Genomic DNA, 72089 nt, shown 5'->3' on the forward strand with positions numbered 1-72089 from the left:
AATGCATGAAGAAGTAGAGTTAATATTATTATTATTATTATTATTAAGATGGAATTTCGCTCTTATTGCCCTAGCTGGAGTGCAATGGTGCAATCTCGGCTCACTGAAACCTCCACCTCCCGGGTTCAAGTGATTCTGCTGCCTCAGCCTCCTGAGTAGCTGGGATTACAAATATGAGACACTATGCCCAGCTAATTTTGTATTTTTCGTAGAGACAGGGTTTCTCCATGTTGGTTAGGCTGGTCTCGAACTCCTGATCTCAGGTGATCTGCCCACCTCAGCCTCCCAAAGTGCTGGGATTACAGGCATGAGCCACCAGAGCTGGTATTATTATATTTGGAGTTGTTTGTTCAAGACACAAGTTTGATGTTACCATGATAAATTTTCTTTCACAGAAATAAAGTATCTCAAATGAAATATTAATACACAAATTATTTTGAATAGAGTAGTTAAAGAAATTCAGTGGTGATTACTTAACATGATTGAATCATCACAATATAATTGATCTTTCTTGAATATATGCATTTTTGTGGGAGGGGCTGATGTTTTTTTCCTTGGAGGGTAGAGCCATTGTGCTGATTTTTTTTTCCTTGGAGGGTAGAGCCATTGTACTGATGAAATACCAATGAAACAAACAAAAATGAAATGTGGATAAGCTAAAAATCTAGAATTAGATTAGTTGCTGAGTAAATGTATACAACATGCAAAGAAAAATGATTAGTATCAAAATCTAGAGGCAATGGGGAAGAATCAAAATTCTAAACATTTGAAGATATATTCACATCTAGTCAATTTAACAATAGGTAAAGGCCACAAAATGGGTGTCAAAACAATATCGTTACTATTATTCACTAGGGATTTGATAGCCAAAATTAAAACAACCCTCTGGTTAACTTTTCACCTTGATTTTGCATTTCCCTGTGTCTTTAGTTTGGTGGCTTCCTTTTCCTTCAAAGATCCCACATTAAGGATGGGGGAAGGGAGTGAATATTAATTGCAGAGAAGCAGCTCATTACATGACCATTTTAAGTAACACCCAAATCCTTATGCAAACATGGATCATGGGTTGAGCTTTAAAGTAGGATTTCAAGTATTCTAAAGTTAAATGCTAAAAGTGTTTTGTTTCCAGTCACTAAAGAGCTAGTTATTTTGGAATTAAAACATAACTGGGAATGCAAGGTAGTCAAGATTCTATCTGTACCTTTCAAAACTTTGGTTTACGAATTAAAAGTAGTTCAGTCAGCCAGGTTAGAATGACCTTCAGATTATCAGTCCAGAGCATTTAAGCTATCCTTCATGTGTAAATACAGTTTATATGTTTCTATACTCACATTTTTAAAAATTTTATAAGCCAATAGTGGTAACATACAGAGGGAATTAGAACCCCGAAGTCTAGAAATTTGCAGTCTTTCAATGTTCTTTTGTGAGTGTTAAAGTTTTACAACTTAAAATTACAGGTATGTTACAACTTTAATAAATACTTCAAATTCATATACAAGAAAGACTAGACAGTGATGATCCACTTTGTCAAAGAATGTGCCATTGAATGTCTGTAAATAGCTCATCTATGACAGAATATGGCTTCTCCATAAAATCATGGATATCGAGTAACTGCTTTCTTCTTTTTTTAAATTAACAAATGGTATTGCTAATAGCATCACATTGAGTTGCTATCTTTTCTCCTGAAGATGCCAAAGCACTGCCACATCTGTGACCGTTTTTATACCTTTTCATTGGGTTTGGTAGTTTAACACCTCTTTACCACAAAGTTATTTCTTTTTAGTGGTAGGAAATTGAGGGATTAATAGACTTGTCAGCAATCACAAAACGATGTTATAGCAAAACTGGAGCTTACTTTTGATTTGTCCAACTAGGAAATGTAGTTAAAAAAAAAAACCAACTTTATCCTGAGTGACCACATATAATATTTAAAAACAAAAAAAACAGAAGCAATATACTTATTAATGAATTTTGTTTGGATTTTCTGTTACAGCATTTAAACTACATTGTAAAACCACAGAGCTAATGTCTTACATTCTAAGTTAAATTCCCTAATAATATAATACAGGTCTTAATAGGACATTATGTTTATCATCAGTTTGAAATGCACCCTTTACTTTTACCAAATTGCTACATTTTGCTTGAACTTCAAAGGTCTTTGAAAGTCAAGGAAATCTTCATTATTGAAAAAAAAAAAAAGACATTGTTTCACAGTAAACTCAAAAAGAGTATTCGATAAAATACGTCATTATCAAGTAAGCATTTATGCATCTCAATCGAATTGTATTTTTCTTTATAAAAGTATTCATGGAATTTTGTTAGTTCTTTCTCCCTGCATTTTTTTGCCCTTTTGGGTAATATCATACAATGGTCTCACTGAAAGTGTTTGTTAATATGATATTGTCCCAGAAATGGAATCCCAGGAAAATTATAGTCATAAGTCAAGTACTGTTTAGACAACTGATATTTATTCCAGCAAATGCTTTGTGAAACCTGAAAACTATTTCTCCATTTTGTATTTTTCTGTTAGGTTGATGCAAAAGTAGGCAGTTTTTGCCATCAAGCAAATAGCAAAAACCACAATTACTTTTGCACCACACTAATAACAATTTGGTAACAAAAACACAGAAAATAAGCATAAGCTACTTCTAAACTCTGGAAAAAATTGTTGACTGGGATATAGGTAGTCCAATTCTTAATATACAACACAGGGAATGTTCAATAAATGTCACTGTCTAACTGATAGTATTAATGCTAAAGGGTTACTTCTCTTTGCCTAGGCAGTTGCTTAATTTCTTTGGAAAGTACTTTCTTTATCCCATAATGTTTAATGTATCATTATTATTTTAAATATAATATACATTTATTGAAAAAAAAGTCAGGTTTTCTTGAGTATCTAGAGTTTACATTCCAGGATTTTCTGACTATTGAATAATTTACCAACTGGTACTGATATGGATAGATAACAACCTAGTAAAATTTCGGGGTATGATGTTTACAGGTGATGAAAAGATCTTACTGCAGCAGTTTTTTATTTTCATCAGTAGAAACTGTCCTTAGTTTTTAAGTGCTTTTATTCCACTGCATTATGTTTTCTAAATGTACCTCCCATGCATCACTGCAATTTGAAGTATTTGAAAAAAGTACCAGGTACAGAAGAAACAGTCAAGTTGGGGGCTCTAAGAGCAGTAATTGAGGATTCCCACAGCCTCCAGTATGGTCTCTAGGTACAGGAATGCAGCCTGGTAATTGCATTAAGACTCTTAGTCTTGAGGTTTGGTACTCCAGGGGATCTCTTTATTCCAGTGAGTTAGGCTACCATGTTCCTTATTAACAACTCTCTATACAGGGAGAATGTGTACTTGCACGTACATACTGCTTTTTATCATTTAGTTATTTAAAGGCTTTCAATCCTTTGTGGACCAACTTATGAATTACACAGTTTTTTTTGTTTACATATAGCTATGCCACTTTTTGTCCTCCACATTGATTTCAAACTGACTTGCAAAAATCAGAATTCTTATTTCTTCATGGCAGTTTGATGCAATGAATTTTAAGGGCAAATGTATAAAAGTAGCTAGGACCTTTAAACTTGTGGAAAACAATATTTTCAAGAGAACTATTAGTTTAAACACAAACATAAATCCTTAACCATCTAAATGAGACTTTTAAAAGTTATAAATCACATGCTTTTCCTAAGATGTCTTTTAACATCTTTAGCCCCCTCCTTACCAGAAATTTGTCCACTTCTTGATCTCTTCTTATCTTTATCTTTCCTTTCACCTCATAATATATCCTTTTAAGGGGAAATGGTTTTACAGATCACTTTAAGATTTTTCCTTTAAATGTATGATTTAAGAGTGTCATAACAAGTAATCAGGAAGTTTATATAAGATAATATAAAAAGATGAGCAGGCATATAATACTCATTTTTCCAAAAGCACCACCATCAACACTACCCATTGATAACCACTTTAAACAATCTAGTAAATGAATCCAAAATTAAGCTTTCATAAATTCAAATTGGGTTTAACCATTTGCTCTAATTTATTGATGTAAAACTGCCTCTAACAATTACTGAAATTACAGATTTAGAAAGGAAACATTCCCTTAGTTATCTTTGCCACAATAGCATAACGTTACACTTTGTTCTGTTACTTTGGCCCACCCCCTTAAGAAATAGGGATGTTATTATGTGGTCTTATTTCACATTCTGACTTCAGTCACTTGGGTTCGGAGGGCATGGTTTCCACTAACGTTAAAAGACCTAGCTCTATAAATTACAACTAAAGACCTAAAAAAGTCTCCGCAAATTTAATTCTCAAAACATCTTTTGGGATAGAAAGTATTTCTATTCTTCAAAGATTAGAGAACCGAGTTCAATGATTTACTGATTTAAGTTATCATGATATGATTGCTAAAATCTAAGCATTAATGTAGATCAAGATTTCATAGCAGTAGATATGAAATCTTGATTTCCATTAAGACTTAGATTTTACCTAAATGATGACTGCTTTAGTATGTCAAAGTTTAAGACCCATCCCCATTTTTTTTTAACTGCTTAAAAGAATGGCCTTGCCATTTTCTTTGGCCAGGAATTAGCTACAAGATAATAAATTTGCCAATACTTTCTTTTCATAGTTGTTCTTTGTACTGGGACAGGAAAGGGTGCTTTATCACTCGTTATGGTTGTTCGTGGCCCAATCCAAATCATATACACCCTGGCTGCTACTAACAGTTCTAGAATAAACAAAAAGAACTATAATGCAGCAGGTTCTACGTTTATAAAGCCCATAAGCTGATTTCGTGCTGAAATTAAAAAGTCTCAAAAGTTTAAATGAATCCTGGAATCACAGCAAATTCAGGCAATTTGGGAATATGTTGGTAACCCTTAAAGCTTTTTTTAAAACTGACTTCACCCTGGGCAAGTAACCATCCCTTGATGCGTTGTTGGAGACAGCATTTCTGGCAGGAAGATAATTTTCTGACTCAATCTGGCTTGCTGTTCTTGTTTAATCATCCCCATTTCTCTGTACATTTTACTCCTCTGACTACAATGGTCAACATTTATTTTCAGAAGTTTTCAAGCGATTTAGTTCTTCCAGGACTCTTTTTATCCCATCTAAGTTTTCCCCAGCCCCCATTCCTATCGCCCTCGTTTCACTAAGATTTTGCTAAACATTAGAAACGAGCACATGACCTCCAGTCTTCAATGTCTGAGAACAAACCGACAGAAAAACATTTGATTAGCTCGTTTTTAGCTTCTCTAGGCTTGGAATTTAAAATTGCCTTTAGTTCGTCAATTCTTAAAGAACCTTCAGATCAAAATTTAAATTTAAAAAATTTTAAATAAAGAAACCGCTCCCTTTTTTAACCTTTAGCCCCGCCCACGGCCCCCCCCCAGGTTCCACGCGAAACTGCAGGAAACCGGAGGAGGCGGAGCGGTGACGTCACGACGCCGGTGCGTCACGGAACGGCGGCGGCTGCGGCGCTGGCGGTGGCTGCGGCAGCGGCGGCGGCGGCATTTTAGTCGGCAGCGGCGGCGGCAGCGGGGCTGCTGCTCCTCCCAGCATCCCTGGCGCGGCCATTTCAGCCCCATCTTGGCCCAGCTGAGGGAGCTGCAGCGGCCGCTTCAGCAGTTTGAATTTCAGTTTCTCCAGGGTTTAGGAATTGGGCACACCGAGAAGGAGCCGAAGAAGCCACCACCGCTACCTCACACAGCCGGGGCGCCTCCGCTCCCGAGCCAGCGGTCTGCCGCCGCCGCCACCGCCCCTCTCTGAGAGAAGCCGCGAGGAGAGGCCGAGACCGCCGTCGCCGCCCGCCCGCAGGGGTGGTTCCCCCTCTGAGGGGAGGACCGAGCCGGCTTTCCCCTCCCCCAGAGCGGGTTTCCGCCAGAGACAGTCGACATGTCCCTGGGACTGAGCTCCGGCTAGAGCCGGGGAGGGAGGGCCGCCTGCCCGCGCTGCAGCCCCACCGCCCGCCCGCGGACCTGCAGCCAGCCCCGGCCCGCGGCTCCCGGCTGAATCAGGCATCTCCGACTCCAGACTCGCCGCTTCAGTCCGAGGGCCCAGAGCTGACGCCGACACCGGCCTGAGGAGCCCGAGCGGGGCAGCACCGCCCCTCACGCCGCCGCCGCCGCCGCCGCCGCCGCCTCCTCCTCCTCCTTCTTCTCCTCCTCCTCCTCCTCCTCCTCCTCCTTCTCCACCTCCTTCTCCTCCTCCTCCTCCTCCTCGCCCTCCCACTCCCACCCCCAGCCAAGGCCTGCTGACCGCGCCGAGCGCCGAGCTGGACTGACCACCGCTGCTGGGAGACGGGAGAGGAAGCAGCCGGCCCGCCCCTGGGTTCGCGCTCTCGCCGCCTCTGAGGGAATTGAATTGAGGCGCCGCGGCTGCGGGAGCTGAAAAGGAAGGAGGAGCCGCCGCGGGACTGAGACAGGGGCAGAGCCGAAGAGACCAACACAGAGAAGGAAACGAGGAGGAGGATGTCTCACCGGGCGGCCAGCGCCTGGATCAGCCCGTGACTGTTACAGCGGCGGGCCTCAGACCCCAGCGCAGACTCGGACTTTGTCTTTGGGGGCCAGTGTTCTGCCCTCCCTGGTTTCTGGCAGGACCCAGAGGAGCCGGCGTGCCTCTCTGCCTTCTAGCATTCTTCACCATGTCCAAGATGCCGGCCAAGAAGAAGAGCTGCTTCCAGATCACCAGTGTCACCACGGCCCAGGTGGCCACCAGCATCACTGAGGATACCGAGAGCTTGGACGACCCGGACGAGTCACGCACAGAGGACGTCTCCTCCGAGATTTTCGACGTCTCTCGGGCCACGGATTATGGCCCTGAGGAGGTCTGCGAGCGCAGCTCCTCCGAAGAGACACTTAACAATGTTGGGGATGCGGAGACTCCCGGGACCGTCTCCCCAAACCTCCTTCTGGATGGGCAGCTGGCAGCGGCGGCGGCTGCTCCCGCCAACGGAGGAGGAGTTGTTTCCACCCGGAGCGTGGCTGGGGCGCTTGCCAGTACCCTGGCGGCGGCCGCCACTTCGTCCCCCGCCTCCGGAGCACCCGGCGGCCCCCAGGTCGCGGGCTCATCCGCCGGGCCAGTGACTGCAACCCCATCTCAGCCTCCCACCACTTGTAGTTCCCGTTTTCGTGTGATCAAGCTGGACCACGGGAGCGGAGAGCCCTATCGACGCGGCCGATGGACGTGTATGGAATACTATGAGAGGGATTCGGACAGCAGCGTCCTGACTAGATCTGGGGATTGCATTAGACACAGCAATACTTTTGACCAGACTGCAGAGCGGGACAGCGGCCTGGGAGCCACGGGAGGGTCGGTGGTGGTAGTGGTGGCTTCCATGCAGGGGGCGCACGGGCCCGACTCGGGAACTGACAGCTCCTTGACTGCTGTGTCACAGCTACCCCCGTCGGAGAAAATGAGCCAGCCCACTCTGGCCCAGCCGCAGAGTTTTAGCGTTGGGCAGCCACAGCCTCCGCCGCCACCCGTAGGTGGGGCTGTGGCTCAGAGCTCGGCTCCGCTGCCGCCGTTCCCGGGAGCCGCGACCGGGCCACAGCCGATGATGGCAGCCTCGCAGCCAAACCAGCCCCAGGGAACGGGGCCCGGAGGACAGACTTTGCCGCCGACGAATGTAACCCTGACTCAGCCGGCTATGCCCCTGCCTCCGCAGCCAGGCCCGGCTGTCGGCGCTTCTGCGACGCCGCAGCCCCAGCAGTTCGCGTATCCTCAGCCTCAGATACCACCCGGACATTTGCTGCCCGTCCAGCCCTCCGGCCAGAGTGAGTACCTGCAGCAGCACGTGGCCGGCCTGCAACCGCCAAGCCCCGCGCAGCCCTCGTCCACCGGCGCCGGAGCGAGCCCCGCCACGGCGGTCAGCCTTCCCGTGGGCACCGGCCAGAATGCCTCTTCGGTGGGCGCGCAGCTCCTGGGCGCGTCTTCCCAGCCCAACGAAGCGGTGGCCCCCCGGCCGGGACCAGCGCAAGGCGGGCAGGCCGCGCCGTGTCAGCCGGCTGGAGTGTCCCCGGCTGCTGTGGGAGGCGTGGTGCAGGCGGGCATGGGTTCTGCCGGGGCTGGGCAGCCCCAGTCCGTGCCTCCGCCGCAGATGGGTGGCAGTGGTCCGCTGTCAGCCGTACCTGGTGGCCCTCACGCCGTGGTGCCCGGAGTTCCAAACGTGCCTGCAGCTGTGCCCGCTCCAAGCGTGCCTGGTGTGTCTACCACTTCTGTTACTATGCCAAATGTACCCGCGCCTCTAGCCCAGTCACAACAGCTGAGCAGCCATACGCCAGTCAGCAGGAGCAGCAACATAATCCAGCACGTTGGGCCACCGTTAGTGCAAGGAACACACAGTGCACCAACAAGTCTACCACAGTCTGACCTAAACCAGTTTCAGACTCAGACCCAGCCTTTAGTCGGGCAAGTCGACGATACTAGAAGAAAATCAGAACCCCTACCTCAACCACCACTTTCTCTCATTGCTGAAAATAAGCCTGTTGTGAAGCCGCCTGTTGCAGATGCCCTGACAAACCCCCTTCAGCTAACACCTATGAACAGTCTGGCCACCTCTGTATTCAGCATAGCTATTCCTGTTGATGGTGATGAAGACAGGTAAGGAAATCTTTATTTTAAATATTTGATAGAAATGCTTGGCCAACATTGCAGCTTAGGATGCAACTTTGGGAGATGTGTTGTCAACTGAGGTCCTTTAGCATTTTTAAATATAAAACTTAGTGTTTGGTAAAATTGATTTAGGCTGCTGATGCTGATGTCAAAGTGTGTAATGAGCGAATTGGTCTCGTCACAGTTGTTTAAAAGCACTAAAATGGGTAGGGATGCAACATTGTTTACTCAGAAAGGTGAATTTTAGCTTAATCTTACCATTTAATGATGATAGCTAGTATGTTATTCTCCCATAGAATTGTCCGTTTCTTACATATCAATCACACTCGAACACTTAAGGCAGAGAGATTTGTCAGTGTGAGTTTTGAGGCTGAAACAAAACTACTTACAAGTTTTCCTTTCTGGAAAACCAGAAGGCCCTCTAGTGAAAAAAAAAATCCATGTAAGGAATCTCCTTCAGTGTATCTGGAAAGCTGGAGACATAATGATGAAATGTCAAGCCCGGCTTTGAAGATCATACTTAGTTCAGCCTTTTGATTAAAGGAGGTAACAAGGTCATGAGTCTTCCCAGAGACTTCTCTAAGATATTATTATTTTTTGTTGTTAAGCAAAAAATGTACTGGAAAGATGTTATCTTCCATCAGTCTTTCTACTATAGGAAAGGGAGGTTGAGATCGCTCTTTTAACTGTAGTGAAAGCTATAATTTTTGAAATTAAGACTAAGTTTATAGTGTAAATGTCAATAATTGGTTCCCTGTATTTAGGGAAGTTTTTTTAATGTCTTAAATAAGAATTGGTGTATTGCTACACCAGTACCACAACAGCTGATATTTGGTTATGGTTTAATGAGGATTTTTAGTGGTTTTGAGAAAATGTCACATGTAAATTGACATACATATTTCAAATTTTTTAAAGCTGACTTGTTGCAATGTTTTAAAATTATATTTAAAAAGTATAGAAAAAGTTTCAGGAATTTTACAGTTAGACATTTCTTTGCTGTGGTTTTTGTTTACTGAGAGGCTAATTTTAGGTGTTTTTAAAAGATCAAAACTAATATGGATTTCCAGAATAATTAGTATGTAGACGAATACAATGATATATATGTTAAAGCTTTCTCTTCCTATGGTTTCTTCTGAGTTCCTTCACGTTTTTTTCTTAACTTCTCATTTCTAATTAGCCTTGTATTTTTGTTATGTGCTTGTGTTGGTTTGAAAAATGCTCACTGAATTTATTCATCTTCTCTCCTTTTTGTAATTTAAAGTTCATCTTTTTTTGTAGGTGACTTGCTTATGGGGAGTCTTTCTTCACTTGAGAACTCTTAGAGAATACCACGTGTCCATAAGTGAGCTCAGCTAGCTAGTCATTGAGAAATTTTGCATGAATGGGACTACCAAGTAAACTGATTCCAAAAGCCACTCAGAAAAATCCCTCTACTTTTATAGTTGCTCCCATTGTCACACATAGGGACACACCTGTAACACAGATTGAGTTTATTTTTTCACCTTTGGTAATAATCAACAGGCATCTTCCCTTTCTAGCCGCCAGAAGCCAATTTTTTCCTGATAAGTTGGTAAATAACCTTTTGCTTACCTCTGATCCTGTATGCTACCCCATATCTCTTCAAGAAATGATGACTGGTTTCCTGACCTAACCTGCTTTCTGTACACACACACACACACACACACACACACACCACACACACCACACACACCCCCACCCACCCACCCTAAGAATGCAGATTACACATTTTCACACCTCTTCACACCTCTCTGAGTTTACAGCATAATACGATGATAAGGCACGAAGCAGAGAGTTCTGTTGATAGATGCAAACTCTGAAATGTATTCTTTAGGGTATGACATCAGAAATGCATTTATTTTTCCTCTTACCTGTATTAAGAGTTGGTAATCTGAACAATCTCATTTCCAAATTTGTGAAATTTGAACTACAGATACTACTGTATCAGTGTTCTTATTAATTGCAACAGTTAATTCACTGTAGGGTTTTGATGTAATGTGCAGTCCTATTTTAAACATGACACTTCCCTCCCACACCCCAATCATTTAAAATCTACATTGCTTACCAAATGTTCATTTCTAATTTTTGTTATAGTCTTTCATTGGTTTTTAACTTGACATGCTAGTTTCCAAGATGTAATCTTACACATTTGACTGTTTTGTCACTGGTTCAACATACCTGGTGAAGGAATAAATCCATTAAGTAGAAATAGTTTTTTGTTTTGTTTTTGTTTTTATTTTTTTTTAATAGAAAGCATTGGTTAAAAAAAAAGGGCATTTAAAAATTTTGTGTTTGAAATTAAATAACAGTTTTCTAGGCATATGTTTAAATTACTGGGATGAGTACTTTTGAGGAGACAGTACTATCGTAACTGAAAATTTTAATTTTTATGTGATTTTGGGTTGCCACCTTAAATCTGCATACAGTGTTACATGTAGTCATTCAAATGTGAAATAAAACCAACTAGAGTGAGAGGTCTTGAGTAATTATGATTTAAACTTTGTAAGTAGTTTGACATATTTCAGCTCCTAAGGAAACATTTGTAAATAAGATGTATGCTTTTTTAAAAAAAATTTTCGGACTTTAGTATACAGTCTATTTCTTTGAGAAAAGGAAGGAAAATGGGAAATTAAAAAGATTGAGGTAGTTTAGGTTGATACATTGAAAACTCTTCCTTGTGATTTTGGTTCCAGTACCTAATACAAGGTTCTGTATTGGCTCAATTTTGAAATCAATTATAATTAAAGAACCAGGCCTCATAGTAATACATGTTAATACTATCACATCTTTAAAAGGCTGATGCTTGTATATGCAAAAAGTTCTCAACTAGCATTGCCTATTGACTACATTATTAATTACGGTAAGTTTGTCTTTCTGGCCATTTTCATTAGAAAGGTTTATGGTCAGTTGTTGAGACTCTTGAAATTGATTTTGTGTAAACTGGTGGATGTGATGGTTGAAAATATAGTTCTTAAAGTCTAGCTACTTTTATAGTGAACTTTATAAAACTTGTTTAACACACTTAACAGTCTCCTGTAAATGAGAGGAGGCGCAAAATATTACTGGCCCTTTTGGAAAAGGAACACAGTACAAATCACTTTCCATAGATAGCCGACCAATGTGAACTCTGTAGGCCGCATTCCAGGAACTCTTATGAATGGCTGCAATTGTGAGCTGTCATCTGTGTCCAAAAGACTGTGGAAAACCTGAATCTAAGGATCGTTTGGTGCAGATATTTCTGTCTTGTTAATGGTTTTATTTGTGTGGTTTGCTAATGACCACTGATAAAGTATTATACATTGTGAATGTTAAGTGGTGTGTCCTGGTATGTGCTATAAATACACATTTTGTTTGTACATTTGTATATATTTTAAACAAAATTCTGCTTTTTTTTCTTTTTTTACTCTAAGTGTATACCAGGAGGCAGAACTATCTTGATCTTAGACCACTGTTACATGAAAGTCTCACTGTATTGAAGTCTCTAAAGATGGAAATTCCTTACTTGAATCTCTGTTTCTTGGGAGCTTACATTTATCTGTTGGATTGTGAAGGTAATTTGGCTCTTGTAGGTTTACAGTTGATGTGTAAATCACATACTGGATACTATCTTCTGCCTATCTACACCTTTAAGAGTGGTCTTACTGGGGAGTTAGTAATAAAAATGTAAAATCATACATACGTGATACATTGTTTATTATAAAAACTGATATTGGTGTATTCATCAGAGGTGCCACACAGATTACTAAAAATACTTTATTCATAAACATGGCTCAAAATAAAGGAAATGACAGATTTCCAAAAAGCCTTATGATATTCCAAAGTACCCGAAATTCCCAAACCATGAGCTATATCTGTAGAAGTGTGGCCTTTTATATTCACAGTGACACATCTTATATAAAATTTTATGTGGACTAAATCATATAGAGCAAACATAGGTAAATTTTTTATAGAAAACATGATGCCTTGTATGTGCTGAATAATACAGATTCCAGTAATTATTATAGTAACACTTGTTTCTCTTTAGGAGATCACAACCCTTGAACTAAATCACCTTTATGAGAAGTCATTTTATATAGAACTGGTGGTAGGAGTATATATGTTCTCTACTTCCTGAGAATAAATGTAATACCAATTCATTTGTTATTTAAGAATCCTGGGCCGGGGCGGTAGCTCATGCCTGTAATAGCAGCACTTTGGAAGACCAGGGTCAGAGGACTGCTTGATGCCAGGAGTTTGAGACCAGCCTGGACTACATAGCAAGGCTCTGTCTCTACAAAACATTTAAAAATTAGCCAGGTCTGGTGGCACCCACCTGTAGTCCTAGCTGTTTGGGGAGGCTGAAGCAGAGGGATTGCCTGAGCCCAGGAGCTGGAGGCTACAGTGAGCAGTGTTATAGTATTGCACTGAAGCCTGGGCCACACAGCAAGACCCTGTCTGTAAAAAAAAAAAAAAAAAAAGAATTCTGATAGCACTAATTTGGAAATAGTGAAATATGGTACTGGGTCTAAGAATGGGAGTCTTATCTTTCTCTGCACCCAAAAAGATCAGAATCAGTTATGAACAAATAGCCCCGCCAATCAAGTACTAATAAATCTGTTTCCTAACAGAGTAATGGTAGTTAGGAAAGTATAAAAGAATTCTGACCTTCCTTTCCTAAAATGGCAGGAGTTGGGGGAAGGGAAGTGTAGAATGATAGCAGATAACCAAGACGGAAGAAAATACAGTGGAATGGCATGAAATATAGTCTCAAAAGAAATAGGAACACTTGTGCCTACTGAGGAACAGTGTTCTCATTCTTTCTTTGAAGAATTGTTTTAGTCCAGTGTGTATTTCCTTTTCTGAAGATTCTGTTTATTTCTTAATTGCATTACTCTTTAAATACTTACAATATGAGGAAGGAGAAGCTTTACAAAAGCAGGTCTGTCTGGTTAAATGTAGCCTGAATGATAATCCCTAAGTAATTCCTTAATTGAAAGAGCAGATTTTTAGTAAGAAATATCATATTTAAGGGGTAGTGTAGCAAAATTCCTGAATTAGTATAAATTATTTAAGTGTATAGTTTTTCATTCAAATCACAATGGGCTTGTGATTTGAGGCTACTATTTTCAATGGTGTTGTATTAATTATTGAGTCCACAAAGAATATGTATACCTGAATCATTGATATGTCTTTCCCACAGCAATTCTTGAACATACCAAATTACTCAATATTATATTCTTAATTGGGCATTGCTTAGGGCAAAAACTGGGTCTCCATTATAAAAATGTAGGAACAATAGCCAATTTGCACCATTCTTACACATTATTCTATGTCTTTAATAAGTATACTTTGATGTATACTCTTCAAATTTGGCTTGGTAATATATTAAAAGTATATTGATGGATTGTTTCCTGCATGAAAGTATTGCATAATTTCTATGCTTAAATCAGGTGAATTAAATTTCATCTAGATTGCTTACCTTTCAAATTTAAAGCCTCAAATTAGACTTAAATAATTAGTACTTAGTTTGATTCTTTTGTATCCAAGCTAATTTTTGTTTAAAAAAAAGTGCTTCCATCCTTTTAAGTTGTACATTTAATTTTGATGTAAAGTGAAAATTCCACAGATAACTGAATTAATTTTATTAGTGTTTGCCTGGAACATATACCTACTATTAGAGTAGGCAAGACAAATAAGTAAAGTCTAAATGTTAAATTACTTGAAGCTTCTTTTCCCATAAGCTTTTACTAAAAGAATATTGCTATGTAGAAGATGGAGTTTGTGATTAATGTGTCAATTATTACAAATAATGATGGCATACTTTTAAATGTTATTTTTAGTTTTAGGCTGTTCGTCTTCATTATTACACAAGTTTATCATTTAATATGAATAAAGGATTCCCAAAGCAAAGTGCAAAGCCCATTAGTTTCTAAAACAGAGTACTATTTAGTTTTTATCAAGTGGTTTTGTATGTTAAACAAAACAAATCTTTGCTTGGTGTACCGTTTTACCTAGTCTTTGAAGACAAAACAAAGGAGAGAGGATCTGTTTTGATCAAATAAAACCAATAGTGTATATTTAATTATGTGTTAACATGTATGAGTGACCATTACAGAGACAGTGGAGTCAGACATACCTGAGCTAAAATCTAACTGCTGCATTTCACCTTGAGCTAGTTGGCATAGATCCTTTTGTTTCCCCTTATGAAAAATGGGGATTGGGCCTAGCGCAGTGAATCACACCTGTAATCCTAGCACTTTGGGAGGCAGAGGTGGGTAGATCACCTGAGGTCAGGAGTTCGAGACCAGCCTAGCCAACATGGTGAACCACCATCTCTACTAAAAATACAAAAAATTAGCCAGGTGGTAATGGACTCCTGTAATCCTAGCTACTGGAGAGCCTGAAGCAGAAGAATCACTTGAACCTGGGAGGTGGAGGTTGCAGGGAGCCAAGGTCGTGCCACTGTACTCCAGCCTGGTTAACAAGAGCGAAACTCCATCTCAAAAAAAAAAAAAAAAAAAAAAAAGGCCGGGCGCGGTGGCTCAAGCCTGTAATCCCAGCACTTTGGGAGGCCGAGGCGGGTGGATCACGAGGTCAAGAGATCGAGACCATCCTGGTCAACATGGTGAAACCCCGTCTCTACTTAAAAAAATACAAAAAATTAGCTGGGCATGGTGGCGCGTGCCTGTAATCCCAGCTACTCAGGAGGCTGAGGCAGGAGAATTGCCTGAACCCAGGAGGCGGAGGTTGCGGTGAGCCGAGATCGTGCCATTGCACTCCAGCCTGGGTAACAAGCGAAACTCCGTCTCCAAAAAAAAAAAAAAAAACGAAAAGAAAAATGGGGATTGTACCTAGCTGGGAGAGTTTTAAAGGATTAAATGATGTATGCAAACAATTTGACCAATCTTTAACATAATATATATGGCAAACGTATATCACAGAAATGTTAATATTTCAGTGTCCAAACTGCTCTCCCAGATCACCACTTTACATGCTATGAATCATACCAAGAATCTTCCATTTTAACATGAAAGTATAATTGTATGGTATTTATGTAGTCAGAAAAAAGGAGATGATGTTTTAGTCCAGAGGAGTCATGATGTTGTAAGAAGTATAGGGAATTGTGTTCCAGTTCTGGCTCTTCTATCATTTAGCTGGTTTCTTTGGTCAAGTCATTTAACTTCTCTGTTTTTCTTTTTTGAGACTTTGTCAAATTTTAAGATTCCTCCTTAAATTCCTTCTAGCCTTATATATGTGAGACCATAGATTCAGTTGTGCTTCATGAGAGAATTGCAAACTTTCTTCTTGTCACCCCTTCCCTGCCACTTGACTATTGTGTGGCAATAAATAAAGTTTGCAAATACTCATTAAGTAGGTTGATTGCCCAAGAAAACATTTAAAACAATATGTCAGTTCAGCTTTCATGGTGCTCTGCAAGTAGTGAGCACTGGGATACAAATGTGAGACTGTCCTGCCCTCCTAGATCTCAAGCATTTTCATCTTGAAAATGATGATCAGATGTATACTTTGACGTATATTGTAGGTGGTGATGGAGTGGTGCTAATGGGAACAGTTTGGAACATCAGATCAGGTTGGGATTGAGAGGGTAGTAGACTGACTTCTGTTTAAAAGTTATTCTCTTCATAGGTATTTATATAGTTCAAAACTCAAAATATATAGAACAGTAAAATTGAAAGCCTCCCTGCCACCTCTGTCCTCCAGCCACCCAGTTTCTGTCCTTAGAAGTAACCCGTTATTATTACTTGTACATTCTTTTGAGGCTAACTCTTGAACTAAATCTTAAAATGGTCATTCAGATTAAGTCACTAAGAAGAGAAGGGGATAGTTTTCCATGCAGAGGTAGAAGGCACTTTGTATAATGATGTGAAAGAGTGAGAATGTATCATTTGGAAAATGGTATTATTAATTTGATAGGAACCAGAGTGAAGGACTTAAATGTCATGATAAGAAATTTAGATTTTTATAGTAAGTTGCTGTTAAAGGTTTCTTGAAGCTGTTGTTAAAATACATCTTGAAACGATTTCAGTATCCTTTTAGTGATTGTTGCATGTTAAATTATAATGCTATGATAAAGCTGTGTTAAGGGAATACCTTGGGAGCACTGAGCCCCAAAAATCAGAATTCTTATCTAATGAAATGTGCTAAATATTTTGGTACACGTAGCTCCAAGTTTAAGTATTCTGTTTGTCTGAATATTACCTTGATAATGACAGAACACTTGGTACATGTTGAGATACTCTTAAAATTTCATTTATAGGCAGCATAATTTGGAAACTGTTAACACGCTATATTAAACACAAAGCAAGCTCAGTTGTGTCAGGCCCTGTGTATATAGACTTTCATTTGATCTCTTCAACAATTTGTAAGAAAGTGATCTCTTCCCCCTTTCTTATGGATTAAAAAAACTGAGACTCTTAGAGTTTGAGTCACCTAGGTATTGGGTGACAGAGTATAGACTCATATTCAGACCTTTAACCCCTAAACCAGTGCTTTTGAATATTCCCAAAGTTAGAAGTTTGTTTTATTACTTGGCAGACAATAAGTTAGGAGGAAGGAAGAGCTACCATAGTATAGCCACCGATTTGTTGTTTTATAACCCTTTACCTAAAGAATATTTTTAATCATTTAAATTCCACAGATAATAGTACTGGAGATGGTGCTTGTTGATTTTATGCTTATTGTATTTCTTTGGTTCCTATTTAGGGATCTCTGAAGTTGAATTTTGGCATAGATAAGAGAAAGAGGTGTTTGTTGAGTGCTGAAGTACCTTATGCTTTAAGCTTTGACAATTTTTGTAGCTTAGTTTGGTGTATGGAGTGTTTGTGTTTTATTCTCCCTGTTGTGTAGTTAGTTACCCTACAAAGACACTATCTTGCTAAAACAGGTAGACATGCCACGTGCATTGAGTCATTTTCTGATGTAGCACATATTTGAAAATGTGATGGAATGTTGACTATATAAAGTAGGGATAAAGGAATATATTTTGTTCAGTGATTTTGAAGAATGTTTACAAATAGGAAAACAGCATTTTTGTGTAGGTGGCTGAAGTATAGTGTAAACCACATCTCAGTCTTCCTAGAATTGCTTCATTGGCTCTATATTTAGAATGGTAATTTATATTAATATCAAATAAACTGTTAGAAAACTGGTTTCAAATTTTACTTCTTGAGTGGAAGAGAATTTGTGACCACAGCTGCATAAAAGTCAGCATTTCCTTCCAATAAATTTTTAATTTCAGATATCTCTTCATGCTTTCAGGTTTCATAGACTGTAACGTTGAAATGATCCCATTAACAGCCTTTTCCATGGGCTCTTAATCTCCTCAATTTTATGCCATTCCAAAATAGAAGTCTCTCTGATGATCAAGCCCTTCAATATTTACAACTGGCTCTTTTCCCTTCTAATTCCTTGATCAGTGATTTCACAGACTTGACTCCCTTAATCTATACCTGTTAATCAGTGTGTGGAGACTAATTATTGTTGCTGTTTGCTACAAATCCTTTAGTTTATGGATAACATCCCAGTTGAAGTATCCCAGAAACAAAATTTCATAGCTTATAAGACTGTCTCAATTTTTATCCTTAAAATCTAGACTGTTTAAAGTTTTATGTAGTACATAGATTGTATAGCTATGTACTATAGAAACTATGTACTGTGGCTTCTTCACTTTGAATGTATGTAGAAAGAGTGATTGTTAATTGTCAGCTTTTGCAAATTAAGTGTATTCTAATATGTTCTAAAAACTTAGGTCCATTTATACAGTATTTTATTTCACAGGTTCTTGTTTACTACTACTAACTACAAATATGTTCTTTTTTTACTTTGACATTTGACTTAAGAGAAATACTTTACTATTTTGTAAAACTGCTGGAATTTTATAACTTAAGTCATATGACTTCATTTGGAACCAATTTACTTGGAATATGAATTTGATTTAAATTAAATATTTATATTTCCAAAGTCAGAGGATCTAAAGTTCTTTTAAAGAGGCCACGCGTATTGGCTTATGCCTGTAATCCCAGCGCTATGGGAGGCCAAAGCGTGCAGATCACCTGAGGGCAGGAGTTTGAGATCCAGCCTGGGCTAACATGGTGAAACCTCATCTCTACTAAAAATACAAAAAATTAGCTGGGCATAGTAGCAGGCACCTGTAATCCCAGATACTCAGGAGGCTGAGGTGGGAGAATCATTTGAACCCGGGAGGCAGAGGTTGCAGTGAGCTGAGATCGTGCCATTGCACTCCAGCGTGGGCGACAACAGCAAAACTCGTCTTCAAAAAAATAATAATAGATAATGAAGTTCTTTTAAAGAATATCATCCTTGTAAATATATTGCAAGTACTCTTAAATGAATTTTTAATTCTAGACTTGCAGAATAACTTCCAAGTGTACTCTCTCTTACTCTCTTGTATATACTACCTTCCTCTTTGAGTCACTCCATTTAAACTAGAGGTCTCCAAACAGACCTTTGAGGATAGTAAACTAGTTCCCATATGTTCCTGGGCAAGCCTGTTTTTTTTTTTAAACAAAAAGAAACAACAAAAAAACCCAAGTTGAATGTTCAGTTAGTTCAGTTGGTTTTCATTTGATTTGGCAGACTGATAGTTCTAAGTACAGTGAAAAAAGTGGCCTGACAAATACATCTTTTTTTTTTTTTTTTTTTTTTTTTGAGAAGGAGTTTCGCTCTTGTTACCCAGGCTGGAGTGCAATGGCACGATCTCGGCCCACCGCAACCTCCGCCTCCTGGGTTCAGGCAATTCTCCTGCCTCAGCCTCCTGAGTAGCTGGGATTACAGGCACGCGCCACCATGCCCAGCTAATTTTTTGTATTTTTAGTAGAGACGGGGTTTCACCATGTTGACCAGGATGGTCTCGATCTCTTGACCTCGTGATCCACCCGCCTCGGCCTCCCAAAGTGCTGGGATTACAGGCGTGAGCCACCGCGCCTGGCCGACAAATACATCTTAAGAGGATGTAAGCTGTTAAATAAACAGTAGTGAGAAGCCTCTTAAGCTTTTCTTGTTATTAGCAGGTCTAATCAGTGCCTTTGATTGCCTTAGACGTAGTTAGGAGAAAAATGGAGAAAGGGTTAAAAGAATAGCAAGGAGTTGAAGTAGGGCAAACAATGAGAAATACACGTATTAGACTCCTAATTAATCAATAGTTACTTTGGTGATTCTCTGACATCTTGGAAGTCATTTTTTTTATTGCACTGATAATTCTGCACAGACTTTTAAGACTTTTAATAGTACCCCATAATTGCCATATTGTATCTGAACCTGATTTTGTACATGAAAATAATAGCTATTGAGCATTCACTGTATGCCAGGAACTTTACATATAGTCTCAATTCTTCAGCCATCCTTCAAGGCTAGGTAGTAATGCAGCCATTTAACGGATAAAGAGACAGATCTAAAGAGCTCAAAATTTAACACTGTTATGTGTTTAGTGTAGTGGTATAAGAGCATAAACTCTGGAACTAGATTGCCACCTACTAGCTCAGTGATGTAAGGCAAGTTCTTCTGTCTGACCCAGTTTTCTCATCTATGAGATGAGAAGAAGAATGTTGCCTGCCTCTTAGGTAGGGCTGTTGTCATAATTTAGTTGATGAGTGTAAAGCACTTAGAATAGTGTGTGATACGTAATAAACAAACATATTGTTAACTGCTGCTGTTCTGCTACAGCATGGGTTAAGAATTTTAAAAGTTATGTTGCAAAGTTTTTGTTAGCTCCCAGGTGTACAGGCTGGAGGTGGGGGAGACCAAGAAGTGTGCTGAGGTTCCCCGTAGAACCAGTCCCTAGATACAAGGTATATCATACTTACTGAGAGATAGTCCAGAAAAGCCGATCAGTTAAGATTCTATGATGATAGCCCTAGAGAATGGTAGAAATGAAAGATAATTATGATAAATAGGCTTTTACCCCTTAAAGTGGCACTGTACCAATGCTAGGATTAGAAAGCTGCCAAACAATTCTGGATAGACCAGAAAAAAACACATAAAAATAATGGATTTTGAAGGTGGAAATATGTCAAGTCCAACCCAGGAAAGAACTCTTCTTTGTTAATTATGAAACCCTTGCTACTTTTAACAGAGCCTAAGAAAAGTTTTTACATTGTGAAGATAATAGCTTAACTTACTTTATATGAATACACTACCTAAGAACAGCCTTGTTAAACTGCTAAACAGGATAGATATTTATAAAGGCATTTGGTACAGAATAGTGTTGATTAGGCTATGAATTAGTAGTTACATTTATATGCACACACACACACACAAAATTGGATGCTACTTAGTATTTAGTTTGCTCTGCATTACCTCTTTATTTCAAAACTGTGATTCTGAATTATTGTTGAGGTCTGCTGGATTTTGTCCAGTTTTTAATTTCTTTCAAAGTGTTGTCTTAAGCAAACTTACATGGTTTTTTAATCTTTTTATTATTAAAGCAGTTACACTGTATTAGAAATCTAAAATATTCCATCTTCTTTTGAAAAGTAGTGATTTTACTGTACATTCTCAACCTCATTTCCATTTGATTCTCGGATCTCACAGGAATCCTTCAACTGCTTTCTACCAAGCGTTCCATTTGAACACGTTTCAGGAATCAAAGAGCCTCTGGGATAGGTATGAATACTTACCTAAGGAATGCATACATGCAAAACTGTATGCATGAATTGCTTTGCACTGTACTGGTTTCTTGTCATTAAAACTGATCTTTGTTATTTTAGGGGGGACTCACATGGTATCTAGCATGGGACAAAGCAGCAAAATAAACCAAAAGGAAAATCTATATAGAAAATAAACATACTTTTCTTTTTTCTGCATCCTGTGTACTTTAAGTATTTCTATGTTTTTGAAGGGTTCACATATTGTGTTGAATTTTTGATATGAAATAGTCACTTCCCCAGTGTATTTTAATGCAAATGCATATTCTATAAAATAAACTATCTACAGTTACTTTAATTTTTGTGCCATTTTACGTTTTTTCTATAAAAGCCGTAGTGATTCAAAGCAAAATGTTATTTCAAATTATGAAATTGGAGGAGGAACAAGACCAAGGTATCAAAGTAATTGTTGTCTAATTTTTGGCAAGAAACTTTAACTTCAGATTTGTTTGCTAGAACTCACTAGGTCTGCATTACTGATTTGTAAGCCCCTACAACAGTTTGCTTTCTTACAGAAATGCTATATAGATTTTATTGTTAACTCTTAAAAATACAAAATGAAGTCTTGGAGATCTTTTATGGCAAAAGATACTTTGGTTTATCTTTCTGCTTAACACACGTTTTAAGTAGTGTATGCTCTGTTCAATCATTTTGCTGAATATTTATTAGCACTCCATCATTTTATGTTTAATTAATAGAAGTTGAGCTCAAACAATGTTTTTAAAATTCACACAAAGCTTGTTAGATTCTTTTAACTCTGCCTGGCAACGCGTTTGTGTCTTCTGGCATAGTTTTGTATAACACTCATGAACTCAACTCCATCTCTTTCATTAGAAAAGAGTATTGCTAAATGCATGTACATGTCATATTAAGACATGATACATATTGCCTAGAAATGCTAAAACAGTCTTAATTCTTTGGCTTGATTTGCTTGTGTGTGTCACTCTAGGGAAATTTTCTAACAGTATCTTTTTGATGGTATGTTCCAGAAATGTTTTTAAAGAGTTACTTTTAGAACAGGAAGTTTTAAAATTTGTAGTACCATGTTTATAAAACAAATTTTTAAATAGTTATTCTCTAGCCATTTAAGTTAATACATAAATGTAAATTGTGACATGAAATAAACATGAAGATTTAATCATTCAAATAGTTTTCCAAATGAAGCCAGAATGTGAGTACTTTGGGGTATACTTTATAGTTTCCCTTAGAAAAAGGAAAAATAGCCCTGTATGTAGAAATGTAGTAAGAGTAGTTTTCAAATGTACGATAATTTATTTCACATAGCTAATTTGTGAGCTGTCATGGTGTCGATATGAATGATTTATTTTTATCAATGTAGAAAGGTTTGAGCTATATTTTTAATAATTTGAATCTAGTATTAAAAGGTTTCTTTTGTTTCAAAATAAAACAACTATAGAAGTTGCCAGCACATCATTTGTTGTTACAGCTAAATACTCCTTATCTGTTTTCTTCTTTTAGATACCAGAAACTTTTAAGGTATCAGAAATGAGGCAAGTTGCTGTATCTATAGTTTCTCACGGGTTGAAAATATTTTCTCTTCTCCTTGGAGCCTGTTGTCCAGAGCCAAAGAAGTTAGTGGATATTTGTCTGTAGTGTGTTAATGCCAAAATATAATCAAAATATCAGATAGAGCCATTCTTCACTGTAAATTGGCATTGCTGGTACTAAGGTGACAAGCCCAACCTAATAGAAACTGACTAATGGCTTCCTTTTAACTTTTAAACTAGCTTATTAAATTTTCCATTGAGAGGAGCAATCTTTATAGCTAACTTTATTAGTTTTAATAATCTATACTTTCAGTTGGCAAATATCTACAGAATTATTGATAGGTATATCAGCTAATAAAGTATCATGAGACCATTTATTCCTTGCAAACAGGGGTTGAAGATTTGTGTGTGTTAAGCTATAAAAAATATTAAATATAACTTCTGACCTTGTTTGTTTTGGACATCACCAAATTACATTGTTCATTTTTTACTATTATACATTTAGGATTTTTTTTTTACTTTACTACGAATTTGGCAAATAGGTGTTTTGCAGGGATGATTCTACTATTAAAGAGAGACATGGGCCAGCGTGGTGGCTCACGACTGTAATCCTGGCACTTTGGGAGACTGAGACAGGTAGATCACCTGAGGTCAGGAGTTTTGAGACCAGCCTGCCAACATGGTGAAACCCATCTGTACTAAAAACACAAAAATTAGCTGGATATGGTGGCGTGCGCCTGTAATCCCAGCTGCTCGGGAGGCCAAGGCAGGAGAATTGCTTGAACCTGGGAGGCGGAGGTTGCGGTGAGCTGAGATTGCGTCATTGCACTCCAATCTAGGTGACAAGAGCGAAACTCCATCTCAAAAAAGAGAGACATTTGGGAGTTTAAGGGACTGTAAGTCCCTAACATTATCATCTAATTATCTATTTATTTTGAGGCATAGATTCATCCTGCTATTGCTAGATAACAAATTTTAGGCTCCTATTTATGAAATGTTGGAAATCATTTTCAGTAGGAGCAGCTTTTAAGTACCTGTTTTCAGTAAACCTGCCCTAAATTGCTGAATATCCCTAGTTTGATTTTGCCTGACTAGACAGATGGGAATCTCCTTTTTTCCCCAGGATTCTTTCAACTTAGCAGAATATCTTTTAATCCAAATATAAGTAACTAATATACCTTTCTCATATTGACTTAAAGTTTTTTAATGGCTCCTTTGTTTCCTTCCATATTTCAATTAGAACTGGCAAATTAATAGACTTTTCACCAAGCAGTCTGCCTCTGCTTATATTTAGATATTTTCTCCTTCCATTTATATCCAGTGCCTTACTCAGTTATGTACTAAAATTGAAGCTACCCTCAAGCCTTCCTTTCCCTTTTTCTGTAGGTGCCATCATTGGTTTCTGTCTTCTCTATTGCCATTTGCAGAGTCCTCAGGGAATCAATCAGCTGAAACCATCTTCAAATGTAGGGACAGTAGATACTGATAACTCAAACATAATCCAATCCTTTCTTCAGAAGCCCAAACTGTTTTGAGTTGACTCTTTATTAAAATAAATACTATAGCTTCCATAGTTAGCTTTCTGGGAGATTATCTTACTATGGAGGAGTTAATTTTTAGTGAGATCCTAGCCTATTGGCATTTCAGAATAGTAACTTTAAAATTTGACTTCCTATTTTCTAAAGAACAGTTTTCCAAAGTTAATACTTGGCATTGCTTTGTTAAATTGGCAGAATTGGTTTAGAAACCTATTCTGATGATCACTGGGGAGCAGGTTCTCATTGAGAGTCCTTTATTTACAAAAGCTCAGGGTAAGAATTTATAGCAAACAATTTTACTGTCTTCTAAATACCAGGTCACTAAAGTAAAGGAGTACTAAAGGGAAGGAACTTCAGTTAGACTAAAGGAAGAAATCAGGTAGTTTATAAGGCTTTAATCTCGTTGATAAGCACTTTCAGGGCTTTTGTCTTCATTAAGAAATGCTTAAATGTAGTTGAAACAAGTGAGACAGCAGTTGCTAGGTGCACCATCCCCTTTAGTCTGCTTGTCTATCCTTATGATAGCACCATTATTTAGAGAGAAGTTAATAAGGAAAGTAGTAGGCATAGTTTACTAACTTAAAATGAATATCTAAGTAAGTTTATCTTAAATTTGTTTACTAGATAATTGATGATCTCTTAAATTGTTTTCTACAGTGATTATTCACTTACATTTATTACCTCTAATTTTAAAATTATTGGATAAAAAATGTGTTCTTATTTAAATAGCCTCAAGTATTTTGTGTTGGGAAAGCCTTCCAGTATTTCCTATCATTGTTCCCTGTGAGATGTTATTTTTGAAGCTAGGAATAAATTAGAACCAAGCTGCTTATATCATAAATACCATTGATACTGTATGAGATAATTTATTTTGCTTGGCTCATCTGTAAGAAGCTTGGGTCCATCGTTAACATCCACCAGTACTTGTTATCCCAAATGATAAAACTCAGGTTGTACGACTTAGCTGATCTAGTTTTTGAATGCTTGGTGATAGGACTTGTATAATTTTTTATTGAAGTATAATTTGTATTGGAAAAGTGTACCATTAGTAAATATATAGCTCAAATTGAACACATCTATGTAGCCAGCACCCACATCAAGACATAGAATATTATAAGCCCATTTCATGACATCATCATGCCCCCCATCAGTCACTTCCCCTCCTAATCCTAATTTCTTATGTTTTATATATGTAGGACCATACACTATGTATTTTGTGTCTGACCTCTTTCACCCAGTATTATGTTTGACGTTCTTTGAGATTCATTTGTATGGTTCTGCAGCGTTGTAGATATGGACTATATAGTTTTAAAGAATCACTGAAGTGGGTTATTTGTTGGAGATTGGTATTGGTTAAATGATCTCTCTTAGTAATTATGCATAAATATCTTGAGGATATGTACCTGAACCATTTTGTGACCAACTCCAATATATTCCTTACTAATTTGTACCTAGTACTTACATAATTTATTATCTGATTATATTTCAACCTATTCCACCAAGATGTCTAGCAGAGGATAATCCAAGAAGCTAAAAATTAGAGTATAGATTTTTAATGACTATCACCTTTTATTCTTCTTCCCTCCCTCTTTCCTTCCTTCCTTTCTTCCTTCATTTCCTCCTTCCTTCCTTTTTTCTTCCTGTCTTTCCTTCCTTATTTTACTTTTTAATTTGAAATAATTTTAGATTTAAAGTTGCAAAAATAGTGCTGAGGGTTCTCGTATGTCCTTTACCTAGCTTCTCTTAGTGTTAACATATTATATAACCTAAGTACAACTATCAAAGTTAGAAAGTTAACATTGATAGAATACTATTAACTACACTACAGATTTTATTTTAATTTTACCAAGTTTTTTATTTTAATTTTATGACGTTTTCAAGTGTCATTTTTCTGCTCCAGGATCCAGATCAGGATTCCACATTGTGTTTAATCATTATGTCTTCCATTTTAATCTGTAACATAGCACTGTTCCTTTATTGAACATAGTGAGTACCAAGTCTGGTCTTATTGGTGTGGAGAGTTAGTTAACTAAGGTGGCCTCCAAATTTCCAGCTTTTCTGCAGTGCTTACTACAATTACTATTCTCACAGGACTCTTTTGTATCACATTATATAAATGTTTTCATCCATAGTTTCATCTGTAGTTCTTAAGTGAGGGAAGGGGAAAGGCCCAGGGTAAGAGGGGTAGGTAAAGATTGGTACTTAGAGGATCAGATGAAAGCTTTATATATATATTGCTCTATAACTCATATTTGGATCCCTGATTTAGATGGAAACATAAGGGCATGGTTATGTTCAGATGACATTAAATCAAGGAAGTGATAGCTGTTGTGGATGACAGCATTTATAAATTTAACTGAAACAAATACAGAAATCAAGAAATTGGAAGAACTTATGTAAATTCAGGGACGTTGACTAAGTATAATAGAAAAAAATACTTAGCTATGTGTGTTAATGGCATTTTGTAGTATTGGTAAGTGACGGGTGCCACAAAAACTACTGTGATTTTAGGTGACGTTTCTAGAACTAGAGTAAGAAATGATGGTGACTAATCTGTTTTACTCCATTTCTACAGAATAGTTGTTCTAAATACAAAACTAACTAGAAAACCGAATTTCTTTATACTCTACTTGGACATCCAGGGTGTTTCAACAGGCAGACGGGAGTGAGCTTACTATGAGTAAATGGATCCTCTGGGAAATGGTCTTGCCATCACGAGACATAATTAAACTATCTAATTGTTAACCAGGGATGTTGATTTTAAGTGAAATTTAGTTTCAGTTATATTTAAAATGCCTACTCTGGGGTTTTATTTCCCCCACTTTCCTAAATGAAAGAGAAAAGCGGTAAGTACAAGCATTGGAATTGAACACCTTTGCTTCTGTTTTGTCATTATTGGCTATGATTATCAGTAAACCTTAGAGAGCTGTGTATTTGCTTAAGGAATGCAAGGCTAGCAAACTATTCCGCTCTTGTAGGAAAGAATTCCACGTCAGAGGCATTAAATGTTGGTCTGAATAGAGAAACCAACGGAGCTTCCCTCAGAAGAAAATGAGTGACAATAAGCTAATTTGGAAATAAGAATTGCCATATATAGTGGTGGTAAATGAAGCCCCACAAATAAGTAGGCACCAGTTATCACCATGCTGATGATTTCAGAGGCGTCTTAAAAACTAGTGAATTCTTCATTCCCATGTGCCAAGCAGAGGTAGAGTAACATGGAGAAAAATAACTCACACATTGCAGACTGAAGAACTTAAGGTTAACTTCACTTAGAAATCATGGACTATATATAAATGGGCGTCAGTCTAAGTCATAGTCATAGGACCATAGGGAAAACCAGGCCTCAAAGTTTTTAAAAGCCACAATGCTTGGTTATGAAATTGATGGTCTCAAAATACAAGTCAAATTCTTGTTGGTGTGGAAATGAGTAGTATGTTGGAGAGAAATACAGTTGTATGTAGTGTAGTGAATGTAGGTCATTGGGGCTTTAATGAAAGATGAAAGAAGCCACTTAAAACTGTTAGAAACCCAAGCCTACAGTAATCTGAAAAGCTACTTGGGAAGTTCAGTAAATTATTAGATACTTGGTCATATTATAAATAGTCTTTTTAACAATATATGTTTGTGCCAAATTATAGATACTTGCTATTTAAGGGATTTTCCTGTTGCCGTCCTAAGTGGTTTTAGATCACCTTTTTCAATCAGAAGACTCTAAAGCCTTAAAATCTCAATTTTTTAGAGTAGCTAAGAATGAAGCTAAGGGAAAATATCAGGAAAATTTGCAATTATATAACTCAGCAAAAGTTTGTTCTCCTGTAATAGGTAAATACTAGAAGAAAGACTAAGATTTAGTAACTACTTTCAGTGAGCTTGGTCTTAATATGGAAAACGGTAAATACATGATCACGTAATTGAAAGTGATACCTGTCTTATAAAATGTAAGCACTTCATGTCTCTCAAGTACAGCTGAAGGAATTGGTCAAAGCTTCTTCAGGAGGTGGGCTTTTGAGTTGGAAACTGAAAGGTGGGTAGAATTTGGCCATGCAGAATTAAAGAACTGAGGGAAAGTGAACATCCAGTTAGAGTGAAATACTGTGCATCACTATGGAAGTACTGGGCTTATATGATAAAGATAAAGTTAAATTTTGTGGGTATATAACATATTTGAAGACAAGAAAGGAGAGTGGTTAGATTAGAGACAGAGATTCTAGAAAGGTATTGAAGCCTAAATTAGGCAATGGAGATGAGATAGGAATTACAGGAGTTTACAACTGATTAGTCATGATAGGGGAGCCATCAAACTTGACTCCAGAGTGCCAAACTAACTGACTGAGGGAATGCTGGTTCTGTTAGGAAGTATTAGTGAAATAATTTGTTTGGGAAGGAGAAAGTAGTGATGAGATTTTTCTTCTCAGCTGTTTTTTGGATGAGTTGATGAGCTGGTACAAAGTCAAGGTGAAAATACTTGGGATGCAGCTGAAGCTGTAGACTTGCAGCTTGGTATTGAAATTAAAGCTAGAAGAGATTTAAGAATGTTTTAAGATTAGAACATTTTGAGGATATTATTTTCTAATCAGAAAGAAGAGAAATGAATCTTTATTTTGAAATAATTTCAAATTTACAGAAAAATTACAAGAGTAGTACAGAGAACTCAATCTTCTTACCAGGATTCCATGTTTGGGCAACATGGCAAAACCTCGTGTCTATAAAAAATGCAAAAATTAGCCGGGTGTGATGGCCTATGCCTGTCTGTAATCACAGCTACTTAGGAGGCTGACGCACAAGAATTGCTTGAAACCCATGAGGTGGAGGTTGCAGTGAGCTGAGATTGTCCCACTGCACTCCAGGGCCACAGAGTGAAACTCTGTCTCAGTCAAATAAATATATAAATAAATGTTCTATTTCTTTTATATTGGCTATTACTAATAAACTGAGTCAAAAATATGGTGCTTTTTTTTTTTTCTGTGAGACAGAGTCTTGTCCTGTCACCCAGGCTGGAGTGTAGTGGCACAATTTCGGCTCACTGCAACCTCTGCCTTCTGGATTTAAGCGATTCTCTTGCCTCCCAAGTAGTTGGGATTATAGGTGCACACCACCATGCCCTGCTAATTTTTGTATTTTTAATAAAGATGGGGTTTCACCATGTTGGCCAGACTGGTCTCAAATGCCTGGCCTCAAGTGATCCGTCGTTCCCTGGCCTCCCAAAGTTCTGGATTACAGGCGTGAGCCACCGTGCCCAGCCCAAATATGCAGCTTTTTGTTAACAAAGCATGCAGTTCCTTATACATATATTTGAGTTTTATGTAACTGGCTTCCACTTACTTTGATTTTCTATCTTTAGAGGGGGCTCTACCTTTAATTTCAATATCTTTTTCCTTTGCCTTCTTTATAAGCTATTTCTGCTCCTTTTGAAAGGATCAAGGGTATAAATCATTTGAGAGTAAACATGTTGAAAATACCAATAGCCTATCTTCTTTAGAGCTATTTTTTAAAGCGGTATTAATGAAATTCTTTAAGCTGTGTATTTTGTGTTTCTTCTACCAATAGGTGCATTTGATATAATGCATAAATACCAAACACTTTATATATGTGTATATACATGTACATATGCTTATATATGTATATGTATATGTATGCTTATATATATTTAGTCTTCAGCATAGCCACTTGTGTCTTAAAATTACATCTTGGCTCAACCACAGATATATGAAGTTTCTTGTTATTGTGTGTTGTGTGTCTTTTTATATGTGGTTTTCGTTTTGTTTTGTTCTGTTTGTTTTTTCATTTTTGATTTTGAGACAGATTCTCGCTTTGTCACCAAGGCTGGAGTGCAGTGGCGCACAATCTCGGCTCACTGCAACATCCACCTCCCGGGTTCAAGCGATTCTCCTGCCTCAACCTCCCAAGTAGCTGGGATTACAGGTGCCCGCCACCATGCTGGCTAATTTTTGTATCTTTTTGTGAGATGGGGTTTCGCCATGTTGGTCAGGCTGGTCTTGAACTCCTAACCTTAGGCAGTATACCTGCCTCGCTTTCCAAAGTGCTGGGATTACAGACCTGAGCCACTGTGCCTAGCCCATCTTTTTATATGTTAATTTATTGGAACATACTGTCTTCCTAGCAGTTTTAGTCTATTGGGTACATTTTGTACTAATTTTTAAAGTAAGTTTATCTTTAATATTTTGAAGCTTTTTTTTTTTTCAATATGTAACCTATGGAATAACTGTGTAATTTATTGGAGGGCATATAGGGTTGCCTATTTCCTCCCTTTCTCCATTTAAAAATAAGTTATTTTTAAACCAATGCCTTCTGACCAGGCATTGGTTTATCATGGCTAGGATTTCTCCAAACAATGTAGTGAACTTTTTGAACAGCAGGGTGAAAATATGGCTATATTAGTAGATAGCCTTATAGAATTTTCAGAATTTTTTAAGGAAATGTGGTTAAACCTGAAAACAAAATATTCTATTAAACTACTAAGTTAAGCACATTCATTCAAAAAGCAAGTTCCTTTAGGACCTCTTGTAGACCTTTTTGATTTAGCATATCAATTTTCAAGTAATTACTTGGAAATTATAAATCATCCACCTTCCTCCTCTTCACTGTATTTTTCTTTTAATATACATTCACCTTCTCACAAAAGGAAATGATAAATAACTAGAGGGGAATATTCAGGATTTGGTTTTGGTAGCAATCTTGCCAGAGACTCAAGATTATGATTGATAATATTAGCACAGTTTTCTCATTAAATTTTTATTATTAGGAAGAATTCTAATTTTAAATAAATTTTGAAGAATATCTGGTTAATCTAACGCTGTTCATCTGTCACCACTTTAGTTACCCAATTTCATTTCAGATTTTTAGTAAGGATGTCCCACATGTTGGAATTTAATGATTTAAACTCTTGAAATATGACCCTGTACTTGGTAACAACTAATTTTGAAAATACATGCTTAGGAAACTTTTGATATATAAGTTTTGTATTTTCTAAAATGTATACAGCTCTTAAGTCCTGAATTTACCATACATTTGTGTCATGTACACTTTTCTATAAGTTTCATAGTAAAATATCTGCTTCATGTGACTGGTTTAATTTCAACTTCCAAAAAGACTTTCCAAGCATTTACCAAAACAAGACTTTTTTGTCAGCAAGCCCTTTAACAAAGGGTTAAACAGTTGGCCTTTTAAATAACCATTTCATCAAAGCCTTGCAGACAAGCAGATTTACCAGCGTTGTAGATAAGTATTTCAGGAAGTATTTACTAAATATGACTGCATATTTGTCCCATAAAAAATAAATCTTCAAAAGATTTTAAAAATTATTATAGTATTTTGGCTGATAGGAGATAAGAGTTTTATTAAAACTTTCTAAAAACATTTGGTAATACATTAATGAAATGACCACAACTTTACTGTTTATCCTCATAAATATGGATTTTTGCCTTCACCAGGTGATTACATTATAAGGCTGTGCTTTGACAGAAGACAAAATAAAGTTGTATGATTTATATTGAAGTCAAATGTGTTGTGAGATTACATTTGGAAAGATTATATTGGAAAAATTGGAGTAGTTTTTCAGGCTCTGTGAGAGACTTAAGTGACCATGTCTAATAGAAAAGTTCCATTGAATGTTAAAAATCTGTAACAGCATGACCCAACCTGTACATTTGGGTCAAGTATCTTTTGAGATAGCTGCAGAGTTTCCTTTACAATGCTGTCTTTGAGTTTTCTATAGCTTTGTGTGTATTGATCATCCTCAATAAGGGCCTTTTTCTTTCCCCCTTCCCCTTTGCCCCTTTATAGTGTTTTATTGAGGGGGTTAATTTAGGCAAAACTGTGCCCACAAATCTATGGGTTTCCTTTTCCGTGGGTTACTGACAACTAAAAATCTAAACGTACATTCTTATCAGACAAAAAATGTTATTAATGATATTATTCTTCAGGGATTAAAATAGATGCGCAATTGAAAGCTTTCTGGTAAAGTTTAATAAATTTAGAACGCTATTTTTAATGTAGTGATTTTTGCCATTATTAAATCTTCCTCCAGTTTTCTTCCATGCTCATATACAGATGAGCAATAGGGACCACTGTTACATAGGATACATTATTATGCCAGTTACATAAAGCACATAATAAAATTTAATTCTTGCCATTATGTTGTCTATTTTCAAAATCAGAAGTAGTAGAGACAGATGAAGATTTAGATATAAAAATGTAATTCTGTCTTATGCCCTTAAATGACAGTATGGATTGTTACTCATCCAGCCACTCGTGCTATAAGTCTAGAAACTCAGCGAGGCGTGGTGGCTCAGGCCTGTACTCCCAGCACTTTGGAAGGCTGAGGTGGGCAGATCACAAAGTCAGGAGATCGAGACCATTCTGGCTAACATGGTGAAACCCCATATTTACTAAAAACACACACACACACACACAAATTAGCTGGGCGTATTGGCATGCACCTGTAATCCCAAGCTATTCGCGAGGCTGAGGCAGGAGAATCACTTGAACCTAGGAGGCGGAGGTTGCAGTGAGCCGAAATCGCTCCACTGCACTCCAGCCTGGGTGACAGAGCGAGACTCCCTCTCAAAAAAAAAAATAAATAAATAAGATTTAAAAAAAATAACTCACATACATGGATATGGACCAAACAATAGAACTCTAATACCATTCTACAGGACCACAGAGCTGTCTGTATCAGGTTATGGTGTTAAATCATAATTTCTGAATCATCTTAAACCTTTAATTGGTTCCATTTCTACTTTACTCTTTACTAACAAGTATCCTGATGGCCTGAAAATCCGTGTTGAAATTTAAAGTTTGAATTTTCCATATCAAATATGAAATTTATTTTACATTTTTTTAAGTACAAAATATCAGTTGTATAATCATGGTAAAACATAAAATTTTGCTATAAAAGATTTTTAAAGGCTATTTGATTAAAACACTTATTTACTTAAACTCTTTGCTAGAATTTTTTTTAGAATTCAGCATCGGAGGAGGAATGTGACATAATAATGATCGAAAGCCGAAAGTTTAAAAGTTGTGATGCCCTCACATGGTTGGAGGGTTATTCTAGCTTCTAAGGACTGAATGTTGTCCACAAGAGTGTCATCAGGTCATAAATTGGTAAGACTTAATGGCTTAGATTTTATGTATTATACCTGATGTTATTGTATTGAGATGAATATTTATGAACCAAATGAGCACATTGTGTAAGAGTGTAGTATTAAATATAAGTTACAACTTGGAATTTTAAATATTTGGAGTATGTAAGCCTTTCAAAGTCTCTTGAGGCTGGAGGCCATATCTTTGCAGTGGTGTTTAGTAAATACATCAATTTAAAAAAAGAAAGTGAAATCCTGAATTATAATAAGATTATTAAAATATTGCTATTGCATCTGCTGTAGATGCCTACAGTATAGTGAAGAACCCCAAATTCTTTCCAGACATTATACCAGGAGATATTTGAGAAATAATATATTCATCTTTTCTTCAAAAAAAATCAGTTTTCTTAATATATAGCTTAATTTTATTGCTTTGGGGGATTTTATTTTCTTAGTAAAAGACATGTTTCCTCTAAATGTCTAAAATAAAGCCAAGAAAATTTTTTTAATTCTTACATTGAAAATACCTAAGAAGCCAATATCACATGAAAATAATACATTAGGCTGGGTGCGGTGGCTCACACCTATAATCCCAGCACTTTGGGAGGCTGAGGTGGGTGGATCACCTAACATCAGGAGTTCGTGAACAACCTGGCTAACATGGTGAAACCTGTCTCTACTAAAAATACAAAAATTAGCCAGGCATGGTGGCAGGTGCCTGTAATCCCAGCTACTCGGGAGGCTGAGGCAGAAGAATCACTTGAAACCGGGAGGTGGAGGTTGCAGTGAGCCAAGATCACATCACTGCACTCCAGCCTGGGCAACAGAGCAAGACTCTGTCTCAAAAAAAAAAAAAGAAAAAGAAAATGATATATTAGAAGTCATTGCACATTTTTTATAGACCCTGAAAATTAATTTTCTCTCAGAATTGTATTCTCCTTAGAAAAAAAAAAATACTTTATTTTGTGTTCTTTCTTATTTTGCTTTGTTTTACACAGCTGTATTTTGTAGGGGGACCATTGGAGGGTTAGAATTTAGCTCAGGATAAGACCTTATACCTTTTAATCTGAAAATCATCATATTTTGCAAATGGAGAAAAGGAGGGTGGATTATTTGTCCAAGGTCATATAATTGTAAAATTAATATTTTCATTAAAGTGTGGTATACATATCCTGCATGTCAGTCAAGAATTATTTAAAATTATTTATTTTCCGAAAAAGCCAGAAGGTATGGGTTTGATATCAACTAAACAGGCCACTATATATATTCCAACTTTATCCTTAACTAGAGATATGATATTTTATCCCTTGCCCATTTTTCCTTTTGAATAACATTCTAAATTGTTTCTGATACAGTATTTCATGACTTCATTACATTCTATAAGCTTAAGTCCCTTAAACCAGTGATTGCAATCAATTGTAGTCTGGAAGGAATTACAACAAACTAATTATCTTTTATTCCATGTACTTTTAAATTTTCTTTATTTTCTATAATCTACATAACTTTGATGATCAGGAAAATAATTTCTAATTTCTCTAGCATAGGATATCCATATTTAGTAGTCAGTGGCTGGGGTTCAAGAGATCATGAACCATGTGGAATTTGGGGTAGAATTTTTTTATGTTCACTTTTCTGTGAAAGGTTCAGAGCATTTGTCAGATTTTTTTTTTTTCCAGAGATTTCTAGTGACAGTTTTGTGTCTAAAGGACAATCCTTGTTAGACACCTAAGTATGACTTGTGAAAGAAATTTCTAATGAGAACATTGGTCCTATGACTCTCACTGATGTTTGTTCAATGCTGGATTATTCTAAATGCCCATTAGACTGATGGGACAAATCAGAGCCAAGCCACATTTAGCTTAGGAATTTCATTCTGTCAGTGTCTTTGCTCAATTGTCAGTTGGATTTTTCTTCAGAGTAGTTGTGTTTTGGCTACTGAGTGTCAGGCACTGTGCTGAATATTTTCGGCACATTATCTCATTTAATTTTCACAAGTTATATACTAGTAGACATTATCAATATCCTCAGTCTACAGAGAAGAAAATTGAAAACTTAGGGAAGTTAAGTAACTTGCTCAAGTCACATAGCCATCGAGTGGTGGAACTAGAATTCAAATCTTACTGGAACCTGAGTATCAGTATGCTGGTATGCAGAGTAATCTCTAAAAACTCAAAGGATAAGATAAAGGAGAATTTTATATTGTTTGAAGATGGGAATTCATAAATTTGATTTATCTTGAACTTAACTAGCAATGGGTCATTCTCCATTACAAAATTACCTTTTAAAGTGTTTGCCGAAAAATGTTGGCGGTTGCTTAAAAGTCAATATTAATTACATTAAAAAATAAATTCTTTTCAGATTTAATGCTTATGATTATAAGCAAATATATGGGTATTTTGGTATTTTTTTAGAAAAGTCTTAGTACTTATTAGAATAGTATAAGTATCCTTAGGAACTCATTCTTTAATATTTAGGATTTATACAGAAAACACTAGGAAGCATTAATTAAAAAGCAGCTATGAGTTGCAAATATTTCTTGGGATAATGAGATACATTGCATGTAAAACCCATATTAAGTGCTATGTGACAGTTTCCATTAGAATTTAGTTGTGAATAATTCTATTGAGAAACCACTTTTTGGCCCATTTTTAAAGCATTTATCAGGCAGATTTTTTTTTGATACATAAGGTTTTTTGGTTTTGTTTTCTTTAGTACTGAATTTGTCAATACACTTTTTGTTGGTTTAATTTTACTCACAGAGGAGCTCCAAACCTTATAACAGCCTTTTCCCTATTTTTAAGTATTCATAATGAAAGGTTGAATCTGCAGTAATAGTACTGCTTAAAACCGTAAGAATTTGTTTACTCCTGAGGGATGTTGAAACAGTCTACAGATCAAACATAAACTGTTTCTTTAGCACCATGGTTAAAAATGCACAAACAACTTGATAGGTCATAAGAGTATGAGAATTCTATTTAAAAGTATTTTTTTGAATAATAGATTTGTACCCCAACTTCTATGGTAGTGATACGTTTGCCTTTTCAAAAAAACTGGGAAGTTTGGAAAATAGAATAAGAATAATCATACCTAATGCAAGTTTTAAACACAATTACTGTCTTAGTGTTTGCATATTTCCAGACTTGGAATATATATACATATTAATAGTTGCAATCATGGTAGATAAGTAGATTTTCAATAGTTTTTAAACTATTTAATTAAAACTAAAGCTAATACTGATATGTGATAGGCTTTGAATTTTGAACTGATACTTGATATTTTGACAACTGTGATAACATTCCCTCCTGTTTTTCCTTCTACCTCTCTGGTTGTTTCTTCTCAGACCCTTTGGCAGGCCTTCCCTTCTGTCTTTTCTTTTAAATATTATTGGAGGCTGGGCATGGTGGCTCATGTCTGTAATCCCAGCACTTTGGGAGGTTGAGGTGGGAAGATCACTTGAGCCTAGGAGCTTAAGACCAGCCTGGACAGCACAGGGAGACCCTATCTCTACTGAAATAATTTGTTGGGTCTGGTGGTACACAACCTGTGGTCTCAGCTACTTGGGAGGCTGAGGTGGGAGGATTGCTTGGGCCTGAGAGGTCAAGGCTGTAGTGAGCCATGATCACACCACTGCACTCCAGCCTAGGCAACAGTGAGACTCATTCTCAAAAAATAAATAAATAAAGGAGTCCTCAGAATGTTGTCTTCTTACATTCTTCATCAGGAAAAGAGCATATAGATGGCTTCTGTGCACATAGCATCTTTATGCTATAGGAAGTAACCTGTATGCTCTAAGGTACTCAGCCCTGTTACTTCCAGCCTAGGCATCTCTCCTTACATTCAAACTTCCCTGCTCTCTCATAGCCAGTTAATCACAAAGTACTGCATGTCTGCCTCCTGAGTGTTTTGCCAGCCTATCCATCTCTTGTCTGCATTCAAGGCACTATCCTTTCTTATGTGAAAATGCAACAACCTTCTGACTAGTCCTTGTCATTTGAGTTTCCTAATGTGGCTAATTGCACCTACTGTTCTTTTTACTTGAAACATTTCTTTGTACCTGTCTTTTTCTTCTCTAACCAACTGTAGCACTTCCTTTACTAATTCTTTCCTGATCCAAGAGCTTTAGTATGTGCCCCCATAACACCCTCTAGAATCTTGCTCTTAGCACTTATCACACTTTCATCTTGTATATCTCCTGCACTAACTGTAAACTCACAAACTCTGGAATTATGTTTATTTGACGTTGTATCCCCAGTGTCTGACAAACATTTAAGTCCCTTTGGGATGTAGCATCACAAAATTTGGTATCTGAAAACAATGTTAGAAATTATTGTATACAATTAGAGGCAAGAATCAAATATAGAAACCACATTATCTAACTCCTAAGTCAGTGTTTCTTGTATATTTCATGACATTTAGATTTTGACCACTGTAAATTATTACTGCAAGTTATAGGTAATACAGTAAGTGTTTACCATGTGCCAGATACTTATGCATTATCTCACTGAATCCCAGTACCTGGTCCTATTATTTATTGTCCTTTGGGGAGGCTAAATATTAGCTTATCTAAAATCATATGTCAGTTTTGGTGCAGTGACTCAGACCTATAATCCCAGCACTTTGAGAGTCCAAGGCAGAGGAGGATTGCTTCATGCCAGGAGTTCAGGAGCAGCTTGGGTAAGCCTATCTCTACCCTCAAAAAAGATAAATTAGCTAGACATGATGGCACATGTCTGTAATCCCACTGAGGTGGAAGAATCACTTGAATCCAGGAGTTTAAGGCAGCAGAGAGCTATGATGGTCCCCTTGCACTCCAGCCTGGAAGACAGCAAGACTATATGTTATAAAATAAAATAAGATGAGAACTCTGATTCAAACTTGGGTACAACTCCAGAACTAATGCCCTTTTATTTAATACCACCTCTCAGAATTTATTTTCTGAGTTTGAATTATGAAACTGAGTTAGAAGGGAATATAGTGGTCATTTATTCTAACCACTTGTGCTATAATTGGATCATGTCTACAGTGTTCCTTCCAAGTTGTCATCTAGCCTCTTAACACCTCCAGTGATGTCTTACTTTTGCATCCTGGTCTCTTTTTTTTCCATTGTATGTTTAAACTGCCCATAAACCCTTTCTGTAAAACAGAGAATCTTAAAATGTGAAACAGAAAAATCAGATGATTGCCATCACTTAAAGCATATATAAGCTGCACTAAAAAGTCTATGGAAGCATTGAAACTGGGTACATCCTCTAGTTATTTCTGTATTTTCATAGCTGCCATAATCAAAAATGTGGTTTCCAATTCATGGCCATAAGTCACTGGTTTTAAAGTTCTTTTTCAAAAATGAATAAGTAGACATTGCTTAATATCTTAGCACAAGGATGTTTCTGTACTTCCTTTTGATTCTAGTGATGATATAAGGACTTCATGGGAAACCTTTATATGTGACCTGATCCACCAATATAAAAAGAGTGAAATGAAATTGAATTTCTTCAGACTCCTGGATCTAGTTTACATAGAACTTTCATTTATTCATGAGTCATGCTTAAAGGCATGGTAGTTTGAATTGTCTTTTTTATCTGACCACAACTCTTTAGGTTCTTTTACTTCTTCCCTTTAGACTTTAATTTTGATTGACTGAAGAGTGAGATTCATCAGCTGAGAGAACCCATAAATAGATATTTATGAGGCATGATTATACAATCAAGCTTTTCACCAGTTTTACAAATAGTTCCTTCTTAAATGCATGATTCTAATGTAAAAAAGTCTCTGTCAAGGTTTTTAAGATCATTAAGAGTTTTTAACATCCACTTTATTATCCATGAAGTCTTCTATGATTTAGTTATCACCATGATTGGTACCATGGAGTTGCCAGGTTTCACTGGCCGTGGCAGCAGTAACCTGGAAATTCATAAAGCCTAGCCCTATTCTGTTCCTCAAACTTAAAACCATTTCTCCATTTACATCAGTTGCCTATATCATATAGAAACTGCTGCAGTTTTCTTCTTTCTCAGTGGGTAACAACCAAATGCAAGGAACATCAAAAACCTACCTTTATTAGGGAGAAAAAAATTCTCAAGGTTTGCCCATATTTTACTGTGTTCCAGCGACACCCTTTAGTTTCTAATAGTTTAAATAGCTGGGTTAATTTCTTAGATCTTTATCCTGGCTTGATTAGCCCAATATATAACATCTGTTTATACCAAGCTTATAAAATATAATTAGATAATATATTGTAAGTTGTATTCCATTTTTTTCTTCAAGTAATATGTTTACTATCAATTATATGCAGAGTTGTGTTATAATAAGTAGACCCTAGAAATGGACAGTTTCTGCTTTTAAGGTTTAATGCTAGAGGAGCATTTGATAAAGACAAAAAATTATTTATGGACGAATCAGAGATGTGGAGCCTGTTGCCAAGAAAGGAAGAAGGCTAAGAAAAATGTAGGTGGAGCGTTCCATCTCAAGTGACAGTCTTATCTCTGGAATCCTAATTGATTTAACAGATTTCAGGTCATGATCTAAGTGTAGAATTCATCATAAAAGATTTCACACAAACTATTGTAAAATTCTGTTATTCACCACGTCCAAATTATTAGAATTATTACCTGTAAGAATTCAAGGACGTGAATCTAGACTGAATGATAAAAACTTGGCTGTTAAATTTTTTGTCTCTGAAAATATGCCTACTTGATTACAGTTTTGCTTGAGTGAAAAAAAACTAATTACTCTTTAGATTTTATAGTAGTGCTATTTTTTTACTTTACACCAGAATCCCTTTTTGAATAAGGTAATTCTAAAACGGTGATTCTCAGCTAGGGTAATAATTTGTTTAAAAGCAAAACAACACTTTATCTTACTTTTCTTACTTGCTTTTAGTAATATTTATTGTTGAATTTTCATATAAGACTACTGAAGGAAGACTTGGGATATTTTTAGTTAAATACCCTTTTTGGAACTTTTTATTTGAATTAAATTAGTTATATTTCAGTGGCCTTTGTAAAAATTTCCCACAGTAAGTTATTTTACTCTAAATAATGAAATATCAAGATCCCAAAGATCCATAAGAACGTTATTAATGTTCAATCCACAAGAATCCTATGTTTAATAAGCCCTGTAAATGTAAATCTCAAGTCAAACAATTTTTATTAACATATATTTTTTGGCTGCATTAAGTCTTTGACATTTAACTAATTGAATAAAAAATTCAGCTAAATTTATTAAGGCATAACTAGGATTTTGTTATTTTGGGTGAAACAAAAATATAAAACCTATTTCTTAATACTAATTATAATTGATTTTTATTCATGTTTCACTGCCTCAGGAGGTTAACTCTTATTTAATTTCCCAAGATACACCGGGAAAGTAGACCTTATAAAGTGTCAAAGTCCAAATTGATCCAAATGATAAAAGGAACTAATTGGGTTGTTGTTAAGTGTGTACGTTGTAAAGTCTCTCATAATCCTTATAGCAGTCCTTTAAGGTATGTACAGCTCTATCCCATTTTATAGTTGAGGAAACTAGTTTTCAGTATGTTAACTTGCTAGGATCATCCCACTAGTAAGTGAGTGGAGTTTGGATTAAAAGTCAGCTAGCTTAATTCTAAAGCCTGTCCTTTTAAGCTATTTTATTATCTGTGAATTCAGCTTTTTGCATAGGCAACTGCTGAGCAAGAAGCTATCTTGCATCCCAGAATGTCTGACCCCAGAATGAAGCAGAGAACAAAAAGTACTTCAGACAAGAGACAGTAAACTGAAACATAGACAACTTTAATTCTTCAGGGCCTATATTCATTGTTGCCTTTATGTTTATTGAAGGTGAAAAAAAATTATTGGCTGGGTGCAGTGGCTCATACCTATAATTCCAACACTTTGGGAGGCCAAGGCAGGAGGATTGCTTGAGCCCGGAAGTTTGAAACCAGTATGGGCAACAGAGTGAGACCTGCCTCTACAAACAACATTTTTAAAAAAGAAAGATGTAATTATTTGCTCAAACCCAAGCCACTATAATTTTTTAAAAATCCCAAATGCAAAACATTCATTGATTTATTAAAAATACTAGGCTTTCCCCCACCCCCAATATATATTCTGTTCATTTCATTATGGAATGATAACCATGCTTCGAGCTCGCCCTTTAGTCTAAATGAGAATCAAGCAACTGCCTCTTTAAAAACCCCATGAGGCCGAGTGTGGTGACTCACACCAGCACTTTGGGAGGCTGAGGTTGGTGAATCACCTGAGGTCAGGAGTTCCAAGACCACCCTGACCAACAAGGTGAAACCTCGTCTCTGCTAAAAATACAAAAATTAGCCAGGCGTGGTGGCAGGCACCTGTAGTCCCAGCTACTCAGGAGGCTGAGAAAGGAGAATTGCTTGAACCCAAGGTTGCCATGAGCCAAGATTGCACCACTGCACTCCAGCCTGGGTGAGGGAGTGAGACTTTGTCTCAACAACAACAACAAATCCCATGATATTCTTCTGTGTTTAGCCCTATTTTGAAATGGTTCCTTGAAAACCTTTATTTATTACTGTACTTGGACTTTGGGGGACAGATTTGGAAACTAGTTAATAACCCTGGAGCAAATTCTAATCATAAAATCCTAGTGACTAGTGTAATACAATTTTATTTTGTCAAATATATTGTCCATAGAATTATGCTTTTTCTAGAAAGCTATTTTAACATTTCTGCACTTTCAAGAAATGGGCATAAAGAAAAGAAATGGGCAAAATTAAGATGAGCAAAAATTACATGCTTTTCTTTGGTATTTGGCTTTTGGTATATAAATAAACCAGAGGGGATAGTCTCCTTTTTACTTTAGTCAAGCCTCATTGTAGAAATGGAATTGAGAAGATAAGGCGTCTAAACAAGAATGACTTTAGTAGAAAGAAATAATATGTAGAATGCTTGAGAAAGAGGAGGCAAATGTGAGGCCATTAGATGAAAGGAATTGGTAGTATTCCTAAGAATAGTTTCTTCCCAAGCCCGTCTTTTTCCATGACTCTTGACATGTTAGTGTTCTCCAGTGTTTTGGCCCCACTTGTCCTTTCATTGTTTAAGCAAGTTTGTCTTCTCCTGTGGTTTGAGTTGCCTACCTCATTCTTACAACTCTCAAATCTGGACTTCTAAGCCAGAGATTACACTGGAGTTCTCAATACCTATTTCCAGCAGCCTTCTTTCTGTATTTCTCCAGTAGGATCTACATTTCACATATCTCAAAATTCAGTAGCCCCAAGTAAAACTTAAATTTATTTTCTCATCTTTATTTGCAGGTTCCTCTACCACTCACTCCCCACCCCACTTCATCCTCCACAAAATCTAGCTGCCTTTCTGTAATACACCAACCAACTCCTAGTTGCTCCAAGAATAAAGCCACAGGCATCCTTACCATTTTCTTTGTCACAGATAGTCCTTTCCTTTATCGTATCACTGATCTCCCAATATTCTGTGTGCTTCAGTTGAAACTTCAAATATTTTCTAATCCCTCTCACCCTTTTTTTCCTCTGAGTTACCAATGTACATCTAAGTCTAGGTAACTGTCAGTCTTATACTGTTTTTCCAGTCTCCAAGAAATAATTTAAAGTAGCAGGTACTATAGTGTCAAATTTTTAATTTAGGCTTACATCCCTTGGTATGTATTCTTCACTCCTCAATAATATGCTGTCATCAGATTAGCTTGTTGCTGCTGTGTAAACAGTAAAATGAAATCTCTTTCAAGAGAGCCTGCTCTAAATGTTAAGTACGTTAGTATGAGGGAAAATGCCACCCTCTTCATATCCCTTTCTTGTGCCCTTTCTTAGGTCTTACTCCGAGAAAGGAAATAATCTTTTTATCCTATCAAACCTTGCCTAATGTTAGTCTACTAAGAAATAATGATTTTGTCTAATAAGAAATAATGCTAGGTAGGGTGACTGGTTCCTGTAATCCTAGCTGCTCAGGAGGCTGAGGTGGGAGGATTGCTTTAGCCTAGTAGAGTTAGAGACCAACCTGGGCAACACAGTGAGGCCCTGTTTCTAAACAACAGATTTTAAAAATCAGCTGGGAATAGTGGTGCACACCTGTAGTTCCAGCTGCTCAGATGGCTGAGACTGAAGCAGGAGGATCACTTGAGCCCAGGAGTTTGAGGCTGCAGTGAGCCATGATCACGCCACCACACTCCAGCCTGGGCATCAGAGGAAGTTCCCATCTCTATAAAAACAACAACTAGCTAGCGCACAAAGTCAGATTATCGTAAATAAATGTAATTCCATATTCTTATATAAGTATTAACTTGAAGTAATAGGTAAACTTAGGTTATTTGGAATATTTGGACTGTAATAGTGAAACTGCTGTGCAAATTTTACTCTTGTATCAGTCTTTAATTTTTCCAGACTAAATTCTTATCTCTTACATTTTGAATGTTATAATAGATTTTTAGGTCAGCTAGTTTTAAAATGGCTCTACAAGAAAAAGTAATTATATCAGAATTTTACTACCATATATTAAAATGATACCCCCAAAACAGCATAACTTGGATATGTTAAAGAGATCTGGAAAAAGAAGATAATGTTTATTTTAATCTTTTATATATATTTTGGGGGATACATTTTTAATATAACATTTTTATTATGTAAGTTTACAAACATTTTGTATTATAGATGTTAACCACAAATTTTTACCATTTGCTTACCAGACTTACTTTGAATAACAGAAATCACTGCACTGGGAGCTATAAACATTATTTACACCATAGTCATAGATATAAATTATATGAATCCTAAACAAAGAAACAGGATTTTTGCAAATCACAAATATCACTTACGTTGATCATTGTTTTGTTTGTTGAATATAGTACCTTATCTGGCAGAATGAAATAGTTCCTAGAGAAAATGGAGTTGGCACCTCTTCCCTCCTTTCTCCCTTTCCTATTTTCTGTCATTACTTTTCCTGTCTGCCATTTGTTCATGTTTGGAGTTTACACTGTACAAGATAACTACTTCATGAGTTATTTTTATTTTGGAACATGTTTTTCATTGTTCTTCAAGATGTAGTAAAAGTACTCTTGCTTTTATCTCTGTCCCACATCTGCCTGCCTTCCCAAACAGCCACTTTCTTAATGTACGTATATCCTTCCACACACTTTCTTAATGTGTGTATATCCTTCTTTATGTGTATATAAGCAAATCAGTGTTTATTATCTTCCTTCATGTAAATGATAATATATTGTGCACACATCTGTACCTTTTCTTTTAAAGATCTCCAGAATACATTGTTTCCATCTCAGGACTTATAAAAGTATCTTGATGGTTTTTTAATAGATGCATACTATTTAATTGAATGGATGGCTATGCAATGATTCATTTAACCAAAAGTGTTGCTGTTATAAACAGTGTTGTAATGAGTAGTCTTGTTAAATACATTATTTGCTATGTATATAAAATATCTAGAGGATAAATTCCCAGATACATGATTGCTGGCTCAAAGAGTGAATAATTAAGGGAAGGTTGGGAGAGAAGAGAGGGAAAGGGATAGAAGTCTGTTTTGGAAAATACTATTACATTACAGTTTTAATTTGTATTTTTATTTTATGAGTCAGATGTTGAGTATTTTTTCATGTCTTTCTTGTGAATGTTCAATGTGAATTCTCCCCATTTTTCTATTGGGCATCTGGTCTTGCAGATTTCTAGAAGTACTTTATTTATATTTTAGGAAAATTATTAGAGACTTTTTGATTTAAAAAAAAGTTAGGCATGCAGTTACATAGTCTTCTCCGACTCCAAAGTATTAAAGAAATTCTAATTAAATGGGTTTCTTTAAAGTTCTTAGTATAGATGATATGACTGACTCTAGACAAAGGGGGGTCAAAGGTAGGATGACGGACTTTATATAGATTGCATACTTTTTAATCTGCGATTTACTGGCTAGGAATTTGACTAAAATTAACAAGATAAATATAAAATATGCTGAGGGCATTGGTGAACAAGGTTTTTGTAGAAGATGCTAACAATAAAAATCATTATATAAATATTTAACTGGGTTTTTAATAGTTCCTTGGGAAAAGCACTCATCACACTATTGCAGGACTGGCTACTTGAGAAAAGTAACCACACAGTTTTGTAAGTAGAAATTTTACCTGCTTGCTCAGGATGAATAATAGCTTTAAAATAACTTATTTTGTGTTACTGCTAATAATAATCTCTATGGGCCATTTTGGAGGGGTTTTTTTAAATCATGAAAGTAAACATTTTGTTTTGCAATGGTAGAACTGATGGTCAGTAATTAGAATAACATTTTGAGTTTTCAGTTTATTATTAACTTCACCTAACTTTTATTCTTAACCATAGAGATTTGCATTCAGCCAGAGATTGTCTACATGAATTTTATTTATTTAGGCCCTTTTGAAAGGAAAATTGTTACTTGTTCTTAAATAAGCTATAAATATTTTTTTAGTCCCCTCTTACAGAAGAGTGGTGGATTTTTAAAATTATATTTAACCTCACAAGCTTGCTGAACTGTAAATTCATTTGTAATCAGTGAGTTGCATTTTTTAAATTTTCTTTCTAGAAAACAAAACCTGCATTTGTTAGAGAAGACGCAAAATGTTACCCAGGTTAGAATTAATGCATTTTAGTAGTAATGATGCTATTTTGGGAGATGGGAGTGGGTGGAATAAAGGTTATAGATGATTTACTAGAAACAGTATATGATTCCTGAGGCTCCCCAAGAAAGGTATAGCTTCCTTCTACTTGTGAATTTCTGAAGAATCAGTTTTAGTTGGTTTGGGCAAGGGGGCTTGAGCATGAAATATGCAGATTTACCAACTCAAAGGAGTTCATATTACAAAAGATTTGATTCTGTAATTTGGAGAGTTCTTTTAGTGCATTTATAGTTGTGATTGTAACTCAATGCAAAGTGAGAAGGGTCTTTGAGTAAAGCAAGGCATTTTTTAATTTATTTTTTGCAGTATTCTAATTAAAGATACATAAAATTTTTAAGACATCTTCAGCTTTCTAACAAACCAGAAGAACATTTTCGTTCTTGGCAGTTAGGTAAACTGTATCAGCTATATAAAGCACAAGTGCCTTTTTAAGAGGTTCCCTCCTTTATTCGCAGAACTGAACCTCTTCTAGGAATTTGCCAGATAAGATAAATGGCATATTCTGAGCATGGTTTAATCTTTGGATTCTTGCTTATGGTTTCACAACTTTACATTTGTTACTTAAAGTGCTCTTAATAATATACATAACTCTGGATTTATTTTGGGTCACTAGAGATTATTTTTTCACAGTCTTACTATTATGGAAGAAAATACATGTGTTTTGACATTACATCCAAGTTTGAATCCTGTTCCTAGTATTGTGTCTTTGAGCAAGTTACTTGACCTCAGTTTCCTCAACTGTAAAATGAGAATGTTGCTCAGGCTTGTTGTAAGGACTCAGTAAGATAATGTGTGCCTGTTCTAAAATAGACAATCATTAAGTGTTCTTTTTCTCTACCTTGTTGATTTGTTAATTAGCATTTATATCAAGGGGAAGACAGAAAGACAAAGTAGTCAAACTCTGTCCATTTTGTAAAAGAGAAGTAGTCATCTAATTTTTCTAAAGACAGGTCTGGATCTGTCACCCAGGCTGGAGTACAGTAATGAACCCCAAACTCCTGGGGTCAAGCAATCTTCTCATGCAGCCTCCTGAGTAACTAGGACCACAGGCTTTTAATTTTTTTTTTTTTTTTTTTTTAAGAAATGGGTTCTCACAATGTTGCCCTGGCTGAATTTTTTTATTTTAAATAAGTAGCCATGATGTCTCTGTCCACATTACTACAGATAAATAAAAAATTTGGTTTCTCGTAGATTTTTAAAAATATGAGATCAAGGCTAGGCGAGACAGCTCAACCTGTAATCCTGGCACTTTAAGAGGCTGAGATGGGCGGATCACCTGAGGTCAAGAATTCAAGACCAGCCTGACCAACGTGCAGAAACCCCATCTCTACTAAAAATACAAAATTAGCCAGGTGTGGTGGTGCATGCTGTAATCCCCACTACTCAGGAGGCTGAGGCAGGAGAATCGCTTGAACCCGGGAGGTGGAGGTTGCCATGAGCTGAGATCGCACCATTGCACTCCAGCCTGGGCAACAAGAGGGAAACTCCATCTCAAAAAAAAATCAAGTTAGATTACCTTTAGTGATTTTAACTTGTGAAGTTGGAAATTCTTCATCTGTCCTCTTGCTTTCTCAGTAACATTGCAAGTGATCTCATGGTAAGAGAAAGGAGACCTAAAAGGAAAAGCTGTGGTGGGGAGCCCATTAGGGTCAATTAAAAGATGAACAGCATGGAAAGCCACCCTGTCTTACTGTAGCATTGATACTTTGAGTTTTACTTTTCTGTGAGTGTAATTATAATTAGCTTTATTTAAACACTAAATTTGAGCTCATTTAGTTGTTTTGGAGCAGCAATTCCAATAAATAAGTATTTTCTTATAGAAGTCTTTCTTACTTTCCACATCTCTGTATTTCTGTTCATTCTCTCCATATCCACAATTTTTAATGCATCTATAAATGCCAACAAAGGTTTGATTTTTATTGAAAGAATGAATCGTAGTAAATAGAAAGTTTATTTTTAAAAATTACCTTTTGACTTTAGCAATTACAGTTTACCCTAATAGTTTGACTGTATATACATATACACACTAATCTGAAATACATGATTTATTTATACTACCACCATTACAGGGTTATCGGGTTTATATACTTTGTGCTGGGAGTAAAGACAGCACTTAAGCTCTTCTTAGGGAGCTTAAGTTTGGAAACTGGTTAACTATCAAAATATAATGTGCTGAATGTAATAATTAAAAAGAAAAGGTATAGTATTATAACATTAGGTGGAGGAAGGAAATCATTGATTCTGCTTCAGTTGATCTTTTTCCTTTTAAGAGAGTCAAATCTCACTATGACCACTTTGAACATAATAGAAAACATCTGATAACCTCATTGAACCAATGTTTTTAAACCATATTCTGGGATCTTAAAATATCTTATTTGCTTAAGACTACCATATTGGTATCTTCACTGTAAACCTGGCTGTTTAAAGCAGTGGTTCTCAAACTTTAGTTTCTGTCTGAATTGCCTGGAGAGTTTGTTAAAATAGATTACGGGCCCCGCCCCAAGAGTAATTAATTCTGGGGTATGTCCAAATATTTACATTTCTAACACGTTTCTGGGTGATGCTAATGCTTCTGGTTCAGGGATTACACTTTGAGAACTGATTTATCTGAGGTCAAAAAATTGTAATGCCTTTCTCATATGAACCATTAATTGTTTCAGATCTAATTAACAATTAATCACCATTAATTGTTTCGAATCTAATACTAATTTCAGTATACATTGAGTTACTGTGTGCCAAGCACTGGATTCACTTACTCGAAAAGCTGAAGAAGTTATGGAACTTCCCTCAAGGAGCTCAATCTAATAGGATCAACAGTGGTAGTATTATAATACTCAAAGTAATCACTGTCTGTATTGAGTGCTCAGTGTGCCAAGTACTATGCTGAGCATTAAACTCATTTGAACCTCACAAATGGCATATAATCCTTATTTTAGATAAAAAACCTGAGGTCTAGAAAGGTTAAATAATTTCCCAAGAGTTCATACAGCAAGTATATGGAGGAGCCAGAATTTGCTATTCTGCCTTTTTGCGCTGTAAAAAATTTGTGAAGATTGGTAGACCCCAGAAAGGATGGAGTAATTGGCTCTACCTCAGAAAATCAAACAGCATCACAGAAGAGATAGCACTAGAGCATCTTAAAGGACAGGTGTAAGATAGCCAGATGAATTAGAACTGTGAGCATTTCCAGATGAGGGAGCACTTTCTGCAAAGCCAAGGAAACTCAAGAGAATATATGTTCCACAGACTGCAAATAGTTATATAAGACCATAACACAATAGGTAGATAGATGAGGAAAACAGACTGTATAAGGCAGAGGTCAAAGTCATAAAGAATTTTATATATCAGGCTAAGAAGTTTTAAAAATAGAATTAGGCTTCTTAATGTTTCCTCCTATAATTTTCATCTGTAAACCAGCAGTTCTCAAAGCATGGTCAAACAGTAGATTCCACATCATCTGGGAACTTGTTAGAAATGCAGAGTCATGGTTCCACCTCATGCCTACTGAATCAGAAACTCTGAGGTGGAGCCCAGCAATCTGTGTTTTAACAAGACCTCCAGATGATTCTGATGCATGCTAAAGTTTGAGACCACTGCAGTGGGTTATAGAATTCTTATATAATAGCCTTCAAGACAGTTAAAGGTCACTATAGTGATTAGTAATTATATTTGACATTGATTTATTCTGTTAGAGTACAACACCTAACAGTTGAAATATTAATATCTTTTAAGGGATACATCATCATAATCTATTTTTACCTTGCAAACCTGTTTCTTCTGTTGTCATAAAAAAGGTCTTAGGACAAGAATTTGTTAGCTTAGCATTCAAAGAATAGCATGCTAATTATTCTTAGCTATGGGAATGATTTTAAAACTTGCTGCCTGATTTTAATTATCAAAAAAAAAAAAACCCAGCAAACCCTTTTTTGAGGGTTTTGGGGTTTTGTTTTCTACTGCTTGTTAGTCTATAAAACTGGTATTGTAGTTAGCATTTAAAGTATGCTATTTAAACCAAATGCGTTGAAGGAATCAAATGATTTAAGTCATGAAATGACTTAAGTAATTCGGTCTTTCCTTGCCATGTAAATAAAAATACAGAAAGTATATTTTTGAGATTCTCAAGCAAACTAATCTAAATGCCTGTCACTGTCTTTTTTGCCAAAATGTGTTTAGTATTTGTGGTGAATATATCTACATGGTATCTGGCACTGAAGTACACACTAAAGCCTTGTGGTTTACATAGTGGTTGTATAGTTTATAGTTACATATAGTCATACTTTGCACAGCTCACTACAGTCATTTAAAGCCCAGCACATATAAAGTATTTGTTAATGATCCATAATCCTTTTTAGATATTAGATATACAAAACCTCTTTTCATCTTAGAAATAGTAGCAGCAAGAAGTGAAGGTAGTATGCTGTAATTAATGTGGTTAATGCTCAAATAAACAAACTTTAGTGCTCCATGTAATGATTCAGGGTTTCAAGGATTTAGAAGTGGAAAGTTCATTAAGGCATTGACATCAACCCCTTTGTTTTACAGATGGGGAAATTGATATCCAGGTAAATTAAATAGGTGATTTGCTGATGGTCATATAGGAATTGAATAGCAGAACCAGGATTATAACCAGTTCTACTTGGATTGCAACATAAAAGGCACAACTACATAGGACAGAGTATTTCTGAGCCTCAATCTGATAAAACATTGTGGGTCCACACCATCTAAAGTAAAGTAGTCTCCAGGTATTTTAGCACTGAAATCTTCTGAGGTGGAGTATACTTTATGAAAAGTATTTAGTAACATATAAAAATTATTTTTTGTATTGATACAATAAGCTAAAATTTCAGATTTTTCTTTACAAGAGTAATTTTAAAACCTAATAACTGTTTTTTAAATAAAATTTAAAAAAAGAAAAAGATAAATTCCAGCTGTTCGTACTACTTAATACATGATAGAATATAAACCACCAAAGAGGACAAGAGCCTCACAAGAGCCTTCTGTGTTATTATCATACAATTGCTAAGGTGGTATTTGAACTTGGGATGTGCTTACAGGCTAGATAACTTTTCAGTTATTGCCAGGAAAAACTGATCTAAACCCACATACCTTATTGGGTGATTTTTGCCAGCAAGTAACCTATAATCAAAGACTTGTAGGTTGGCCAGCATGTTGAGTTTGTTTTTTGTTTTTTGTTTTTGAGATGGAGTTTTGCTCTTGTTGCCCAGACTGGATTGCAATGGTGTGATCCCAGCTCACTGCAACCTCCGCCTCCTGGATTCAAGCGATTCTTCTCCCTCAGCTTCCCGAGTAGCTGGGATTACAGGCGCCTGCCACCACGTCCAGCTAATTTTTTTATATTTTTGGTACAGACAGGGTTTCACCATGTTGGCCAGGCTGGTCTCAATCTCCTGGCCTCAAGTGATATGCCCGCCTCGGCCTCCCAAAGTGCTGGGATTACAAGCGTGAGCTACGGCACTCAGCCAAATGTTGAGTTTCCTGTTAACCAATCCTGCCCAAAAGCTCTATGAATCATTTTTAGAAGCCATTAAATTTTTTTTTAAACTAGATGTTAAAGTATAAAACTTACAGCAGAAAAGTCTTATTAAGAGCAGGGACTAGAAAAAAAAAGTCAAGCCATCATCTGAATTTTACATTGGAATTTTTACATGAAATGCAATTAGAATATATAGTTGGTTAGTGAAGAAGTTTAAGAGATACGGAGAAGGCACTGCCCATTTAAAATGTGTCCTTTTAAAAACCACTAAACAGGAGAAAGTCTTAATAGAATTGGGAGTTTTAAAGTAGCACAAGTATATCACAGGCAAGTTAGAAATTTTGGCACTTCAAAGGACTTGTAGAAGTCATCTATTTACTGAGACCCTCATTTTAGAAATGAGAGCTTTTGAGTACTGAAATTGTCAGAACAGACTTAATAAGCTATTTTAAATTACTATATTTGGTTTTAAGTGAAACACAAATGTCTTTTACATTCTTTTAAGAGTTGGAAGGGAGGTAAAATTTTTTAGAATAATTTAATAACATACTCTAATTTTTTCCAGTGCATCTGGGGGAGGTGTTGTAGCCATTGACAACAAAATAGAACAAGCAATGGTAAGTAAAAGTTTACAGTTTTCCCATTTCATAGATTGTTGGTTGTATGGAACACTTAGCTTTTATCAATTTTAGAAAACAATTTGTTTAAACCAAAGATTACCAAGTCATGTTTTTTGATAATGAGATTTAGTTGAAGATGCTAGAACATTGAGAATGTTTAGTCTAGAAATACCAATTGAGTAAATATTTCTCCTAGTTGAACATCTCACATTTCATTATAATTGATAAGGGCTATTGGTGCAGGGGCATACATAAAGACAGTATGTTCCCCAAATATTTCAGCATTGAAAATACTTTAGAGCAAAAAGAGTATTAAAGCAAAAATACCTAGAGGTCTGATTCAAGTAGGCTGTAAGTAAGCTATGAGTAGACCAGGCACAGTGCTTTGTCTGTAATCCCAGCACTTGAGCTGAGATGGGAGGATCACTTGAGGCCAGGAGTTTGAGACCAACCTGGGCAACATAGCAAGACCCCTGTCTCTACAAAAAAAGTTGGGTTTTTTGGTTCATTTTGATACATAGTCTCGCTCTGTCGCCCAGGCTGAAGTACAGTGGCACAACCTTGACTCACTGCCACTTCCGCCTCCCACATTCAAGTGATTCTCCTGCCTCAGCTTTCAGTAGCTGGGACCACAAGCACACACCACCACAACTGGCTAATTTTTGTATTTTTAGTAGAGACTGTGTTTCACTATGTTGGCCATGCTGGTCTCAAACTTCTGACCTCAGGTGATCTACCCATCTTGGCCTCCCTAAGTGCTGTGATTACAGGCATGAGACCTTACAGGACTGTTAGTCTCAAAATATATTTTTTTAATCCTAAAATTTTAAAGTCTGAAATTACAGGTCACTTTATCTCTAAAGCAGTAATACGATTAGTTAACATCAGACAGCTTTCCGTTGGAATATTGTTCTTTGTTCTCTTGATCTACCATTTTAAGCATGTGATTTTAAACTTTTTTTTTTTAATTCTAAGCTTATAGTTGACAATTTAGGTAGCTAGTATTTTTTGGAAATCGTCCCAAACTTTGAAAAGATTAAATTCTGGGCTTACTGCTGTAATTGGCAACTGGATTTTTTCCAACCCATCTTCCATAGGCCCAGTCAAGATGAAGCAGAAACCCTAAAGGCAAGAGCAGGAAAACTAACATAAAAACTTATAAGACACCAAGTAGGCCAGAACCAGATAGCACCACCTTTACCTTTTCATTCTTTTTGACATTCCTAATTTTGTTTTTCACAGGATCTGGTGAAAAGCCATTTGATGTATGCAGTAAGAGAAGAAGTGGAAGTTTTAAAGGAACAAATAAAAGAATTAGTTGAAAGAAACTCTTTACTTGAACGAGAAAATGCACTGTTAAAATCTCTTTCAAACAATGATCAATTATCCCAACTCCCAACCCAACAGGCCAATCCTGGTAGCACTTCTCAACAGCAAGCAGTGATAGCACAGCCTCCGCAGCCAACGCAACCTCCACAGCAGCCGAATGTCTCCTCAGCATAAAGCTTTCTTAAGCCTCATTAAGAAAAAAACTGAAAGCAATCTATCCTTGTGTGCCACTGGTGTTCTTTCCACTTTATACGAAAGCAAGTAGCCATGCTTTGGTTGTGTGTTTGGCCTTTTCAGTATTAGACAATCATTCTACAAGAGCTTTTCCTCTCTCTGAGATGTCATGCAGCGCTGTTGATGTCCAGTTCTATGTCACCAGTACACAAGGAGAATAATAGATGGGGTTTATTAAAGCGAGCAAAGTCTGCATTTTACCTGGTGCGCATGAGTGGGGTCTTTAAGAGTTTTGGTGGCTCTCCCATGTTTCCTATTACCCATGGATTTACCCTGAGCCTTCCTATCACATTATAAATAACAGTTCATCTAAAGAGCCACTTTTCTTTCAGTATCAGTAACATTTGCCTACATAGGTTTTCATTTATTTGTGTTTTATTTATTACAGGGCTGCTATTTTCATAATGTACATGAACAATGTCACAGAAGTTTTTTAATTTTTTTGAATATAAGTATCAGTAAAGGAAGTGAAAGACAGGATTGCATTTAATAGATAAAACGTTTAGGCAATAATTGAACAAAAGAATCCTGGCATATTTCTAACACTAATGGCAATTTACTTTTGGTATTTATTTTCAGTAGTAAAGACCCAGCTTGAATGTAAATTTTGTATAGTGTAAGTATGAAGAACATTAGTGCAACTGTACAGGTAGTCACCAGTTATTGTGATATAATAAATAATTGGGCTATTTTGATGAAGAAAACTTTGTTCATTTGTTTCTACTTTCTAAGAGAGAAATTGCCACGATTCCTCTGCTTTTCAACATTTCGTATGACTTTTTTTTTCGGGTGGGAATAAAAAGCTGTGAAATTGTTCAACCTACTTTGTAACCAAAGAAGCAAAGCTGTGTAATGGAGTTTGGTTTTTTTTTTTTTTATAATGCACATTCTTTATGTATTTTTATTTAGTGTTTTCTCAGTCACAATTTTCTTTGCTGTCTAGCATGATCTGCATGACCTATAATCTTTGAACCACTTTCGTACCTCATGTTTTTATCCAGCACTCTTATTGTAATATGTACTAGTCTGTGAACAATGTCAAATAAAAGAGAACGAACAGGTAGTTTGGTGGAGCTGAGCTAGTGTACAATACACTAGTTGTAAAAAAAAAAAAAAAAAGTGAGCCATCTTTTGTTCATTTAAAATGGTGTTTTGAATTTCGTATGCAGAAAACGTTTTGTTACATTGCAGATTTTAATGTATTTAATAAATGGAACATGCAGATTAAGTGCAGTGTATACTGAGTATTTAAATTAAAATGTACATTTCATAAATACAGCTTCAAAAGAAAGCATCATTTTGTGTATACTAACACATTAAGTGTATGTCAGAAATTGATGTATAAATATATATTTTAACACATTTTCTGAAATTAAACTGCAGTTTTGTTGAAATATTTGGCTCTATATGTGTTCAAAATTTGACTAGATTTGTATTTTCACAATTCAAAATATCCCTTAAAGATCTGTTATTAATGACTTACTGATAGTTCTTAAATTTTCAAAGTAAAACAATTTAAAGAATGCAAGAATAGTGAGCAATATTTGTACTCAATATTCATATTATGTTAGTGATACTTAAGTAGGAAATCCTTGTCTACCAAACTTTTACTTGAATTCAGAAAGGTGCCTGTAGAAATTAACATGTGCTGCATCTGTAGCCAGCTAGCTAATCAGTTAATGAGAGCCAATCTCCTTGTTAAAAGACGTGTTCATTTGAAATAAAAATTAGCCACAAACAAGAGGCATAAAATTGGGATGTACATGAGATTGCCAAATATTTTCTATTGTAGATGTGCTGCAGGACATTGAACAAATGTTAATGAATAACATTAGAAATAATTAAAGGAACTAAGTACATAGGCTTGAATAAGCAACCCTAAGGATGTGTGGTAGCTTCCCAGTAGAACTGCTACAGGTGAGATAATGGAATGTGAAACTTCACTGTTGGACTGAATTAACCAAAAAGGTTTGCTGGTTGTGCCCCTCCAGTGCTAACTGTGATATGTGATATTTAATACAGGTGGAGAAAAACTAGTCTTAGAGTTGAGATTTTTGTGAAAATAGATTCCATTTTGATTCTGGGGCTGGAAAAACACTACAAACAAAGTAATAGTCTCCAAGGAAATGAATAATGTGTTAAGGTTTAAAATAGTAACAGCAGTTATTACTTTTATATTAAAAACAATAGAAAAGGAGAGAAAACATGAGTAGTTCACAGAAGAGATAAATGGCAGTTTCTAAAGGTTCAACCTCTAGTAACCTAAGAAATGCAAATTAATATTTTCAATGAATTGTAATAAGTGTTCTAAGAAGCAGGAGTTAATGCAGAAGGACAGGCTTTCCTGTGTACTTTCAGAAAGTAATTTGGCAATATGTATCAAGAGCCTTAAATCATAAGCTTTTCAGTGTAATGACATGAGAAGATACTCAACTTAGGGTGCATTGTTCAAAAATGCAAAATTATTGTAGTGCCTGCCCTCTGCTTTCCCATCATCCCCTCCTTCCCTCAAAATCCAAACTATCCCTACTGTCAACCGTTACCCTAGCTGATTGTTTAGGATCTTAAGTAACTTCCAGTTCAGCCTTAGAGATTTAGAGTCTCCTGCTCCAAATAGCTGTAAATATTAACTGATTGAGATCCCAGTTTGGAGGCACAGTCTTACAGGAATGCCATCTAATTCTCTCAGTGTAATGTCCACAGACCAAGGTCCCATATAAGCTTTTCTGTTTTAGCCAGTAAATTATAAGTAGAAATTTTTTTCATATGGTAATTGCCTGCAATTCAAACCTAACTTTCCCCAAAGAAAATTTATTTTAGGTTGTTCCTGTGTGATCTGAGAGCTTGCCACACCAAAAACAAATAGTAGGGGTTGGAAGGCGTTAAATACAGTTTCCTTAACCCCTAAGTGTCCAAAATGGCTGAATTTTTCCAATTCTATAATATCCTATGGTAATTAGAATTATTGAGGCAACGTCTTATAATCAAGCCTCCAGTGATTGGGGATCACAACTGCAATTATTCACAATAATTTTCATAGGTGAAAGATTCCAAGTTCCAAACCTATAATTCATGGACCTTTTTTTAAAAAATGTCTGGAATATAAAGACTAGAATCAGGATATCTCCATTGTTGAAAATTTATCTTTGCAGAACCAGAAATAACTAATTGTGTGGAAACAATTTTTAAGATTTCAAGTCACATTTTTAAAAGAAGCTTTATGGCTCAGTGGCAGGCACTTTGTGACATGGCTCAATTTTCTTCAATAATACTATGAAAAGGACAAAACCCAGCCCTCAAGATTCACAATTTGAGGACATAATAAGCCAGCTAATAATGCTGTGAGAAATACTTGTTACTACATATAGTCAAGGATGGTTTTGTCAGGGTAGGTTTCCTCAAAAACATGACACCTGAGTCTTGAAGGTCGTAAGCGCCAGCCAGGAGGAAGGACTTTCGAAGCACAAGAAAAGAGCACTCAAAAGCTTAAGAGCATAAACAAGGCCCCTAGGGCAGCCACAATTTCATTGGAGACAGGCAGGCAATGACTTCTCCACAGACTTAGTAGTTTGGCATCTATTCAGAAAGCAAAAATGACTTATTTAGTGGTTTTAAGCAATGGAATATTGTGCTCAAATTGTGCTAGATGTCGTGCACAATTCCACTGGCAGATGGGAGGCAGGTTAGCTGAAACTAGAAGCTGAAAAATAGGAGGGACGATAATCTAGAAAATAAAGGAAGAAAGGGCAAAATTACATAGGCAATTTTGTGAAGCTCACAAAGGAAGCTTGTCTTGGGTACCATTTTCCTCTCCACGGTGAACATTCTATTCCCAGTATTAGGGGCCAACCTTTTTTTTTTTTTTTTTTGAGATAGAGTCTCACTGTGTTGCTCAGGCTGGAGTAAGTACAGTGGCGCAATCTCGGCTCACTACAACCTCCACCTCCCAGGTTCAAGTGATTCTCCTGCCTCAGCCTCCCAAGTAGCTGGGATTACAGGCATGGGCCACCACATCTAGCTAATTTTTGTATTTTTAGTAGAGACAGGGTTTCACCATATTGGCCAGGCTGATCTTGAACTCCTGACCTCAAGTGATCCCCCTCACCACCTCCTGGCCTCCCAAAGTGTTGGGATTACAGGTGTGAACCACTGCACCTGACTGCCTATTTTCTTGTCTCTCCAAGAAAAGATTAAAGAGTCCTAACTCATACTTCAAAGTTTGATCTAGTCTTTTCCTCCCAGCAGTCATAAATCTGTGAAATGAAAGTCTTTGTTTCCTGTTAAAGGAAGAAGAATTTAACAAAAGGGTTGGGGGAATGGAACCTTTGCTGTCACTATGCCTCTGTGTCACTTCTACCCTAAAGGTAAACTAAATGTAATCCTTTTATGGTGACTAAGATTCGGATAATTCCAAAGCCCTTTCCTAAAATCTATTCCTTGCTTCCTGGTAAGGATAATATGGGTCCTGGCCCCACTGCAGGTATTGACAGCCCAAGGCAGAATAGGTTTTGCTAGGCTTTAGCCTTTGGTTCTTTGATATAGGTCAGTCCAGCAGGCTTCTTTTTAATAAGTCCCCTGCCTATCCAAAACCAGACCTTTTCTCCTACCTCCTTCTGCTTCAAGCATCTTAATAATCCATATTTCTATTTTCTAGCAATACTAATAGTTTATTATTTAGTGATGTACACTTGCACCCTATTTACTCCTTTTCAACATTTCAGAATACATCTTTGTCATGTATTTCTGTACCAGTTCACAGAATTTCTACAGCAAGATCTCTTTAAATGTATGGCTTCCCTTCATAGATTGCAAGGATTACTTTATAAAAGTGCTATTGTAACTATATCTTTTGTGGAGTACAATTGGTATGACATGCTGTGTTCACAGATGAAAATGCTAAGTGAGGCACTCTGAAGCAAGTTAAAGTTGACAGATACTCTTGCTTTTTTTTCCCCATGGAATCATCAAATAAGAAAAATAAGACAGATTTTCAGATTGGTGATGGCAAAGAAAGAAGCTGGTATTTTGAACTGGCACAGTCCACTTAGTTGTTGAATTCGTTCAACATACCTGGTTGGTGAGTGAGTTAGCTTTATTTTTCATTCTCAGCAGGGAAACTGATAGACTAGGCAGTTGGGAATTTTCCCATTGTCTTCTGTCATGGGTCCAGAGTATCTTAAGTTTACAGACTATGCCATTGTCCACAGAAGCCATATTTACATCCCTTTGGAGAGAAGGAAAAGGTGTGCTAACTTAGATCATAAAAACAACTGAATTTTAAAACAAGGCAAATGCCACAGTTCAACTTTTCCACAGAAAAGTTGAGTTCATCTCTTCATTCTTTTGCATGCCTACAATATTTCCACATAACAACTGTAAAGTACTTTTTCCTGCGCAATCAAAATGTTATCCAGATCACAGTTCTTGCTGTCATTTCACAGGCGTGCAACATTATCTATAGATAGGTCATACCTGAAGAAAGATCAGAGACAGCAAGGGAACATTTTCCCCACACTTGAGACTGAAATAATAGCAGGTCAGTGTGTAATTCTCGTTTTCTTACTAAAAAGAAACATGTATGACTGTTATCCCTAAAAGTGAAGTTTTCAAGAAATTTGGGTTTCACTTTTTTATTTTATAGAAAAAAATGTTGACATGCAATTTAATTCTATTTCAATTTAGGAGCTGCACCTTGTACTGGATGTTTGGGGATAGATGAATGAGACACGATTTGTGTGCTCCAATGAGCTCAGGCCAGTGTAAGTGTAAAAGTTAAAGTGCCATATTGTTTATTCAGAGTGTATGTTATAGTTTGTGAACCTGATATCATTTGTTGAATGAAAGGTTTATATAAATCAACAGTAATATTGTCATGCCATGTAAAAATGCTTTGATATTGCCAGGAAACAACTTTAAATCACCAGAAAGCTTTAACATCAAATAATACTTTTAGAAGGAGGGGGAAAGCCTGCTACCTTGACATTGAGCCTGTGAAGTATTCCCTAAAAAAGAGGAACTAATCTGAGAACTAAGTTTACACATTTTTAATACTCTTAAGTTGTAGATAATGGAATTGATTTAAATCAAAGTTAACTAGAATAGGATTCATGTGTCATGAATTATATTGTCTATTGTCTCATAAGCAACACACTTATTATCTTGGCTGACAAAATCAGCTACCATTCAGTGAACCAAGTTAATAACTCAGGTGACTGATGCCAAAAATAAATCTCTAATAGAGCTGAGAATCCAGAAACACAAATATATGTTGAGAAAGTAATAAAAGTGTCATTTCAAATGATTAAGGAAAAAATGGATTATTCAACAAATAGTGTGGGATAGCATAATAATTTAGAAAAAATATAAAGTTAGATTTTTCACAAAAATTAATTCCAGCTAGACTAACAGTTAGTCTTCTTTTTGGTTACTCCCTTTTAGAAATTCGAAGCTATGTACCCTGTCCCTGTGAAAATGCACATAAGCAAAAACTTTACAAATAGTTGATGAAGAAATGCTCAATCTCAGCAAAATAAGGGAAGTGCACATCAAAACACAAGAAACCATCTCAGATCCAACTAATATTTAGCATGCATACAAATCTAAAGCTCGAAAGGGTGTGGAAAAACAGGAATACATTGCTGGTGAGCATACAAATTGGCACAGTCTCTTTTAAAGGCAATTGTGTATCATTAAATTTTAAAAGTCACATACCCTATGACCTAACAATTCCAACTTTTAATATACCCTAAAGAAACACACATGTGTTAACAAGATAGCTTGTACAATGGTGTCAATTGCACCTTTGCTTGTACAGTAGACCCCGTTATCTGCAGTTTCACTTTTCGAGGTTTCAGTCATCCAGTGTCAACCATGGTACAAAAATATTAAATGAAAAATTCCAGAAATGAACATAAGTTTTCAACTGCACAGCTTTCTGCATAGTATAACAAAAATCTCACTATTCCTCTCCATCCTGCCTAGAACAGGAATCATCCCTTTGTCCAGTGTATCCACGCTGTGTACACTCTCTGCGCATTGGTCGTTTCTGTTATCAGATCATAAAAAAACATAGTACATAGAGGGTTTGGTACTAATTCATGGTTTCAGGCATTCAGTGGGGGTCTTGGAAAATATCCTCCATGAATAAGGGGGGAGCTACTGTAATACTATGAAATTGCAAAAACCAAAACACCCATCAAGATGGAATATGGTCTACATGATGAAACATTAAGTATCAATGAAAAAGAGAGAGTCCTACATGTCTGACATGGAAGGATCTCCAGGAGACAATGTTAAAAGTTTGGGCCAAAAAAACTGAAAGACAATACCTGTAATACATATGATACCATTGATGTTAAATCACATTACACATACACACACACACACACACACGAATACTGTATAGTGTACTTCTACAAGTACATATTTGTGTATTATATAGAGAGAAGGTCTGGAAGGATACTAACCAAACTGTTAACAGTAGTTTGGTGGCGTGCATTAGCTTTAACTGTAATGTTTGATGTTTTTGAATATGCATTTATGTATTGTTTGTGTAATGACAAATTAATAAATTAGAAATAAAATAAAATAATGCATTTTCTTTTTGTCTGCTGCTAATATTTCCACTGGTACCTGGGGTCTCATCACGTTCAGCATCTTCCCTCCCCAGGAATATCTTCCCCACTCTACCTGTTTCTTCTACTTCGCCTTCTCCTTCAGTATTTATACAGGCTCAATAAATAACTGGCCAATAAATAAGTAGCCCACCTCCCCTAACTGAAAATGTGTTCCTTCCACTTGCTTTTTCAGCTCTCTCCTCTTCCACATACAGCTCATCACAAACACAGTCTGGCTTTAGCTCCCACTGCGCCACTGAAACTCTTCTTGTCAAGGTCACTGATGATCGCATCATTGCTAATTCTATCCCATACATTTCTTATCTTACTGAACTGCTTTACTCCTAATTTCTCTTTATGATCATTTCATTACTCTAGTAGTTTTCTATCTCTTCATTTTCTAACCTTCCTTTAAAAAAAAAAAGTTTCCCTTATAAAAAGTATATAGCTGAATTTTCTTTTTTGAACCACGCAACATTCATTCCATAAAATAGAACAAGTGTTCCCATTTTTTTTCTATTATAGAGATGAAGTTTTGCCATGTTGCCCAGGCTGGCTTTGAACTGCTAGATTCAAACAATCCTTCCGCATCAGTCTCCCAACTAGCTGGGACTACAGGTGTGCACCATTGTTTCTGACTTGAACTTTTAATTTCTTAACCCAATCTGTCTTTTGATAGAAAAATTTAATTCATGTCTATTTCATCAGTGTATATTTGGATGTATTTCTGCCATCTTATTTCATGTTTTTTCCTTAAAATGCTTTCTTAGCACCCTCCCCGCCACACACACACACACACACACACAAACACACACACACACACACACACACACCCCTCTTTCGCTTTTCTAGGCTTTCATTCAGTTGTTTCTTGTTCATTTTTGATTCCTCTTTTGGTTGGGAAGTTATACATTCCATATGCATTCTTCCAGTGGTTACAATTTTGTTTATCATTTTGTTGTGGATTTCTCAACCATATACAAAAGTGAACAGTCTAATGAACTCCCATGTACTTATCGCCTAGCTTAAACAATTACCTACTGATGCCCAATCTTGCATTATTTATACTCCCACTCATTTCCTCTCCCCAAGGTACTCAAGAATGTCACCCCCCGCCCCCGACAAGGGAGTTCTAAGAGGAGGAGGAGAATGTGAGCCCCAGGAGGGAAGTTCTAGGGGGAGGAGGAGAAATGGCTCAAGGATCTACATATGGGGTTTCAAGTGAAGAGCCTAGGCAACTTGGGTTGTGAGAGTGCTAATACTTAGAAATAATCCACGATCCCCTGGATTATTTTGAAGGAAATCCAAGATATCATAGACTTCATCTATGTATATTTCAGCATATTTTTCTCTAAAGGAAAAGGATTTTTTTAAAGAAAAATTATAACCAAAATACCATTATCCCATCTCAAAATTAATAATTCCTTATCACTAAAAACCTACTCAATGTCCACATTTCCCTGATTATCATAAATTTCTTAAGGTTTGAATGTGGATCAAAATAAGGTCCACACATTGCAATTGGTTGGCATGCCTCTAAAGTCTCTCTTAATATGTAGGCTCCCCATACCTCTTTTCCCCTTGAAATTCTCCAAGAATCTCAGTTATTTGCCCCATAGCTTTTTCTGAAGTCTGAGTTTTCCTAATTGCACTTTTGTAGAATCCTCTGTCCCTGTATTTCCTATATTAGTTCTAGATGTTTAATCAGATTCAGATTTATATTTTATCAAGATTAATTCATAAGTGGTGGTATATACTTCCATCATATAAAGTCTGTTTGTCTCTATTTTGTGATGTTGGAAGCACTGATAGTCATTACGTAGACCCATTAGCCTATTAATTCTATTATCCCTTCTCACTCATTAGTGAAATACTTCTCCTGAGAGAAACTTGCCCTTACCAACTATTCAGCTGCCCTGTGGTAGAGTTTGTATAAGAAAGGGAAAGGCTTAATTCTTCCTTTTATTTCCCAGTTTTCAAAATAATGAGTACCTACAAAAGAATAAAAATAAATAAATAAGGCATGATTAGGGAAGATATTTTATTCTGGGAAGAAGGCAAAGGAAATGTAGTGAGTTGATTTAGGATTCTATGACTTAGGTGTTGGTTGAGGGAGAAGCCAGGAAATAACTCCCAAAAAATTGATAATAGGAAATGGTGACCTGAAGATTTGTCTGTTTACTGGTGAGTCTGGGAGTAACTTATAAGTGAAGAGTACCTTGAGGGAGGGAATGGGGGTGGGAAGCCCATATCTGGGGAGAGAAGAAGCTGGCTCACAAGAAGCATCTGCAGCTAGGAAAAGCAGGTCCATTACCCCCACGGATTCAGAGAGTGAAGAGTTACAGAAATGAGCAATGGATTTTGTGGGCTTACTTTCTGCCAAATGGAGACTAGACATACTCTCCTTACAATCTGACCACGAATCAGGAAGTTTAGTAAGAAAGGCTGCATGGGTTAGGTAACATTTAGCACATGCAACAATATATATATATATTTTTTGAGATGGAGTTTTACTCTTGTTGCCCAGGCTAGAGTGCAATGGCGCAATCTCGGCTCACTTCAACCTCCATCTACTTTGTTCAAGCCATTCTCCTGCCTCAGCCTCCCTAGTAGCTGGGATTATAAGCACCCACCACTATGCTCAGCTAATTTTTATATTTTTAGTAGAGACAGGGTTTCACCATGTTGGTCAGGTTGGTCTCAAACTCCTGACCTCAGGTGATCCACCCGCCCTGGCCTCCCAAAGTGCTAGGATTACAGACGTGAGCCACTGTGCCCAGCCAACATACAACAATACTTCTAAGCAAGGCAATGAAGATCAGAAACTCTGGTGCTGATGGGTTCTATTGCCTTTGGTAACTATGTCTTGATTCTCCGTGGAGACCAGTTTTGTTATCATCCTCATGGTCTTTCCCATAAGGAACTCATTAAGTGGTTTCAGTGTTGGGATACTAGCTTAAGAAGCTAGGTGGTCAGCATGAGGACCTAGGTCTATGGGACCCTCCTGTTAATGACTCCTCTTACCTGCCATTCTTTAGCCAGCATTGTTGCCTGTCCTTCTCCCCTCCCCCACCCATTCCATCCTGCCCCCAGTAGTCTATCCTTGCTAAAGTATTCACTGAGAAAAATTGTAAAGGGAGAGTCCCTTCTCAGAACTATCAGCTTTTTGTAAAATGGAACTTTTGAAGACCGCCCCGTTCTGTTCCCTGGAGAGAGCGAACAAGTGGAGACTTGGCAATAGCTGTGGTAACACTGCCAGCCTCTTGCTTCCAGCAACCTTGAGTTCCAAACCTGTGAGTCTTAGCTTTATATTCACTGACTTCAGCTTCCCGGACCCGTCTCAGTTCAGCATTAGGTAATGGCTGTGATGATAGCTGACTCATCTGGGAATGTAGCTTTCCTGGAGGCTTCCTCCGCTCAGATAATCACACTGGGGTGGGTCGGGGGGAGAAGGTTACAACAATTTTTTACCCCAGGATACTCAAGAATGTCATCCCCCAGAAGGGAGTTCTAAGAGGAGGAGAAGTCAGCCCCAGGAGGGGAGTTTCAGGGGGAGGAGGAGAAAGGACTCTGGGCCCTACATATGGGACTTAAAGTGAAGAGACTAGGAAACTTGGGATGAGAGGGTGCCAGGACTTAGAGACAGAAGCTGAATGGCGTAAAATGGAATAAGAATCCCCTCATTGCCCTTTGACAGCTGCGAAACTTCAAACTGGGCCCTGTTTGAGGGTAAGTTCTGTGAGAGTAGAGACTTCTACTTATTTATTCACAGTCGTATTCCTGGTCCCTAGTACAGTAATGCATTGCTTAACAACAAGAATACATTCTGAGAAATGTGTCATTAGGTGATTTTGTCATTGTGCAAACATTACAGAGTGTACTTACACACATTTGGATGACCTAGTCTACTACACACTTGGGTTATATTGTATAGCTATTGCGGCTAGGCTATAAAACTATACACATGTCACTCTACTGATACTATACTGTGACACATGGTAAGTATTTGTGTATCTAAACATAGAAAAGGTACAGTAAGGATACAGTATAAAAGATTTAAAATTGTACACCTGTACAGGGCACTTAGCATGAATGGAGCTTGCAGGACCGGAAGTTGTTCTGGGTGAGTCAGTGAGTGAGTGGTGAGTGAATTCAAAGGCCTAAAGCACTACTGTGCACCACTGTGGACCTTACAAACACTATACACTTATGCTACACTAAACTTATTTTTTTAATATTTTCTTTTAATAATAAATTAACCTTAACTTATTGGGTTTTTTTGTTTTGTTTTGTTTTGAGACAGGGTCTCACTCTGTCACTCAGGCTGGAGTGTACTGGTATGATCAAGGCTCACTGCAGCCTTCACCTCCTGGGTTCACCTCAGTCTTCCTACAGGCATATGCCACCGTGGTTGGCTAATTTTAAAATTTTTTTGTAAAGATAGGGCTCTCCCTGTGTTATTCAGGCTGGTCTCGAACTCTAGGCCTCAAGAGATCCTCCCACCTAGGCCTTCCAAAGTGCTGGGAATACAGGTGTGAGCCACAGTGCCTGGCCACTATAACTTTTTAGCTTTATAAACTTGAATTTTTTTTTAACTTTTTACTCCTTTGTAATATTACTTAGCTTAAAACACACATTCTATAAGTGTACAAAAATATTTTCTTTACACTCTTCTTACATAAGCTTTTCTCTATTTTTGAACTTTTTAATTTTTAAACTTTTTAAACTTTTTGTTTAAAACTAAGACACAAACCCACATATTAGCCTTGCCCTCCACCTTCACATCTTGTCCCACTGGAAGGGGTCTTTAGTAGCAATTAACATGTGTGGAGCTGTCATCTCCGGGATAATAATGGCTGAAGGGCCTGCCTGAAGCTGTCTTACAGCTACTTTTTTTTTTTTTTTTTTTAAATAAGTAGGACTGCACTCTAAAAGATAAAAAGTAGAGTATGGTAAATACATAAACCATAATTGTTTATTATCAAGTATTATTTGCTATACATAATTGTATGTGCTAGATTTTATACGATCGGCAGCACAGGTGTATTTACATCGGGCATCACTGTGAACATGTGAGTAATTTGTTGCCCTATGACTTTGCTGATGGCGGCCCACAGTTGACCTAAATGTTGTTACGCAGCACATGATTGTACTCATTAAATGAATGAATGAGGGTTCACACCTATCTTACATATTCTTTATTCTTGAGTTTTCTGATCTCTAAACTTAGCCTGAGATGACCAAATCATAGCCTTGTTGTGAGGATCGAACAAGAAAAAATATGAAAATCACTTAACTGGGATCTGGCCCACAGCTAGCATGCGGTAAATATTGGCTTTTGCTTTCTTTCTCGCCTCTTTCTAGGCATCTGGTTGAAGCAATGCTCTTTCTTCTCATTGCTTTTGGACCAAAAGCTCTGGAGAAAGACTAGGCAATTTTCAGGCCCAGTAAATAGCACCTCTGATAAATCCAAGGTCACCTAGATAGGTTTAATCACCTTCTCCAAATAATAACACTACCAAATTTTACAGCACTCCTGACAAAAATCTATTTTTCTTCCCTTTTTTCCCCCCGTTTAAGACAGGGTCTCACTCTGTCGCCCAGGCTGGAGTACAGTGGTGCAATCACAGCTCACTGCAACCTCGGCCTCCCAGGCTCAAGTGTATTTTTCCTCCTTTATCTCTTCAGAACCTCACAACTACCCTAGTAAGCCTTGGGAAAGCAAGTATTTGGCTCATTTGACAGATAAGGAAACAGGTTCAGAGACTCCAAAGAGCTTGTGACCTGCCCAAGAGCTCAGATCAGATTAGTGGTAGAACTAGATTCCAGGCCACTGGACGCTACTGCCCACGTTTTTCTCCCCATTGGGCTTAAATAGGCCAGAGGTCACAGGAAGAAAGAACTCCTTTTCTGGAACAAATTATGTTGAAACTGTACTCAATTTATTCCTATTCATTGATTCATCTACTTGATTTCATTAGGCAGTTCTGTGATTCAAGAGATGGCCATCTGGGCTGGGCAAAAGAGAACAATACATGACAATACACATTCCTTGGAATGAAGAAAGGTAAGTTTCCATCCACAGAACACCAAACAGATTTCAGTCAGAACAGTCTCAGTTCAAGAGGATGGGTGCTGATTGTTTGTTAGAAATGTGTATTTTCTGGCTAGGTGCAGTGGCTCGTCCCTGTATTCTCAGCACTTTGGGAGGCTGAGGCGGGCAGATCACTTGAGGTCAGAAGTCTGAGACCAGCCTGGCCAACATGGTGTAACCTGTCTCTACTAAAAATACAAAAATTAGCTAGGCATAGTGGCACATGCCTGGAATCTCTGCTACTCAGGAGGCTGAGGCAGGAGAAGTGCTTGAATCCAGAAGGTGGAGGTTGCAGTGAGCTGAGATCATGCCACTGCACTTCAGCCTGGACTCCATCTCAAAAAAAAATAAATAAAGGAAAAGGGAAAAGAAATGTGTATTTTCTTTTTTTTTTTTTTTTTTTTTTTTTGAGACGGAGTTTCGCTCTTGTTACCCAGGCTGGAGTGCAATGGCGCGATCTCGGCTCACCGCAACCTCCGCCTCCTGGGTTCAGGCAATTCTCCTGCCTCAGCTTCCTGAGTAGCTGGGATTACAGGCACGCGCCACCATGCCCAGCTAATTTTTTTGTATTAGTAGAGACGGGGTTTCACAATGTTGACCAGGATGGTCTCGATCTCTTGACCTCGTGATCCACCCGCCTCGGCCTCCCAAAGTGCTGGGATTACAGGCTTGAGCCACCGCGCCCGGCCTGTATTTTCTTAATAAGTAGCACATGCTCATTGAAATATTTCAATAAGTTAATTTAAAAAAAAAAGAACAAGGCAAAATCTCCCCTCTATTCATCTGCAATCCCACTCTGCAGAGTAAAATTCCGCTGAGTTTTCTCTGCACATAATTGAGACACATACACATTTTGTGTTTTCATTTACCATAAATGAGATTATACTAAACATATTTTTCTTCAACTTGCTTTCTGCAGATCTACAGTAATCATGGACATTTTCCCATGACAGAAAATAGAGATTGCCTTTATTTTTTTAAATAGCTGCATAGTGTTGTATAATAAGCCCTATCACGACACTCCCCTACTCATGGATGTTTAGATGGCACGAGTTTTTTCTGTAATCAAAATTGTTTCTCTATACATCTTTGTCTAGTTAAATTAGAATTTCTTTAGAATAAGAGTGGCTGACATTTCTTGAGTCCTTGTTTAGATGGCACGAGTTTTTTCTGTAATCAAAATTGTTTCTCTATACATCTTTGTCTAGTTAAATTAGAATTTCTTTAGAATAAGAGTGGCTGACATTTCTTGAGTCCTTTACCTTCACATCATGTGAATAAGATAAATCGCTCAGTCATAGGTAGGCCATTTCACTGTAGAAAAGTAGAGACCTGAGGTTCACAAAGGGTAAAGCTAGGGGTTTCTTTTGATATGTAATTAGAATAGAAACTCAATTCCCTAGCTCCAAAACCCAGATTCCTTTTACCCTTCAAATGTATATGTATGTTTCTTTTTTTTTTTTTTTTTTTTGAGTCAGGGTCTTACTCTATTACACAGGCTGGAGTATGGTGGCCGGATCTCAGCTCACTGCAACCTCTGCCTCCCAGGCTCAAGCAATCCTCCCACCTCAGCTACCCAAGTAGCTGGGATTACAGGTGCATGCCACCACGCAGGCTGATTTTTGTATTTTTTGTAAAGACAAGGGTTTCTCCATGTTGCTCACGCTGGTCTCGAACTCCTGAGCTCAAGCAATCTGCCCACCTCGACCTTCTAAAGCACTAGGATTACAGGCGTGAGCCAATGTGTCCAGTCTAGCCTCCAAATATATTGATATTCTGATAATAAGATGCAACAGGGCTACATATCTTTTATTTGGACCCCTTGTGTCCCTCTATTCCACTTAGCTAAAAAGCTACCTGTCCCTGGGGGAAAAGGCGAGTGAGTAAAAAAGCAAAAAACAGTTAGACTGCAGTGCTCCAAGGAGACTAATCAAAGCATGTAAATATTATTTAAAATATCCCTTTAGGCTAAGCATGGTGGCTCACACCTGTAATCCCAGCACTTTGGGAGGCTGAGGCAGGCGGATCACCTGAGGTCAGGAGTTTGAGACCAGCCTGGGCAACATGATGAAACCCCGTCTCTACTAAAAACACAAAAATTAGCCGAGTGTGGTGGTGGGCACCTGTAATCTCAGCTACTCGGGAGGCTGAGGCAGGAGAATCACTTGAACCCGAAAGGCAGAGATTGCAGTGAGCTGAGATGGCAACACTGCACTCTAGCCTGGACGACAGAGTGAGACTTGTCTCAAAAAACAAATTTTAAAAAATCCCTTTAATATATTTTAATCAGCTTTATTGAGGTGTAAGTTATACACTAAAATGCATATTTTAAATAAAGTTTTGTGAGTTTTGAAAAAGTATACAACCATGTAACCACAACCACAGCCAAGATGAAGAATATTTCTGTCACCTCAAAAGTTCCCTCCTGCCCCTGTGCAGTTGAGTCTCATCAATCAACTGCCTTAGGCTATTTTTTTCTTTTTTGACAGTTTACGTTTCTCTTTTCTTGAATTTCATATAAATGGAATCATGCAGAATTAATCTTTGGACCTGGCTTTAATATAGCTCAGTACAATATTGTTGGAGAGTCATACATGTTGTATGCATCAGTAATTCACTTATTTGTATTACTGAGTGGTATTTCATTGTAGAAATATACCACAATTTACCCACTAATGATGACTATTTGGGTTGTTTTCAATTTAGGGCTATTATGAATAAAGTCACATGAACATTCATGTACAAATCTTTGTATGGACATACTCTTTTCATTGCTTTTGGATAAATACCCAGGAATGCTTTGTATGGTAAACATATAGGTAACTTAAAAAAAAAAAAAGAAAAGAAAAAAACAGGCACAATAGCTCATACCTGTAATCTCAGCACTTTGGGAGGCCAAGTTGGGAGGATTGCTTGAGGCCAGGAGTTTGAGACTAGCCTGGACAACAAATAGAAACCCCATCTCTACAGAAAAAATTTAAAAAGTAGCCAGGCATGGTAGTGTGCACCTATGGTCCCAGCTACACAGGAGTCTGAAGCAGGAGGATCATTTGAGCCAGGGAGGTAGAGGCTGCAGTCAGCTGTGTTCACACCACTGTACTCTAGCCTGAGCATCACAGTGGACCCTGTCTCAAAAAAAAAAAAAAAAAGGAAAAAAAAACTTTACAAAAACTGCCAAAATTGGCTGGGTACGGTGGCTCATGCCTGTAATCCCAGCACTCGGGGAGGTCGAGTTAGTTGATCACCTGAGGTCGGGAGTTCGAGATCAGCCTGACCAACACGGAGAAACCCCATCTCTACTAAAAATACAAAATTAGCCGGCATGGTGGCGCATGCCTGTAATCCCAGCTACTCGGGAGGCTGAGGCAGAGGGTGCAGTGAGCCAAGATCGCGCCATTGCACTCCAGCCTTGCAACAGAGCAAAACTCCGTCTCAAGAAAAAAAAAAAACTGCCAAAATGTTTTCCAAAGGATTTATACGTTTTACAGTCTCATTGAGAGTTCCAGTTGCTTCACATTCCCGCTAAGACTTGGTATTGTCACCCTTTAATGTTAGACTTCAAAGGAGTGTGTAATGGTATCTCATGATTTTAATTTGCATTTCCCTTATAATAATGTTGACTATTTTTTTCATGTGCTTATTAGTCATTATGTATCTTCTTCCGTGAAACATCTGTTCAAATCTTTGGTGGTTTGATTTCTCACTATCTAATTGTAAAATGTCTTTGTATATCCTATACACAATCTTTCATCAGATATAAGCATTGCAGACATCTTCTCCCAGTCTGTGACTTGCCTTTTCGTTTTGAGCAGAAAGTTTTCATGTGACAAAGACCAATTTATCAAAGTTTTCTTTTATGGTTCACATTGAGTCCAAGAAGAAATCTTTTCCTACCCCAACATCATGAGGATTTTCTCCTATGTTCTCATCTAGAAATTTTATATATTTAGTTTTTGCATTTAAGTCTCTGATCCCTTTTGAGTTAATTTTGTATATAGTATGAAACAACAGTATGAATTTATCTTTTGCCTATGGATGTCCAATTGATTAGGAACTATTTGTTGAAAAGATTATTCTTTCTCTATTGAACAATTTTGGTAACTTTTTCAAAAATTGACTATAAATGTAAAAACCTTTAAATGTAAATGTAAACCCTATTTCTGTCAACTCTATTCCACTGAGCTATATGCCAGTATAGCTGTGACTTCTTTATGCCAGTACCAGCTGGGCAACATGGCAAAACACTTTCTCTATTAAAATACAAAAATTAGCCATGTGTGGTGGCACAGGCCTGTAATCCCAGCTATTCTGAAGGCTGAGGCATGAGAATCACTCCAACCTGGGAGGCGGAGGTTGCAGTGAGTCAAGATCGTGCTACTGCACTCCAACCTGGGAGAAAGAGCTAGACTCTGTCTCAAAAGAGAAACAAAAATTCTTGATGGTTGAACAAAACATATTAAACATCAATTTTATTTTTTTTTAATTAAATCGGAGTTAGTTTTGTTTCCAGGATCAATTCTATTTCTGTTTTTTCTTTTTATACATGTCAGTTCTGAAAAACCTTGTTGACTTAAGTGGGTAAGAATGGGAGTATTGTTATAGCAACATCAAT

General features: G+C 37.1%; 1 protein-coding gene across 4 annotated transcripts; it reads left to right on the forward strand.

Annotated features, from left to right (window-relative positions):
- The first annotated feature begins 6176 nt into the window (after positions 1-6176).
- On the forward strand, positions 6177-55523 carry TSC22D2 (TSC22 domain family member 2). 4 transcript variants are annotated; one of them, XR_010343471.1, is made up of 4 exons: positions 6177-8612; positions 21192-21263; positions 33323-33479; positions 52150-52202. XR_010343471.1 is itself a non-coding variant. In XM_012437110.3 (4 exons), exons 1-4 carry the CDS (start codon positions 6655-6657, stop codon positions 53705-53707), a joined length of 2343 nt encoding a protein of 780 aa, XP_012292533.2. In that variant the 5' UTR covers positions 6177-6654; the 3' UTR covers positions 53708-55523. The 4 variants fall into 4 exon arrangements, 1 of the variants encoding a protein (XP_012292533.2); XM_012437110.3 differs by lacking the exon at positions 33323-33479 and adding an exon at positions 53447-55523 and having other exon boundaries at positions 52150-52201; XR_010343473.1 differs by lacking the exons at positions 21192-21263; positions 33323-33479 and adding an exon at positions 12053-12193.
- The last annotated feature ends 16566 nt before the right edge of the window (positions 55524-72089 follow it).

Source organism: Aotus nancymaae, unplaced genomic scaffold, assembly GCF_030222135.1.
Source record: "Aotus nancymaae isolate 86718 unplaced genomic scaffold, 86718_ANA_hifiasm-v0.15.2.pri h1tg000019l, whole genome shotgun sequence".
Lineage (NCBI taxonomy): Eukaryota > Metazoa > Chordata > Mammalia > Primates > Aotidae > Aotus > Aotus nancymaae.

Bases quoted from the DNA above. Each gene is read 5' to 3' on its own strand.
- TSC22D2 (XM_012437110.3), top strand. From the start codon at position 6,655: ATGTCCAAGATGCCGGCCAAGAAGAAGAGCTGCTTCCAGATCACCAGT. The intron at 21,264-52,149 runs GTATGAATACTT...AATTTTTTCCAG, and splicing joins TCAAAGAGCCTCTGGGATAG to TGCATCTGGGGGAGGTGTTG. The intron at 52,202-53,446 runs GTAAGTAAAAGT...TGTTTTTCACAG, and splicing joins ACAAAATAGAACAAGCAATG to GATCTGGTGAAAAGCCATTT.